The sequence below is a fragment of the Dermacentor andersoni genome, chromosome 8, assembly GCF_023375885.2.
Source record: "Dermacentor andersoni chromosome 8, qqDerAnde1_hic_scaffold, whole genome shotgun sequence".
NCBI lineage: Eukaryota > Metazoa > Arthropoda > Arachnida > Ixodida > Ixodidae > Dermacentor > Dermacentor andersoni.
In genome coordinates this window covers 58,821,185-58,893,273 of record NC_092821.1, presented here as the reverse complement: position 1 = coordinate 58,893,273, position 72,089 = coordinate 58,821,185, and the positions used below count along the sequence as shown (strand labels likewise).

The window sequence follows — 72,089 nt, the reverse complement described above, 5'->3', positions numbered from 1 at the left end:
CAGTAACTTTTAGTGACGCAGGTGGAAATATCCCCATCCCTGCCACAGACCGAAAGCCTTTTCTGCGCCGTTAATTGAGGAATGATTGGCAAGGCGAGCAGGATACACAAGCAATGAATAAGCTCCACATGATAAAGCCAAAGCTGGGAAACTGGATAAGTGGGAAAACAGCACGGTACTAGGAAGTACTTCTTTGCCGATTAAGAATAGGTCACACATACAGTGCTCATTCTTATCTCTTGACTGAGGGCGACCTTCCGACTTGTAGTAAGCGTGGCAGTATTCTGACAGTACTCCATGTTCTTATTCAATGCCCTGCAATAGAAACACAGAGAAAGAAGTATTTCCCTTCTGTATATAGTGATGATATACCGCTTCACCCTGAATTTTTTCTTAGCGATGAACCGTGTTTTAACCTGAAATTAGTCTTAGAGTTTTTAGCGGAAACAGACACTCTGAAAGTCATTTCGACAGTTAATTTTAGCACACGCCTAACAGCCCTTCTACACAAGAGCTCTATTGAAGTTCTAGTGTCACGGTTATGTATTGTTTTGTTGCATCATGTTTTTAACGAAACCCAATTGCTATCGCCTATGCCCCTAACTAATCAGTGTCATCATTTTAGTACCTATTTATTTTACGCCATGTACAGCGACAGTTTTTAGGCCTTCTTACAGCCATGTCACATCTGCCATGACGAATCCACTGTCCACGTCATTCAAAATCCATTGTTAAAATTACCAAATGGCATGGCGCTCTTTGGCCATACCTGGCCCTTGCACTATTAAACACCACACATCATCAAACTATTGAGGCTGCAAAGATGGTGTAGTTGCAAGAAAAAAAGTGTAAACGATCTACGAGGGAGAAGCCTGGCTGTGATTGGCTGGCATGTAACAAAGCAATACAGGCATGAGAAATCATTCTACCAGTTGGCAATAGCAAATAGTTCAAAGCCAGTGCTTCACCTTGTCTTTCCCTGTCCTTGAGTTTGTGCTGTTTTATTCAAAGTAGCTGGCTCTAGCCTGTTGAAATATCTGCCAAACATTGTCTGCACAATCATTCTACAGCTGCGCTTGAGGTGGCATGGTTGCTTTACCTAAACTGGCAAAGCAGCTTTTTACATAACGAGGCAATGCTGCAACAGGACAACTTGTGCTAGTTGGTGAATGTTGATTGCAGGAAAAGTCAGACTAAGTGAGGCGAGGATTAAGTAAGGTATACATGCAAACAGTGACTAGTGAAAGAACAAGTTTATCAAAACAGAACAAACTGAAATACAAAACTGGTGATAACAAAAATTGTACCCGCGTGAAGGCCACTTCTGGGTACATCAAAGCACAGAAAGAAAACCTTGCCACTTCAAAAGTAGAAAGCCCAGACAGGTATCAAAAACTAGTAGTAGTATAAACTATTTTTCTGGGTAGATTTGGGTGGTTGATGGGTCCCTCAGTCCCGGCCTCTGCAGTTCACTGGGCTTGATCGAGAAGAGCTCTCTGGCTCTCTAGATCTTCGCTAGCAAGCCAAACCTCCCACTGCCTGTTACTCGGCACTTGCATCGTAAAGGGCGAATTGGAATTTGGAAGCAGTACTTTGCACGGCCATGTTACATGGGCAAGAGTTGGCTACTCCCCGTACCAAGAACATGTGTCTTCACAGAGTAGAGGGTGTATCTTACCGAGTATTTGGAATGAGGAGAAAGGGAACCGGGCCCCTCGGTTGCCGAATCTGGCAACATTAATGCTGTCAGGTAGCATGTGTGGGTTTACTGACCAGTTGCCTTCACGCAAAAGATCACATTAGAAAGGATGGGAAAACGGCGCCGCAGTAGCTCAATTTGTAAGAGCATCGCATGCGTAATGCGAAGATGTGGGTTCGGATCCCACATGTGTCCAGTTGATCTTTCATCCACTTTCATTTCCATTAAGTTATCATTTCTTTAACTCAATTAGTAAGTACAAGTATTTTCCGCTATGTTGTCCTTGGTGTCTGTTGGCTTCTTTTGATATGAGTATTTGGAGGTGTGGCTATGTGTTAGTCTGTATACGGCGCCAGACCCTGGCCTGTTCTCACGTAAGGTCGGGCTGTGGTCGGCTGTATTTTTGTCTTTCTTTTCGTTGGTTTTTAAGGATGTTGTGTGGGTGGATTGGGGGCTCCCTGAAAGAACCGACTGGTGCTTGGATGCTTATTACTCGAGCAGTTCGGACCACCCTCTCGTTTTCCTCGAGTCCAGAGTGCACCAGGCACCAAATCATCGCATGGTGCAATTCTAGAGTGATCTCTAGCGTGCTTTGAATTTTGTGTGGGATGGTGCCCGTCATGAACAAACGGCGTGCTGCCTGGGAGTCCGTCATGACCATTGCAGATTGTTCGTTCGCCTTTGCCTCTCGAAGGGTCGGTGCTATGGCTCCTGCCTCCGCGGGGAAGGTGGAAGCGGTTTGAATGGAGGCCATTATCAGTGTGGACTGATTGAGGGCCACTATTGTGAATTTGTCTGTTGGCACTCTCCACGCGTTCATCTAATATGTGTCTGGACTGCTTCCATATTTGTTTTTTGAAGCTTTTGACCACGTTTTTCTTCTGCTTTGGTAGTGTTCCGTGCTCATTATTTGGGATTTTTGAAGCTATAATTTTCTCCTACGTTTGTCTGGGTAGCAAAACTTTCTTTTCCGCCGTACTGCACTCTCGGGAGATCTCCCACCTTTTGCAGCAGGGCCCTTTCTTGTTCTGTCGAATCCAGATGCTCTCTCTTTGCCACAACCACCGCCGTGAAATTGTGGGGTTTTACGTGCCAAAACCACTTTCTGATTATGAGGCACGCCGTAGTAGAGGACTCCGGAAATTTCGACCTCCTGGGGTTCCTTAACGTGCACCTAAATCTAAGCACACGGGTGTTTTCACATTTCGCCCCCATCTAAATGTGGCCGCTGTGGCCAGGATTTGATCCCGCGACCTCGTGCTCAGCCGCCCAACACCATAGCCACTCAGCAACCACGGCGGGTCAACCACCACCCTGGCGAGTTCTTCATATGTATTGTAAATAACAAGAACCTCCGGCCTCGCTGTGCTTGTGTTTTTTGGTAGCCCCAGGGCAGCCTTATACGCTGACCTGATGGAGTTCACGTTGGTCGTTTCGGCCTTATTTAGTTTTTGAAAGGGGGAGACTATAGGTCACCCTGCCTATAATGAATGCTCGCACGAGTCTGGCCGTCTCTGCTTCTTCCAAGTCTCTTTGTTGTTTTGTGACCCTGTGGACCATTCGCACCACATTCGTAGTAGTTCTTTTTCTAGCATGTGTGATAGCTTGCCACTGTCTTGTATCCACATGCCTAGTATTCAGAGTTTTGTACCTCTCCAATTGGCTGTCCCTACGTTATTAGGTTTATGTCCAGGTGTTCCGTCCTCCTCGAGTATTTGTGTTTCAATCGTATATATTCCGATTTTTCCGATGCGCATTTCATGCTTACCTCTAGAAAAAGGTATTTCACTTGCTCAATCGTCTTCTGCAGTGTATCGTCGTTTTTCCCCGTATGAGCCTCTGGTTTCCCACAGCGTGATGTCTGCGTATATGACGAGCCCCAGGTCTTGGTCCACCCCGAGAGCTAGTGTCGATTTCTGCAATCCCATATTGAACAGGAGTGGGGATAGGAGCGAACCTTGTGGAGTCCGTTTGTTGGTTAGTGGGATTGTGTGTGTATCTAGTTGACCCTATACCTATAAGAAAGAAAGATCTTATGTAATTGTATGCTCGCTCTCTACATCCAGTTCGCTCAAGTTCCTAGAGAATAGTGAGATGGGAGATAGTATCGACAGCTTTTTGGATGTCTAGTGGTAGGATTATACTATCCTCACCTCCGTTTGATGGGTTGAGTGCTTTCTCTTTTAGGAGTAGAAAGACTTCTTGCACTTAAAGGTACGGTCGAACGTTGAACATGGAATGTGCAGACTCCTCAATCATTCATATTTGGACTACCTTCTCGAAATGTTTTCCTATGCATGAAGTGAGTGATATAGGTCGTAGATTTTGCATGTTTTGATACGAGAATTATGTTAGTTTGCTTCTATTCCCGTGGCACTGTACCAGGGTTCCATACGTTCTCGTTAAAAAGTATGTTAATTTGCCTAATGTATTGTGCTTAAAGTTGCAAATGATAGCGTTCGTAATTCTGTCGCTACCTGGAACGGCGTTCTTCTTGAATGACTGCCATTGCATAAAGCTCTGCCACCGTTACGGGGCTACAGAGTTTGTCATTTTTGGTGCCCTGGTGTGTCCGCCATGCGGCATCCGTAGGTGATGTCTGTTCTGTGTTAAGGCAAGTCTTCTTGAGGTGTTTATGAGTTCTGCATCTGTTCCCTCTAACTTATTGCCTATTTCTTGGAGGGTGGTGTTCACTACCATTTTGGTGTTTGTGGAGGCCATCATACTTCTCAAGATAGCCCAGGTTTTTTGGTGTGGAAGGTGCATTGTAAACAGTAGCAGAACTGAAGCAAAGAAACTTGTAAGCAGAAAAATATTTCGAAAGAGGAATCCAAGCTAAAGAAAAGTGTGCTCTTGTAAGAACCAGAATCCTTTTCCACCAAATGCAGCTGGCGGCTTGCTAGTGTAGTTGTCCTCTTCCCTTTTAATATAAGTCCTCTAATATTTCCATTGTGTTCTGGTTGTGTTGACTAAGCAAAATCAGTATCCCTCTGTTTAGATAGCATTCACATTTCCTCTTACATGCTGGCAGTTGCCCCAAAATCATTCAAGGATAAATGTTTTTTCAAGTGTGCATTAACACAATGGCCAATTCGGTTAATATACACAAGTTCACAAGATATTGGCAGCCATAAACAATGCCTGTTGAATATTGCCAAATATGAAAATTGCCTAGCCTCTCAGAACACAGAATGCCACCTGTATTAGGACGTAGCCTTCCTTGCACCGCAAGAAAAATTCTGACCAGAAAGTTTGTTCAGAGAAATTATAACCATATGTACACCCAGTGGTATCACTTGGCTTCCCGGTACCAGGGGCGATTGCTCAACCGGCGCCCCTCCCCTCTTCTATCTCTTACCACTTTCTCATATCTTTAACGCACCTGTTGGAGAGTGAATACAAAATAATTCAAAAAGGCAACACTCTAATTCTGTCTGTAATTCGGCATTTATATTTATCTTTTATGTCCTACTAATGATTCAAATTGCCGTTTTCCTTGCAACTTTATTGCGGAATGTTAAGTTTTCTGCAGTTTGAAGCATTGAAATGTAACACTGATTAGCGCCGCTGGATGAACATCTTGCTTTGTATTTTTCCGTAGGAATTAAACGATTGGGAGCCCGTGCTTTAACGCTTGTCTCTTAATTTCCAAGATTTATTGCACGTATTGTATGAAACAACTGATAAACTATATTCATTCGCCAGTCAGACTTCACGAATTAGTGAAAATTTTTCTTTGTACATTAGCATACAATAAATGGCCCACCATTTATACCTTTGAGAATGTAGTAGCAATTTTCCAGAACTTTAGCAATGAACACAGCCTTCGAGCTTTCTGTTCTTCCAGACATATCTGCTTATGGAAGCACAACGTTGAGCATGTATTTGCAATAGCTAGTGATAGAGTGAGCGAATAGAGACGATACACTTGATGATAAGCCTCCCTTTATTCCAAAATTAGGAGACAAGAAAGTGTTCGATTTGCAATTTCTGTTTCCTGATGCTTTTGTTTGTCATAACCAGCCCAGGTAATGTGTCATTTTTCAGTGGCAATACTGATATCACTCTTATCGATTTTCAGTGTTTTAAACTACAATGGCCAGCCCAACTCAATACAGAAAAAGTGAAAGAATAAACGGACAAGATATGCGAATCGGGAAGAGTGGTTGCTTACAATAGAGGGAGGACGACGTCTCTTGGACAAGTTGCACTCTTGGTCTATTAAAACTGTCTTCTTACAAGTTCCAACAAAACTAAACCTACATTTTTCAGAGCTAAAAATCAACCTCTTTCCGTCAGCGCTACTTTTACCTTAGTAGGAAATTCCAAAGAAATTATAAACGCTGTCAAAACGCTGGGAGTACATTTCAATAAATTTATGCTATGAGGTGCTAACACTGAGCATCTGCAATGTAAGCTGGCCCGTTAAGTTGGAATCATGAGAAAATTTTAGTATTTATTACCTGTAAAAGCAAAGCTTGTTTTATACCATGCATTATTTGAACTGCAGTTCAAATAGTACTGCATTTTGGTGTGAAGCAGTTAAACACAGACAAGCTTCACAAAGGTCTCGGTTATAGAGCATAATGGGCATAGAGCAATTTCTGCTGTGCCTTACAGAACACATTCTAAACCACTGTTTGCCGCCTATCACGTCGTGCGGTTATCCAACATGTACCGTTACCATATTTTACAGTAACACAAATCACATATTGAGCATGACATATTATTTTGATCCGAAGTTGCTAACCCCCCCACCAAGATTCACTACTACCCTACACGGCTCCATGAATACTGGTCTGTGTCTCACCTACGAACAAAGTAGGATTTTCAAACCCTAATATATACTTTCCTTTCTTAAGTAAACATGTTTGACTTATCTTTTTGACTTGTCCATGGTTTGACTTAACCATGAAATTTCTTATAATTCTCTTGAGACATCTTTCGTTAATTTTTTGTGTAAATGTGTATAATGATATGTTATTGTGTTTCTTGTATGGTCCATTTTTTGCTGCACCACGTGTTCTTTGTTTTTGAGTCTGTGAGGACATGTGAGGACTGGTACTCCAACAGTGCGACTTTCAACGGATGCCTGTGGTGGAGGCGAAAGAAGAAGACGGCGTTCCGAACGGTCGCTTTTTTCATATTCTCCGCTTCAAAGGATTTATCGGCCCCTGGCCGAAGTGCTGCTCAGGCTTCAGCCAGCAGCAATGACTACCGTGTTGTGCTACCTCGTCGTCCTACCGGTAAGCTGGTTGTGGACTCCATTTTCCTGCATGCTGACTTAGGTGGTCGACTGTGCAGAGCCCAAGACTTCAGAGACGCCCTTCGGAACGTTATTGACCTGAAATAGGTTCCATTGGTGAATTTCAGATGTCGCTCGTGTGGATGGTGACGTGCAAATCAGGGATGACAAAATCAAAGCTAGTCACATGCGGGGAATTATCAGTAAAAGGTAGATGCTACGTCGTTATTGATCCTGAGCCCACGGAAGTTAAAATAAAGCTTTTGTGGCTTCCTGACCGTTTGGAAGACGACTACATTCGAGATGCGCTCCAGGCTTATGGGAAAGTCAAACCTATATCAGCAGAAAGCTGGAGAGTATCAGAGATGGAACAAATGTTTACGCTAAATCGTGACAAGGGGTTGACTCTTGCCGATGGAGTCAGCGTGGGAGACGTTCCACATCTACTATCTGTTTGTGGAGTGTAGAGCCTTGTATTAATACCAGGCCGGCCGCCACTTTGTCTACGCTGTAACAAGGTAGGATACATTCGTCGAAGCTGCAGAACCCCACGCTGTGAAGCCTGCCGGCGCTTTGGCCACACAGCTGAATAATGTGCCGTAACATACGCCGATAAGTTACGACACAGAACAAGGCCTCCGGATGAAAGCTTGCAAGATCATATAATGGATATTACGGAGGTTCTCGACGCGACTGGAGACGTTCCCTCTTCCGCCGAAACAAGCTGTGCCAGTAAAGCCCCTCTACATGTTAAAGACTATGGCATCGCAGAACTGCCCGTAAAAAAATTGGAGGACGCTTAAGCTTCGCCTTCAAGAGTGGAACGCGATAGCGTTATCGCACCCCGTTCGCAACGCCTACTCAAACGATCTGCGCAAGCCAAACGTCGTGATCGGCACAGACAGCCGGGCCGCGACGCGTCATGAAGGCGGACGCGATCATGGGGCGAGTGGCGCGCCACGTGTTGGGGCAGCGCCGTACATTGCGAGGAGGGGGTCTTCTGTGTTTGCCGCAAGATGGCTCTGCGTGTGCGCAGAGCGCAGAAATGTAGCAGAAACGTACTTCGCTACTCGTGAAACTGTGACTTCTGTAATTTACATGGTCATAATTACCAATATACGCCGCAGTATAACTTTCTACGGCACGTTTCTAAGGCAATACCGCATTCACTAGAGGCGATTTTGTCCCACTTTGAATGATCGAACTCGTGGCTGAGTGGTAGTGTCTCCGTCTCACACTCCGGACACCCTGGTTCGATTCCCACCAGCCCATCTTGCAAGATGTTCTTTTAATTTATGAAGTGCCTTCTGGGATTTATCGCTCACGGCCAACGCCGCTGACGCCGACGACACCGGCTTTTCTGTGACACGAGCTCCCGAACGCTGCCGCGTTGAAAGGAAACTGGCGAAGAAAGAGAATGACCAAGTGAAGCAACAACCCAAAGAAGAAGCACCCGCTACCACGGAGCCAGTTGCTGCCCAGCAAGCGAATGAGGGAGCCAGAGATGACTCATCTGATACACCCAAACATCTCGACACGTGCGCTATGCTGGCAGAGGACAGACAAAGTAACGCGGATACTTCAATTCCGAAGCGCAGTGCGACTAACAGATCGGAATCAAGCACGGACAGCGAGAGACGACCAGTACCACAAGAAAAGTACGTCGCCACAAAACACCGGAACACTCAGGAAAGTGCCGACGATCACGGTCCAGAAGGCCTGGTGGAGGTTCGGCCTCACTGTTGCTCTCTAGTACCTATCCCCATAAATAATTAGGTCGAAATAGTTGGCTGTCACCATGGCCCTGTCCCAGCAAATTCTCTTCGCAACTTTGAACGTACGAAGCCTTAGGTCTTTGCAGAAACAGGCGCAGCTTCGCCGGCTTTTGTCTAGGAAGCGCCTCGACTTCGTCGCCGTGCAGGAGACGAAGATTGACAGTGATGACGAGACAGAAAGGGCGTTGCGACCTTTTCTGTCTGAGCATAACATTTGCGTTTCACACGCTCTGCTTTATCCGCGGGCTGTTTCCTGTTTCTGAAAAGTGCCTACTTTGTTTAGCATTTAGTTACCATGTTGACACTGAAGGTCGATATATATGTTGGTATATTGTGTTGCAGGGTGTGCCATGGCGAATAGTGCATTTAATGGCGCTGCAAAACGAATTCTTGTATTTAATACTGTGTGTAGTCTATTGGACTGTGATCATTGCATTGTTTTATGGGAGATTTCAATTGTGTATGTGATCCGAGCGATCGAAGCGGCATTAACACTCAGCGGGACAAGAGTGGTGAAGTTTTGTCTAACATAATAGAAAAGGCAGGGCTCGTTGATATAGGAGTGTCGGGACAGGGAGCTCGCTCTTATACGCCAATTCAAGGTCGTTCCTACGCCTGCCTTGATAGGATTTATGTTTCTTCATCACTCCTCTCTCGAGGACTATCCTGTATTACTATCCCAGTTTCGTTCACTGATCATTGTATGGTTATTGCAAAGATTGGTAAAAAATCTGTAACTAATTTCCGACCACAGTGGGCACTCTGGAAGCTTAACTCTGAGCTCCTAAATGATCAGGAATTTATTAATCGCGTGCGCATGGCCCTAACAAATTATCTTTCCACTGACTTGCCATTATTTGCTGCTTGGGAACTATTTAAACAAGAGGTTCGTACAGTGGCTATAGAAATTGGATCGGTCAAATCATTCTATAGAAAGAATGAAGAAAAAATGCTTCTTAAGAGCCTATGTAGCCTTAATGAGAGGGAATGCGAAATGCCAGGCACTTACATTGTTGGCATAGAAAATCTTAAATGTGAGTTACAAAAGGATCATGCACTGCATTACAGAGGTGCGCGAATTCGATCTCGAAATAGGCGTGCTCTGCAGTCTGAGCTACTAACACGTCAAGCTTTACTTACGAGCAACGTCTCGATATTTCCAAAGTAATTCCGGAAATATACTCCCAAGGTAGTCTTATAACAAATACAAATGACATAATTTCTCAGTTCGAAACTCACTTCAGTGTGTTTTTAGTGCCCCTCCGGACGATCACGATGCAAAAGTTTTAGAGAGTTTTGTATCTCTTGTAAAACCGTTACAGCATGATGACTTTGCAGTCATCAGTGGCAGCCTTAAGATCCAAGAAATTGAGCTAGCTATTGATCAGCTGCCTTTGTCGAAAACACCCGGCCCCAATGAACTTTCAAGTGAATTTTACGAAGCTTTAAAATCAATTATCAGCCCCATATTATTGGACATTTTTATTACAAGTTTAGATGTGGATGCCCTTCCGCAATCATTTTGCAAAACCCACACAGTTTTAATTCCCAAAAGTTCAGATAAAGAGAAACTGCGTTCTGTTGAAAGCTACCGACCAATCACATTGTCAAACGTAGATTACAAAATTTTTGCTAAAGTTTTATCTAATAGATTTCAAGTTGCGATGTCGATTCTAATTGGTTCCCATCAGACGTGCGGAATTAGGGGCCGATCAATTCAAACCAACGTACATATCGCCCCTACACTTCTTCAGTAATGTTATGGTTCCACTGAGCAGCTTGCAATGCTCCAGGTAGACCTTGCTAAAGCTTTTGATCGTGTCAGTCACTCTTATTTATTTCCTCTTCTGGAGCATGCCAATGTTGGCTCCGTTGTACTTAAAGGCGTTAGACTTTACTACACCTGTTGTACTACTCGTTTAGTTATTAATGGCCAACTCTCCGAACCCGTTTCTATTTACTCATGAGTAAAACAAAGATGCCCGATGTCCCCACTGCTATTCGCCCTTTACCTGGAACCGCTATGCTTAAGCGTAATTCAGTCGAGTTACATCCATGGCTTCAATATACTGGGTAATGAAGTAAAAGTCTTAGCTTATGCAGATGATCTAGCGTTTTTCTGCACGGATAAGTCCAGTGTTGAAATGGTAGTATCGACAATAGAAGAATTTGGCAGCGTATCAGGAGCACGAATAACTCCTCAAAAAGTTTAGGCTTATGGTTTGGCTCATGGTGCTATACACCAGAACAGTTTCAGGCGTTAAGTGGACTGATGTTCCGCCAAAGTATCTTAGCGTGCCGCTAGACGCATATAAATTAAGCGCTCACTATTGGAAGGAACGGGTTTCGGCCCTGCAAAGTTACGCCGAGACATTCGTTCCACAATGACTTTCTATTTTTGGGAAAGCCGAAGCCTGCAATAAGTTCTTGGCAACAAACATTTACTACGTATTGCAAGTTATTCATTGTGCTAGGCTATACATCCAACGCTTTCACCGTATATTTGCAACCTTCGTATGGTCTTCAACTTTCGAGCCTAAGAGGCGAGACAACATTTTTAAGCCTGTTAGTGAAGGTGGGCTGGGCTTAGTACATCTTTATGTGTGGCAAATAGTGTCTCATTTCTTCTTTTTTTGTGATACTTGGCATCCTATAATTCGGTCATACATGCAAGTCGCATTTGTTAATGCATTACCTGATTTAGTTGTTTCTTCAGATTTTTCTTCGCGTTTATGCTTGTGGGGGTTCATGCAAGAAGTTTACTTGGTGGTTCGTTTCCTGACAGTTCGGTTTTCCACTGAATACTTGTACTCTGTATCGCGCAAAACGTTGTATAAAGATTTAGTGTCCATGCTATTTCCGCCTCCATTTTACCGATCGCTATACATTAAATGGCCAGGCCACGATGTACTAAAGCGAGTTCGCAAAATGTATTTATCCCCTGCTGCAAAACATTCTTTTATAAACTTCATAGTGAAACCATACCGGTAAAAACGTGGCTACAAAAATGGTATCTTTATCTGTTCTGTTAACTGTCGCCTTTGTGATGTACAAGAGACAATTGAACGTTGTTTTATCAGCTGCACCGACGCCATCCTATTCTGGGATGTCCTCCAACGGACTTTAAAGAAAGACTTTAAGATTAACGCTCATACTGTGCGATACCTGCTGCCAACCTCTGATAATAGTGAAGCTTTCGATATGTTTTTTTCTCATGGGAATGCACAGTTTGTGGAAAACGCGAATGATGGACCGATACGCTGAAACGGTGGTACCTACAAGGGTACATTTTATCCAAATGACCCTACACCTAAAGCATGTTTATGATGGTCTCGATGTACAACCTGACTGGTACCCTATTTTGGTTAGGTGCTTACCCTTACCACCCTTCTAAAGTGAAACCAACGTTTCTACTCACAGTATGAACGCTGCCTTTTCTGTGTGTGACTTTCATTGTGCTCTCCATTCTCTGACTATGCAGCACTGGTGAATGTCAGGTTGAATGCTACTATAATAAATACCGCGAAAGAAAGAAAAAACACGGGTGCCCGTGGTGTAGTGGTTATCACATCCGCCTAACACGCGGAAGGTCCCAGGTTCGATTCCTGGAGGGCACGGGCTTTTTTCGCCCCCCCCCCCCCATCAATTTTTTTTCCAACAGGGTGCGCACTTTGAAAAAAAAACGGTATGTTGTGCTGCAACTCTGATTCATTGGCAAAAATGGCAAAGTAAAAAAAGTGTGCCCGCCAGGGATCGAACCTGGGCCCACCCGCCTGTTAGGCGGATGTCATAACCACTAGACCACGGGCACCCGTTGGAAGGGGAAGTTTTGGAGTACTAGTCCTCGCACGTTGAACTGAAATTTTAACAAAAATTAATCCGTGGGGTTTTACGCACCAAAACCACGAACTGATTATGAGGCACTCCATATGGTGGGGGGGCTCCAGAATAATTTAGACGCCAAAATTGGATTTAACCGCTCTTTCTGCGCATGCGTCAGGAGCAGTGGCTGCGACTTCCAACCACGACCTACTGTATACACTAGGTCGTGCTTCCAACGTGTGCCCGTGGTTTAGTAATCACATCCGCCTCACACGCGGAAGGTCCCAGATTCGATCCCTGGCGGGCACAGGTTTTTTTTTTTTTCTCCCTGCATCTTTCTTTTTCCAACAGGGCGCACACTTGCAAAAGAATCTATGGTGTACTGCAAACATTTTGACCCATAGGAAAAATAGCAATAGCAAGAAAAAAACAACTGTGCCCGCCAGGGATCGAGCCTGAGCCCATTCGCCTGTTAGGCGGATGTCATAAGCACTATACCGCGGGCACCTTTTTATTATTGCTAGTCCGCGACTTATCACAACAAAAGTTCATTCAACTCTATACAAAAAGATATGAAACGAACGAAACAGTAATATACAGATTTGTTGCCGTCCACTACAGTGGCCTGACGTTGCCGTATTAAAATTCCTTGAGTGCTGTCAAGGATTGAACCCTGTACAGCCACTCAGGGAACAGGCTGTCGCGGCTTCTGCATTTCTACATACCGCTGCGTGCATTCACGGAAGTATACACGCGCCGGTCGGGCATCCGGGTCGCAATGGTAGCCCGCCATTCTTGAGCGCTATAAACAGTGAAGGCCCGTAAGCATGATCAGGTCGTACAGGAAACCTTCGTCGACATTAAAGAGGTTTAGCTTATCAGGTATTCGGGTAAACGCAGGCGGAGGAGCGTTGGAGCGGAGGTGTAAACGGAGGCGGCCTGCATGGTGCAGCCACCTGGTGGCGCAGAGCTCAAACAGACGAAAACAGCTAATATTGCAGTGGCGAAGTGTATTTTACTTTGCTGCGGGTGTAAATTTTTGGCAGCAACATGATTGCGCCAGTGCCGAAAGTTTACATCAGCAGTGAATCAGAATACACTTGGTTAAGGTAATATTAGCTATTTTTGTTTGTTTGAGCTGCGCGCCACCAGGTAGTTTACGCGTTTATGCCTCCGGCTAAACGCCCCGTCAACCTGCGTTTACCCGAATACCGCACAAGCTAAGCCTCTTTAATTTTATTGTGTCCGGTATTCCGGTAAGCGCGGGCGATTTGCCGGTTGAGCGGTGGTGTAAACTTGAGCGACCAGATTGGTGGCGCCAGCTGGTGGTGGAAAGCTCAACCACACAAATACAGAGCCAAATACTATATTCTGCTAAGGTGCTGGTGCAAATTTTCGACAGCAGCGTAATCGTGTTCACAATTACGCTGCTGCCGAAAATTTGCTCCAGCAGCGAAGCAGGATATAGTGGATTACAGCAATTTTAGCTCTGCGTTTGTCTGGTTGAAATCTACGCCACCAGGCGGCTGCACCACTCCGGCTGCTCACGTTTACGCCTCCGCACATCCGGCAATCCGCCCAAATTGCCCCGTTTGCCGGAATAGCGGACAAGCTATAAGTCTCTATATTTCGGTACCGGCAACAAATTCGGGAAGTGCTCTTGACAGCCTGATTTGGATCACGGGGCGCTGAAATGGGTCATTTGTATATCGAAAAAAGAACCTGTTCACTAGTTGACGCAGAAAGAGGTGCGCCAACCCCAGACCGCCATCCTTGACATGCTAGAAGAGCCGCTCTCGGCTGCATCGCTCCCAGCTTGATGCCCACATGAAAACAGCAAACACTCGGTGCAGTTTCTGCACATTAATCCGAGATCAGTGTAGGACCTGCATTACATACCAAATCTTTATCACGAGAAACATGTTACGCTGTAGCTCTCGCGAATATTGATGAATGACCGGCGTTTCATCGGTCGGCTTTTCCTTTTACCTCTTTTGCTCGCTCCTTCCAGTACTCGCTACTCTCCTTGTAAGCATCAAGGGGTGCGCCAAGGTACTTAAAATGCCCCTCACCAGGCCCCATAGCAAATTTTGGTTATACCTATTTTAGCACATTCTAATTCTTTCACAATGCATCTTTCGCGTCCTAGGCACGCTTCATAGTCATTGTCATAGTTTTATTACATGTAGCTCTTACACACTTTACAGTGACCGTCTTTTAGGCCCCTTTACAGCCCTGTTACAGCTATTGCCCGTAATTTATCGCTTCACTTTGATCTCATTACCATTGGCTTGGCGCTCTTTGGCCAAACCTGGCCCTCGCGCCATAAAACACCACACATCATCATCATTGGTCCAATTCATCCGCTATAGGGCCAAGGCATGCTCTCTGTGAAAGCTTTTTGAGCAATAGGCACAAGAAATGCCCAGTACTTTTCCACCATACACCGGTTGCCTGCACACAGAATGCAACTCGTAAATACAATCCTTTGACCGCACACGAATAGTGAGGGAGCATGCGAGGGCAAAATCATCCATGTTGCCTTTTTGTATGCGTTTCAGCCCATGTGTGCGCAGCATAGTCGGATGAAGGTTTAAATTTTATGGTATCCTATGTGACGCTAAATAACCCATATTTGCAATTGCAAACAAGCCACAGTGAAGCGTGTTGTACTGGTTTTTCGCCTCTATAGTGCAAATTGTCAGCGTTGGTAACTGCAATTTTAGCATATGACTGATTTGCCTGATGTCGCCATTGCAAGGCTTGCCATTTTCTTTTGGATGGGAAAAACTTGCGCTTAACAGCTTTGACTTCCTTTGGCCGTGCTCTTCTTGTTTTCGCCAAAGGTACAACAAGCTTTGTACTATTCGAATGCCTGCAACTGCTTGTCACAGTCATTTGGGGTAATGGAGCTAATGTGCCTTGTATGCAAACTGTAATTTCATTACTACGAAAGGTGTTTAAGTTTCTGAAGAATGCCTCGCGTGATGCAAGCTTTTCCATTACCTGCTTCTCACCACAATTAGATAACACATTAGCAACAGTCTTGGACACTTCACAAAATCTCTTGCAGATGTAAGTCCTTTGCTTGAGCAGTGTCGAGCTTCACAGATCGCGGCAGCAGAATGCTGCTTGTCACCACTGGTGTCGCACTTGAGGCCATGCAGCTGTCACTCAGGAAATGATCCTTACACCACCTGTCTGGTAGGCATGCTTTGTCAAAAAGGTTTTGCTGGGCGAAATGGCGAGCTGCTAAAATGTGTGCACTAGGCAAACTGTACTGATTATAAAAATCACACATGCAACGCATCAGGCATAATGAAGCACTGTGCTCGGAACTTGCCGAAGCCACTACAAAAGAATTAACAGTAGAAGTAACCACATAACCTACTTCTTTAAACTGTTCATACTGCTCAAGTACTTTACTTGTGGCCTCAGAAGTACAATTACGTGCAACACTAATGTAAATGGCTCACTGGATTCATTTACATTTAGGTGCACCTTCATTTCCTTAAACTTGGAGAAAATTTTAGAGATGAGAACTTCTTCTCAATATAACTTACTAATGCTACTATGGCTTGAACCAAACGCGTGCTTGGAGTGAGAACTTTTAATCTTTTCATTAGGACACTAAATGCGAATATTCGTGTTATTACCAAATGTAGGAAGTTTTTGACGATATGCATGTACCCACATTTCTTTACAGCAGTGCCAGTTCTGCATGTATTAAAAATAAGATAGAAGCCATGTCTCGCACAACATGGGGCAGTGATCAAAAATGTCTGCTGAACTTATACAGGAGCGTTGTCCGTTCTCGTCTTGGACTATGGTGCTATAATCTATCATTCTGCAACGCCGAGCGCGCTAAAAATCCTAGACCCTGTGCACCACCTAGGTATCCGCCTAGCGACTGGTGCTTTCAGGACAAGCCCTGTAGAAAGTCTCTATGTTAATCAAACGAGTAGTCACTCCGTCTACAGAGGTCATATTCCAGCTTTACATATTACTGGAAGTAAACTCGAATCCTGAACATCCTTGTTACACAACTGTGAACGATGTGTCCTGTGCCGTACTTTTTAATAATCGGCCTAGAGCCAGAAAGCCCTTCTCACTGCCTGTAAGGAATCTCAGTCAAGAAATGTGTGTCCCACTTGTAGAACACCATTTAATTTATTTATTTATTCATTTATTTATTTATTTCGGATACTTTCCTGGCCCGAAGGCATTACAGAAAGGAGTGGTAAGTGAGAAAAAAAAAGTACATAATTATACAATAATAGGTATTACAAAACGGCAGAAAATACAGCAGTCTTGAAATTGCCAACGTCAGAAATGGCAGCGATGGAGGGAGGAAGGTCGTTCCAGTCGGCGCTGGTTTTAGAAATAAAAGAACCATGACACATCTTTGTTCTAAAATATGGAACACCAACTTTAAACATGTGATCGAAACGGCATGAAATGTATGAAGGGCGAGTAATAAGACGATCCTTTAATAGTGGGTTGTGGTGATACAGCCTGTGGAAAAGACACAGTCTAAAACATTTACGGCGCAATGACAGCTCCGGTAATGTAAGTGTGTTTTTCATGGAAGTAATGCTGGCGTAACGGGAATAGTTAGATAAGATGAAACGTGCTGCGCGATTCTGGATGGATTCTAGAGTGTTTATCAGTGTGATTTGATGGGGATCCCATACGGTGGATGCATATTCTAGCTTTGGTCGCACTAATGTTTTGTAGAGGGTAAGCTTTATCGGCATAGATGCAGCAGAGAAATTTCGACGCAAGTATCCAAGAACCCGGTTAACGTTATTAGTGACGTGTTTGATGTGCGTATGACATGATAAGTTACGTGAAATATGGACAATAGGTATTTGTACGAGTTGACGGATTCTAGAGCAGTATCGTGAAGTAAGTAAACACGCGTATTGTCAGTGTTAGTGCGGCTTGATACATGCATTGTTTTACATTTATTAACGTTTAGTCGCATGAGCCATTTATCGCACCAGTTGGATATGCTTCAAAGATCGTCTTGAAGTTTATCAGAATCAGTGTGGTTAGTTATTTTGCGATAAATGACGCAGTCATCTGTGAAAAGCCTGATAGATGAATGGGAAATGCATTTAGGAAGGTCGTTTATGTAAATCAGGAAAAGCAGGGGTCCCAGTACCGATCCCTGTGGTACACCCGATGTTACGGAAGTGCGAGAGGATGAACATTCATTAGCTGAAACGTACTGAGTTCGATTTGACAGAAAGCTTTTAATCCAGTTTAGTACATTAGGGTCAATGTTAAGCATGCTAAGTTTAAGAATGAGAAGATCATGTGGAACAGTGTCGAAAGCTTTTGCAAAGTCCAAAAACACGCAGTCTACATCGAAGCCCATGTCAGTAAGGGTAAATAGGTCATTAGTAAAACATATGAGTTGCGTTTCACATGAAAATGTTTTCCTGAAACCATGTTGTTCAGTCGAAAAGAAGAAATTAGACTCAAGGAAATCAATAAGATGAGAATGTATAATATGCTCCAATATTTTGCATGGTATACTTGTCAGTGATATAGGACGATAGTTATCGGGGGAATGAGTGTTACCTGATTTAGGGACCGGAACAACCTTGCCAACCTTCCAATCGCTTGGAAGAACTGAGGAACCTAGAGACTGGGAAAAGAGCATAGAAAGCATAATGGAAGAATATGGTTCAGTAATTTTAAGCATTTTACAGTTAATTGAGTCTTCACCTGATGAAGAAGATATTTTCAGGTTTTCAATCAACTTTTGTATGCCGATCCAATCTATATAAATGGAGTTCATTGGTAAATAGGAGCATTTAGTTACCGACGGTAGAATGGCAGGAGCACATTTGTGAAAGACGGAAGCAAATACATCATTCAAAACGGAACAGCACTGGTTCGGAGGGATCGCGACATTGTCAGAACGGGCTAGTTGGATTGTTTTGCTTTCTTTGCCACCAACAATGTTCCAGAATTTACGTGGATTAGACTGTAAAAGTGATGGGAGGGTGTTATCGAAAAAAATCTTTTTTTGCATTTGTAATAGCGATAGTATATTCTGCGTGAATGCAATGATATGCTGCCCAGCGTTCGGGAAGGTTAGTTGCTTTGGCGCGACGAAAAATACGTTTCGTTTTGTTGCGCAAACGGCGCAGAATTCCAGTAAACCATGGCGAGGAAGGACTCGAAACAATCTTTCTTTTAGGCACATAGCGATCCATTAGTGTTAGCAGTTTGTTCTTGTACAATGACCAGTTCTCTTCAACGGTACGTTCAAAAAAGTTGACTGTGTAGTCAGTAATGAATGATTCTAGTTCATTTAAAATGGATGTGGTATCGGCGGCATTGTAATCACATATAGTTTTAACGGTTTTCTTCGAGCGAACTTTCTTCTTAAGTGTTAAGTGGAGAAGCGAGTGGTCACTTATTCCTTTAAGGTATGTTGGAGGAGAAACCAAATCTGGAGCTGTTGTAAAAAAGATGTCTAAAGTATTAGACGAAGTGCTGGTAGTGCGCGTGGGTTCATGAATCAGCTGAGTTAGATTAAAATCAGCGCAGATGTCTGAAAAATGGGTGCACTCGGAAGATGACTGCTTAAGGGAGGGAACACCGTTTTGCCACACTATGTTTGGAAAATTGAAATCACCTAGTAAGAACAAATGTGATTTTGGGTATCGAACAACTAATTTGTTAAGGACATCATGAAGGTCAGTGCAGAAATTGGTAGTGGAGGATGGGGACCTATAACACGCGCAAAAGATGAGGTCGCCAGTGGGAAAAACAACACGAGTGCAAACTATTTCTAATGGTGAGTCAATGGAGATAGTGAAGGAATGGATAGCAGAGCTCGCGGCAATCAGTACACCTCCACCCGTGCGGAAATCGCGATCGTACCTGTAAAAGTTATATGTTTTTTGACAGTCTAGTATTTCACTATCTTTCATTTTTGCTGAAAGCCATGTTTCGGTGAGCACAACTATATCAGCTGAGCATGCGTCGATATGTGATGACAGTGATGTGCGTTTGTTGGCGATACTTCGGACATTTGTAAAAAGAAGTGATAAGGAGTTCGCTTGCTTTGGAACACGAGATAGCTATGCTGCACCCAAATGTGAAGATTGTGGACCCGATGGTTTGTTGTTTGTTGGGGTAATCGCGCTCCTAGCTGGTCCGATCTCGCATACTTCATCTGTAGCTGCGCAATAAACGTAACATTTTTTACCTATGATTAGTTTGTTATGTCGCAAAGAAAAAGACTGGCCGCTGGCCTTGCCAAAGTCATTTAGTGCTTTCCGCGATTGACGAGTGGCTTTGCAAAAGTCTTCGCCGACTGAAATACCATCGGCTTTAAACTTCGCTTTTTGCGAGAGTATATGGTCTCTCATCTTGGAAGACACAAACTTAGCTATAACAGGCCGTATCTTGCCAACAACGTATGTGCCTAGCCTATGAGCCCTATGGATTGCGGCTTCCGAGGGAGTCATGTTGAGACAATTTTTAAGAAAGTGATGGATCTGGACTTCTGATTGAGCCCACGTTTCTGATACGTTGTCTGAGATACCATAGAAGATCAAGTTGTCGCGTCTTGAATGGTCCTCCAGAACGTCTAGTCTTGACGCGAGCGCAGCGCTTTCATTTGAAACTGCTTCATGGACTGCGGCAGTAATATCACTTCCTGAAGGCATATTTTCAAAAGACTCAACCACAGCTTCCACGGCAGTCACTCTATTGGAAAGGTCTGAAACGGTCTCAGTAAGGTTTTCTTGGTTAGCCTTTAGTTCAGCTATGGCATTCATCATCTCGGCATGTCGCGTGTCAAATTTTAACGACAAAGCAGCTATGGCGGCCATAACTTCATTGTGCTTATGTTGAGCTTCAGTATGGGGACCAGGGTTTAATTCTACATCCCCGGAAAGTAAGAGCAACATAGCAACAGAGACACAATCACTCAGAGTGGCAGCCAGCACTTGTGGGCAAGGGAAGAGCAGCAAACCGACATTGTTTGTACGTTTACAAAAAAGCGATTCGGACTGACTAACCTGCATAAGAAAGCAGAAAGGAGAGCTTAGCAGCGACCGCATGGTAGCTGCTCTCCCGTGCCCACTGGAAGCGCCTTGCTGATGCCAGTTGCTTAAATCTGAGCGCTGCAGTGCTGCCGCTGGCGGCAATGTCCGTGTCCCACTTGATACCGGCGTGAAGATGATGACGTCTTCCATGCTCTTCCATGCTGCTTGTGGCGGTGGATCCAGCAGGAAATTCGATAGAGATGTAGACGTAGCACACGTGCTAGACGGTGACAACGATGAGCCGAAAACAGCAATCTGCACAAGAAAGCAGAAAGGAGAGCTTAGCAGCGACCGCATGGTAGCTGCTCTCCCGTGCCCACTCCATGCTTCCAGCGAAGCTGTCACCCCCATGGCAGTGGCAGCTCGTGGAATGTGACATGTCGTTTATTGAAGTCAGTAAGCGTGTTCCTGATATGCACATTCGAATGCACTTCCTTGAACTTCGGTCGAAGTACGTCTGCCCGGAGTTTTACAGCGATGCATGTAAGTCACAAGCCGGCGTTTCCTATGCAGCAGTTGGTCCGCCCTTTTCGGACTCTGGCATTCTGCATGCGCAAACAAGTATCTTCACGGTTGAAGCATATGCAGTATTATCGGCTGTCAAACACATAAAACAATAATACTAGGAAAATCAATTATATATACCGACTCTCTGAGCGAACGTTCTTAAGACGTTAGTATCGCCAAAAAAGCACAAAAATCCTGTAATTAATAATATTTATACAATCTTTTGTGCTGTTTATGCACGTAATCAACGTGTCATTATATGCTGGGTGCCAGGACACAGAGGCATCGAGGGTAATGTGCTCGCTGATGAAATCGCCACATCCACAGCAAGAAAAGATTTCACCTTTCCCATAGCTGTCCCCACCATAGATTTGAGACCTTTTATTCGCAAAAAATTAAGAGATTATTTGCAACGCTTGTGGGACTCCCAAACCTCGAATAAACTTCACCTTATCAGGCCACGTCTAAGCACCTCACCATCTATAACAAAATTACGAGAAACCAATGTTGCGTTCTGTCGACTAAGAATAGTGCACACATACAGTATACACAACTACTTGCTGACTGGTGACGAACCTCCTATATGTGGTAGATGTGGCAAAAGATGGTCATCCACGTCCTTGTGGAATGTAGGGAAACGAAATGCGAGAGAAAAAAATCACTGTCCCTTGGCGTATCAACACCATATCTCATTACATCCAGCACAATTTCTTGGCACGAACTCATTGTTCGACACCAAATCAGTTTTAAATTATTTAAACGACATTCCTACATTGCACATTATCCGATCAAATGTTACGTAGTACGGCTTCTTACCAGAGGCTGCTGCTGCGTTCGTTACGTTTAGCATAGCACACGTCTCCAGGCCCTTGCATTCAAGGGCCCCGTTGAGGCATCAGTGCTGCGTTCACTACACGTTCTGTTACATTATCCGTGCGTAACATGATAGTGTCATAGTTGACATCTCTGGTCATTGTCATTATTTTAATACTTATTTTTTTACGCAATCTAGAGCGACTGATTTTAGGCCTATTTACAGCCATGCCACATCCACCGTTCGAAGTACATTTCTCCATTTCACGAACACTTCATTGAAAACCTATCACCATGTGCATGGCGCTCTTTGGCCATATCTGGCGCTTGCGCCATAAAACCCCATACATCATCACAGCGCAACCACATGCCACTGGCTCGATGATATTCATCACTGCCGCTTGTTGCAACGGGCTGTGTGACTCTTAGGCTGCTGTCACTCTCACGACTAGCTCATTCGACTACGTCAATGACAGTGTGTAAGCACGAGTGATAGAATGGCAACTTCTTGCGTTTATTCCTGTTTGTTCGTTTGTACAGATTTGATATATCGTAATTGTTTCCATTGAGCTCGGTAATTGCCATTTCAGATTTGCATCGCATTATTATTTCTTTTTTTGTCTGTTACATCTAGCTATACGTGTCTTTATTCAGTGAAAATTGTGATCGCAATACAGCCTATGTCTTTCATATATTTTAGTCACACACCCGTGCTTGGTTGCAACGAAGCTGTAGGGGAAGGCTAAATTATTTTGGTATATTCATTACATCGTTACGTTCATTATTGTCCTTTACTGCAGAGTATGCCCAATGTTACGCACAACTTTAAGCAGGTAAAGAAGGCTTCTGCTCAGTTACCCGCCGAAACGCTACGCGGTCGTATATACGATGAAAATTGAACAAAGCAACAGCAACGGACTTTCAGGCTTGTGCAACTTAGGCATTCTCAGCGCTTGAACGCGACAGCTGTTGCGATGGCGTCCCTGCTTTCCAATGTGATGGCATTTCGCTTATTCTTTCCCCTTGGCTCGCTCATGTTGTCGTGAAACTGGCGAAACACCGACATGGTCGAAAGAAATAGCTAGCACATTGCGATGCGGACCAAATACGTCGTGGTAGACCAGCACGTGGCACACAACACGATGCGCTGGCTATGTAGCTGGGTCGGCATTCTCGGTCTACCTCCATGACTTTCGGAGACAGGTTCACTTACGCGACATTTCACAAACTCGTCCAAGTATACTACCGGCAGAGCTTGGCACAGTGCCAGAAACGCGGACGCCCTAAAGAGTAAAATTTGAAAGCGAAACCATCTGTTCTGCCCTTTTCTGGTGTCGCCTACTTGGTTTGGCCGGCTCGAACAGGCTTCGAGCGCTCTCGGAGGTCACGCCAAGCTGCGTCACCACAGAGCTGCGGGCCGCAGTTAAGTAGACAAGTGAAGGCACTAATTTTTTTTTATGCTACGCGCAAGCATAATCATTTATACAGTATGTGGCGCAGCTCAGGTAGGCACGCTCTCCGACATTTAGATTTTGGAAAGTGCGCCTAGCTTCACCCGCTACGTGCCGCAGCTAAAGATAGGTGCGACATGCAAAAAAAATTCTGCTTGCGTGCGTTTATCTGCGGTGGTGAGAAAAACCACTTCTGCTCGACGTCGTATTCGACAGGGGAAATTTTGAACTGCCACGCTAGACGAGTGCGGAACCCGTTGGGGCTGGTGGCGCAATTCGGTCGGTATTTTTCGTTTTGAATAGGAATCTAGTGCATTATAACCATTGGCAGGGCAATTTTACTTCGTTAAATCGAGATGTCGAATAGATGTGTAAGTATGGGAATTCCTAGGGGCGTTGCACTTACTTCCTCTTATTTATTACTTCTTTTATAAGCCGTCTCGTTTCAACCAGGTTCAAGCTTATTCATTTTGACCGAGTTACGTCCCTCTGCCTTGGTATATCTATGAATGTATACCTTACGTTAGTTTTGCACACGTTTTGCAGAATTTAACTGCGTGATTTATGGGGATAGTAATGGCGCGGACGCTCGAGGCCCATTTCATCCGTTGGTGAGGGCCCCGTTGTTGTTGTGCAGTCCAGCTATCGACGGCGCATGTACGGCCACCGAGGGCCGTGAAACGAAATGGGGAAGCCCCATAGCCTGCTTGATTCAATCAGGTTTTACTATAATTATCGTCGTGTAGCACTGTGCCTATGTAGTCTCGAGCTTGTGTCGTATTTCCAACCTTTATCACTATGCTCCACGATTCCGTACATTAGCGATTTCTCCGGTCTTATAGATGTCTTCCCTGCTTTTCTTAGGCCAATACTGTAATCGTCTCTTACTTATCTCGACTGTTCACCAGTCATTCCTCGCATGTCTACTTTGAATCCCCTCGCTTCTGGATGATGAACGCTCCCTACTGGTGTCGCTGGGCCAGTATCTTGGCATTTCAGTAGGATGTGCCGGGCTGTTTTCAGACTTTTTATTCAGCACACACATATTTCATCCATTCGCTGCGGTTTGTTTTCTTGTGTTCAAGCAGCCAGCTCTGGTCTAAAAGAGCATGACACTCCTGTCTGTAGTATCATACACATTTCTCTTCGATCCTGATCTATTTCTTGATGTTTTGTAAAGTCTGTTTTTTTTTTCTCGATCCTTTGCATCCAATAAATGCCGTCTCTGCACTCTCGCTTTTTTTTATGGTTCCTTGTTGTCTATGCACACTTTCAGTTGCGCTGTACTTAGTTACCTACTTTCTTGATATCTTCCTCTATTCCGTGTCCACGCTTTTGAGGCGAAGATATTTGAGCACTAACTCTGTCCATTTCTTTCCATCCATGTACCTTATAGTTTTTCTTAAAATCTACTCTTGTGCTGCGCTTCTCCGCCATCAAAAGAAGCCCAACCCATGTCGCAATGCATTGCCTCATTTGCATTTTTACCATGGCCTCCCAAAGCCAGTTGGCCAACCACCCTCAGAAACACAACCTCGGCAACATTTCTGATTTACAGCACAGAATTATTTTTGCGACCGTTAGCGCCGGCACCATTACACTTTTCCCAATTCCTCGCACCACCTAGAACTAATCGTAGCCTCAAATTGCTCCATGTTCAATTATAGCTACAGTGCCGTATCGTATCACATCAACGAGCACAAGCCATCTGTGTTCTTGAACTACACGTGCCTTTCCTTGTCCCTCTATTTAGATCAAACGATTTCCCTCATTCTGGTATAAATCACCGAGTGCTATAAGCATAAAGGTTCACTGTTGTCTTGACACGCGTGTTCCTCGATTCTTCGACCGTGATCCGGTCGATATAGCACCATTCCTGTATTGTTCTGCATGAGCCCGTCTTGTTGTTTTCTTTCCCCTAATAGATAATTCTGTTCGTGCTGTCATGCCTCTCAAACAGAATTTCCTTTGTTTTAACCACTCGGCCGAAGACGTTAACTACCACCGCTTTTCTCCTTGGACCCGGCTGTTTGATTAGTTTTATCGGAATGTCATCGGGTCCTGCCACCATGTTGGTAGGAAGATTTCCTTCTGCTATCTGCCAGTCCCAGTATAATTTTATTTCTCTCGGGCTTCTGTTTTGGTGGATCTGCTTGAGTTAGGACTCTTCGAGCGTATTGATGTGAAGCTTGGGGGTTCCATTCCCCGCAGAGGCGTCTGCGTGAGCAGGCGTTTAGTGTGTTGCGACACCACGTACCCGAGCACACGAGGGTCGGACTCTCCCGCGTGTAGCCGCGCGCGGCTTAGCCGTGTTTGGGGAAAACGGGATCCTGGGGGTTGAGCCGATGCCGGGTGTTAGGACCTTTAAGGCCCCTCGGCGTAGGCAACACACCTCTTTGGCCTCTGCTTCACATAGACGGCACCCTCGGACTGACCCACCTGGGAGAAATCGGTAGTTGCCTTTTCCTGTCTCTCTCTCCCTCCAACCTTCGTTTTTCTCTCACTTTCCATCTTTGCTGTCTTCTCCTGGCTTCACTTCCAATTTTTCCAGGCAGCAAGGGTTAACCTTGTGTGAATAGCGAACCTAGGTTATTTCGTATTTGGTTATAGTGATAATGTACAGCTGGCGTTTGCAGGCCGTGTTTCACAGGTCCTGCAGCGTCCCCTTGTAGGACTCCACCGTGGGTGGCTGGCGTTACTGCCGAAATCTCCACATATATTTATGCCTAGCTCCTTCCCCCCACTCCCTGATCACCCTCAGAAAAGAGGGAGCACCGATGAAGTATTCCAGTTTTTTGGTTTGCAAAAAGAATCTTTCCCTCGTTTCCACGTGATCCCTTCTGAAAAACCAAATACACCAGTGCGAACAATCTCACCATTCTTTGTATCGAAGTCTCTTACCGAACTTTTTGGTCCAGGTTATAAGGTGCCGAGGATGGCTAGCGGTGACCTCCTATAGGAGCTCCGTGATCAGCAGCAATTTGAGAAACTGCCTAAAGCAGTATCATTTGGAGAAACCCAAGTAATTGTAACCTCGCACCGTACGATGAACACAACCCGCGGCGTTGTCTCGGACGAAGACCTGCTGGAGCTCACTGAGGCTGAACTTTCGGAGGGCTTCAGTGACCAGAATGTTATAAATGACAAAAGAATTAAGATGAGCTGTGATAGCAAACAAATCAAAACCAAGCACCTGATACTGACATTCGGCTCAAGTGTACTGCCCGAGTCTGTAGAGGCCGGGTACATCAAGCTTCGTGTTAGGCCATATGTGCCAAATCCTCTCAGATGTTTCAAATGCCAACGTTTCGGCCACAGTTCACAGAGCTGCCGTGGCCGCCAAACCTATGCGAAATGCAGCGCCCATGAACATACCTCTGATTCTTGCGAGAACACTCTCCACTGTGTAAACTGTGATGGGGAGCATGCCGCGTCCTCACGGTCGTGCCCATCCTGGAAAAAAGAAAAAGAAATTGTCACAATCGAAGTCAAACAAAACATATATTTCAAGGCGGCACGTAGGCAGATGTCATACCTGCCTAAGAGCAACTTTGCCAATGTGATGCGTCGGGGGGCGGCGACACAATGGCTTCCGGCGGCTGTCCGACCCACAGCCAGTGAGTCGGCAGTTACGCCATCTGCCCCCGCGGCGCTTGCAGCTAGCGCTGCTCCGCCACCACAGCAGAAGGGGCCATCCACCTACGGGCAGGTGGCCTCAAAGACCGCGTCCAACGTGCCGAGGCCTTCACGTCAAACAAAGCGCTCGGAAGAGCGCGTGTCCAGCGCCTCGCAAAAGGCGATGGACACAACGACCAGCCAGACGGCGCCACCAGCGCCTAAGGAGCGGCGACCATCTTTCGACCGCTCCAAAAAACACTACACTCCCGTCTCGGCGCCTCCAAAAGGCCCGTGAGCTAATCCTCATCTCTTAAGCACACAGCACCAAACACATTTACCATAATGGAGACCCATATACTACAACGGAACGTTAGAGGTCTTCTTCATAACCTTGACGATAATAGAGAACTCTCACACAAACATAATCCAAGGTGGTGTGTTCAAGAGACACATCTCAAACTTACCAACAAAAATTTTCTCCGTCACTACACAATTTATCGCAAAGACCGCAACGAGGCGAACGCCTCGGCTGGTGGTGTAGCAATAGTTGATGTCGCCCTTCAGACGCCCCTTGAGGCAGAGTCAGTTCGGACAACTCTTTTTAATAACTTAATCGCAGTTTGTTGCATATGCATACCCCCAAATTATCATCACCGAAAAAGCAATTTTTTATAACCTAATTGATCAGCGCCCGGACCCATACCTAATCGTAGGTGGTTTTAATGCCCACAACACGATGTGGCGAGATTCGCGATGCGACGCGAGAGGACGGTTGACTGAAAATTTTCTTCTCAACTCTAGTGCCTGCCTGTTGAATAAGGAGTCGACCTACTATAGCACACAGCACAACTCATATTCATCGATAGATCTAGGAATAGTTTCTGCTACTCTTCTGCCTCATCTAGAATGGAATGTGATCAATAATCCTTTTGGAAGTGACCACTTCCCTATAACATTAAAATTAATAACGCAGCATGACAGCCGTCGCCGTGTTCCCATTTGGAAATTAGCATCGGCTGACTGGGAGCATTTTCACGAATCAACTCATTTAAGACCCCAATTTATCAGCAATTTTAGTATAGATGATGCTGTCGCATATTTTGCGGCTTTTATTTGTGATGCTGCTGAAAAGCTTATGCTGCACACGAATCGTGGTTTACCTAAAAAACGTGTTTCCTGTTTGAATGAGGACTGTAGAGATGCGCGAAAGAGGCAGAATAAGGCATGGGACATATTGCATAGATGGCCGAATGCAGAAAATCTAATTGAATTTAAACACATAAGATCGCACGGAAGGCGGATACGACGTCAGGCGAAGAGAGAAAGCTGGGTGTGGTTCCTTTCAGGTATAAGTTCTAACACACAAGAGGCTAAAGTTTGGAATGGCGTAAGGAGGCTAAAAGGGCAGCAAATAAATCCGTTGCCTCTGGTGAACGATCACGGGAGTACCTTAGAAGAGCAGGCAGACTTTCTTCGGGAGCACTTTGAGCGTGTGTCGAGCTCAATCCACTATTCCCAATCCTTCCTTCAAGATAAAAATATACAAGAACGTAAGCCAATCATACGTAAATACAGACAGAATGAACCGTATAACTGGCCTTTCAGTATTGCCGAGTTGAGAGCTGCCTTGAACACATGCAAAAGCTCTGCACCGGGACCGGACAGAATCATGTATGACATGATCAGAAACTTACATACTGACACACAAGTTACACCACCCACACTTTTCAACACTATTTGAGCTGCGGGATACCTCCCATCCACATGGAAAGGAGCGATCGTGGTTCCTGTTGTGAAGCAGAGAAAAGACCCTTTCTTGGCGGCAAGTTATCGTCCGATGGCTCTTACAAATTGTCTGTGTAAGCTTTTAGAAAAAAATGATTAATCACAGACTCATACATTTCCTTCAACTCAACAATATGCTCGATGCCTATCATTGTGGCTTCAGAGAAGGGCGGTCGACAACCGATCATCTTGTGCGCATTGAAGGATATATGCGCGATGCATTTGTACACAAAACAGTTTCTCCTATCGATATTCCTCGATATAGAGAAAGCGTATGACACGGCATGGTGTTACGGGATCTTGCGAGACTTGTCGGGAATGGGCATCCGTGGAAATATGCTGAAAATAATTGAAAGCTATTTGTCGAATCGTATCTTCCGCGTGAAAATCGGCAACGTACTATCGCGACCTTTTACACAAGAAACAGGTGTACCCCAGGGAGGAGTACTCAGTTGCACTCTCTTTATCGTTAAGATGAACACACTTCGTGCTTCTTTACTGCCGGCCATTTTTTATTCCGTCTACGTAGTCGATGTACAAATAGGTTTCAAATCGTGCAACCTTACAGTGTGTGACAGAGAGGTACAGCAGGGCTTAAACAAGATGTCCAAGTGGGCAGACCAAAATGGATTTGAAATCGACCCCCAAAAAAGCTCTTGTCTTCTCTTTACAACAAAGAGAGGCCTGGTTCCTGATCCTTGTGTAGAGCTGGGCGAAAAAATTCCTTTCAACAAAGAGCACAAATTTCTAGGTGTTATACTTGACTACAGGCTAACTTTCATTTCACACATAAAATGTCTCATAGCAAAATGTCTAAAAACTATAAATTTACTTAATATCCTATCCTACACAACATGGGGTAGCGACAGGAAGTGTTTACTGAATCTTTACAGGAGCCTAGTTTGATCACGACGAGATTATGGTGCCGTATTATATCACTCTGCCGCACCGAGCGTGCTAAAGATGATAGACTCCGTTCTTCGTCTGGGTATCCGTCTGGCCACTGGCGCATTTAGAACAAGCCCTGTCCGAAGTCTATATGTAGAGTAAGATAAGTGGTCACTCCATTTTCAGAGAACCTACATCAGTTTCACCTATTTCCTCAAAGTGCGCTCTAATAAAGAACATCCGTGTTTCGCAACCGTTAACGACTAGACGTGTGAAACACTTTTTCGTTGTAGACCCTCTATGAGACTTCCTTTGTCACTGCGTGCAAGAGAACTTAGGGAAGAAATGGATGTCCCAGTTCTCGAATATCGCCTAACGCCTCCAGCTAAGCTATTACCGCCCTGGGAGTGGCAGGTGATAGACTGTGATGTATCCTTCGCAGAGGTCACAAAGCACGCACCTGACCTCGAAACCGCTATGCATTTCAGCGAACTTTAATCGAAGTACTCCTGCTCCGAATTCTACACAGATGCGTCAAAATTACATGCTGGTGTATCTTACGCTGCTTTTGGTCCCTCTTTTTCTAAATCTGACGTATTGAAACCGCTAACAAGTATCTTCTCTGCAGAAGCCTATGCAGTACTATCTGCAGTAAAACATAAATAAACTAAATCTTTACACAGCAATCATATTCACAGACTCGTTAAAGGGACCCTGAAACGATTTTGACGATTTTCTACAAACGTACTGAGTACATAGAGTAGGTCCTTCTGATCATTAATTGACACATCTAAGTGCCCCGCGTAAAGGGTGTAATTTATTATAAGGTATTAAAAATGCACATCGCTGCCGATCGCAGCACACTGCTCGGCGGAATTTTAGGCCGCCCCTACCCATATGACCGTAATCACCCATATGACGTCAGTGGGGCGAGCTATCCGATTGGCTGACCAGGGCGCGTGATCGACAATTTTTCCAACTTTATTGTAAACAAATGATGTTCGTAATAGTTGTAATGTTAGTTAATTTGTTTTTATAAAAAGAAAGTAACATAAAGAGAATGCACAAGAAAAATTTTTCAGTACACTTAAGCACTTCCGGCACACAGCAAGTGTCGTCTGCTTGTGTTACAACGTGCTCCGTCTTTGACGAGCGCTCCGCCGTCAGTGTCGGTTTGTCTTTTCGCGAGCGCTATGATTCGACATTGTTGCGTTGTGGGCTGCAAACGTAGCGGCTGGCAATATGTCAAGCTGCGACATTGTATCCCTCTGCAAGCCAGTAGACGAGCGGACTGGCTGCAGTGCATCGGGCTGCCGCTATTCGATCGGCGCCAGGATTTGTGCGATTGCGGCCGTCACTTTACACCGGATGATTACTAACGCAATAGCGTTTCGCGAGTGCGGTATTAGGGTAAACGCAAGCGCAAGGGGGCAGGGCCTGGCCGTGTCCCCTTACGTGTCGTTTCAGGGGATGAACGGGATGAACAGACGCGCAAATGTGAATGGTCTGCACAGTGCAGCCACCTGGTGGCACAGAGCTCAACCATTCACAGTAGCAGTAACAAAATGTATTCTTCTTTCCTGCTGGTGCAAATTTTTCGCAGGAGTGTAATCGTTAACACTTTGTTTTTGTAAATGTTTAAAATGTTTTACACTTGGTTAGAGCAATATAAGCTCTTTCTTTGGCTGGTTAAGCTCTGCGCCAACGGGTGGCTGGACCGTGGAGACCGATCAGGCAGCTCACGTACGTGTACGCTAAAGTTCCTTCATCAGCTTGAGTTTATGCCTCCACCTTTCCGTCGAAATATTCAGGTAGTGTGTGATTACCGAAATACCAGACAAGTTCGGCGCTACGACAGAATGCTCGCAACGCACGCTGCTTCGATAGCTCTCGCTTGGGGTCGACGGCCAAGCTGCTAGCGGACAGGTTTGTCGCGGGCGGGGGCGGGCTCCAAAACAAGCGGAAGTGGACGGTGTGACGTCGCATCGTGACGCAGAACCAGTGAAGGCGGAGCTTAGCCCCGTCCGCTCGGGGAACGAGTTGAGAAGGAAAAGCATAGCTAGGGAGGAGGATAACTTGTAATCACTTGCAGCTCCATTAATACGTAACGTTTCGCTTAAATTGTGGTGCGAATGTTCTACTTAAGCTGTACTCTACGCGTCTACAGAATTTGTCCGAACTGTTTCAGGGGCCCTTTAAGTCTTGTAAAAGCACTCACTCCTATGCAATATTTATCTCTCACATAGACATGTAGTAACATGCTGGGTACCTGGCCATAGAGGCATCGAGGGTAATGTACTAGCTGATAAAATGGCCACATCACTCACATCAGTAAACATTATTCCTACGGCTGCTGTCCCTGTCACAGATCTGAAGCCTTTTCTTACGAATGAAACTGCGAAAACACTGGCAACGCATTTGGAACGCAGAAATAAATAATAAACTGCATGTTATAAAGCCACAGTTAGGTTCTTGGCCCTCCCCAACACAATGACGGCGAACAGATGTCCTATTCTGTCGTCTCAGAATAGGGCACACATTTGGTACCCACAATTTTCTGCTTGCTGGAAATGAACCGCCAACCTGTGGTCAATGTGGTGAGAGGCTGACCGTCCTCCACGTCCTCTTGAAGTGTCGGGAAGCCGAATCTGAGAGAAAGAAACATTTTCATCTTGCATATCATTATTGCATCCCTCTTCACCCGGCTATGTTTCTTGGTAAAGAACCGTTCTTTACCACCAAAGCAGTCCTCAATTTTTTAATGGTGTTGTCCTACCTGTTAAAAGCCCATTAAATTCGTAGCGCATCCTCTTTCCAGAGGATGCCGCTGTGATAGTTGTTTTGCATAGCACATGCCTCAAGGCCCTTGTGTCTCAAGGGCTCTAACGAGGCAGAGGTGCTCTAGTGAACTTTAGCATCTTACATATTTTTATATCGTATCATTATTTCGCAATGCACCTTAATGCTCATAGTACACGTCATTTGTCATCGCCATAATCTTATTACACGTAGATTTTACGCACTTTACAGTGACTATTTTTAGGCCCCTTTACAGCCACGTCACATCAACTTCATAGAATCCATCACTCCACTGCGAAATCACTAACACTTGCGTGGCGCCCTTTGGCCAGACCTGGCCCTTGCGCCAATAAAAACCACAGATTCGTTCATTCATTGGGGGTCCCATTCGAGACGCGGCAACGACACATAGACGAAGGTGATATTCTAAAGCGGCCTTGTTCATGTTTGTCCGCACGTTAAACAATAATCCAGAATTCGCCACTACAGAGCTCCTCATTACCATATGCTGGGTTCGGCGCTGGAAATGCAAATAGTTATTCAAATTGCCAGTGCACACATCCACGGCAATTTGCATACAAGCGCATACGTATCAGGTGCGCAGGTATCAGGAGCGCACCGCACCAGCATCACGCACTTCGCGGCATTCCTGCTTACCGATAAGGTACGTGTCGCTGGCAGAGGCATCCGAAACGGCTCAAGGAAGGGACGAAAAAAAGCAGACGCAACCGTTTATTTAGAGGGTATCGAGTTACTCCAGTAAAAACTCGCAAAAGCAACGCGCATTTCCAGATTTTGCTCCATCTCACACACGCTCCGATATCAAAAAACCGCAAGGAGAGACACCCGCAATGTAACACATACATGTACAGGTGCAAAACAACCGCGTCCAAAAGTTTATTTATTTATTTATTTATTTATTTATTTATTTATTTATTTATTTATTTATTTATTTTACCTCGAATACCCCAGTGCATGGGTGTTGCATGAGCGGTGGGCGTTCGTAGAGGGTTTGTTCGATGTGCGCTTTGAACAGAGCGACGCTGGAGTGGTTCACGACGTGGGGCGGAAGGTCATTCCAGTCCTTGGCTGTTTGATAAATAAAACATGAGCGAAGATGTGCAGTTGTGCGGGCATGCACAGGATACACGGTGTTTTGCTGCTTAGTACGGGAAGATGCGCGACGTGCGGGCGTGATAATAGATGCGTCAGACAAAGAATGAAAGAATTTGTGAAAGAGGATTAGTCGAGCGACATTGCGTCGCAATTCTAGGTTTACAAGATGGGCTTTGTTCTTTAGATTAGCGACACTTGAGTGACGCGAGTAATCTGAATATATAAGCCTAGCTACCGTATTCGGAACAGATTCTAACGTTTCGGACAGATTAGATTGGTGTGGGTCCCAGACGGCGCAAGCGTATTCAAGTTTCGGACGATCTAAGGTTAAATATGCTGAAAGTTTAACAGAAGAAGCAAGTCGTAGGTTTTGTCTGAGGTTGCCAAGAACTTTATTTGCTTCGCTAGAAATGTTTGTTATGAGGGACGACCAAGTTAGATCTGGAGTTATGGTTATACCTAAATATTTATAGGAATTCACGGGTGATATTTCGGAGCCACAAATAAAGTATGACGGAATAGGATAGGATTTTGTGCGATGGAAAGAACCGGCAGATGTTTTCAAATTATGGGGTTTTACGTGCCAAAACCACTTTCTGAAAACGGCAGATGTTTTCTTAATGTTCAGAGTCATTAGCCGATTTCGGCGCCACATTTCGATAGTTATATCATTTCGGACAGCCTGGGAGTCATTAGGGCGGTTAATAGGACAATAAATTACGCAGTCATCAGCGAATAAACAGATATGAATGAATGAATTTGTTGTTTTATGGCGCAAGGGCCAATTATGACCGAATTGCCCCAGGTCAGTGTTGATGGGTTTGCAGTGGGTAGATGAATTTCGAGAGGTTGGTGTGACGTAGCTGTAAAGGGGCCTAAGAGCGATCTCTGTAAAGTGCGTAAAAGCTATATGTAATGAAATTATGGCAATGACTAATGAGGACTACTAAGAACACAATATATAAATTGTGATATCATGATGATATTTTAAAATACATCAAGCCAAAGCGTTTGCAAGACGCACTGTACTACCTTAAGAGAGCCCTTGAAACGGAAGGGCCTGAAGGCATGTGCAGTACAAAATATTATGGCAGTAGCATCCTCTGCGGAGAGGATGTGCTACAAATTCGTAGGGCTAACAACATGTAAGACAACATCGTTTAGGAAACTTAGGACTGCTCTGGTGTCAAACAACTGTTCTGTACCAAGAAACATTACAGGATGAAGGGGGATGTGCTGCCGGTATGAGAGCGGAAAGTGTTTCTTTCTGTTTCGGCTTCCCGACACTCCAGGAGTGCGTGGAGAACGGTGAGCCTTTCACCGCATCTACCGCAGGTTGATGGTTCGTTTCCAGTTAGCAGAAAACTGCCTGTGGCATATGTGTGTCCTATTCCGAGACGACAGAATAGGAAATCTGTTCGTCGCGTTTTTGTTGCGGATGGCCAATGACCTATTTTTGATTTAATCAAGTGAAGCTTATTATTTGTTTCAGCATCCCATAGGCGCTGCCAGTGGCTTCTGAGTTTCTTTCAGATGAAAGGCTTTAGATATAAGTCAGGTATAGCAGTGGTAGGATGGATATGTTGTGATGCAATTGATGTGGCAATTTGGTCAGCCAGCATATTACCCTCAGTGCCACTATGTCAAGGTACTCAACATATAATGACTTGCTGCTGAGACATGTACGATGTGCAAATAAGGGAATAAAGCTCGGTAAGTACAGGGTTTCGATTATCGGCCCATACGTGGGCCGATCCCGAAGATGGTGCAATACCGGCCCGACATGCGGCGGAGGTGAAGCAAGCGTTAGGAGGCCCACATACACAGCTTCGCTGGTCATCCTTCTTCGCAGTGTAGAAGGGCACTGAGATTTTTTTTTTCAACCGCGAGGCTTTTCTTTCGAGGAACCTGTATGGATTTACTTTGTAGCAATTGACACGATTGGGTGGATGTCTCATTTCCCCTTAATTAAGAAAACAACATTATAGTGAAATAAATTAGGTTTATTAACTGCGTGGTGCAAAGAGATGCAGATGACCAATGCATCTTTAGGTAAATCTAAGGGTGGGCACATAGACAATATATTCACGACATATATGTAAGAGAAAAATGATCTAATATTATAAGTGCGCTGATTGAAAAAGTGAAAACTCCCGACCGGAATAAGCGTATTTCCTTTAAAAGCTGCGCCAGCTCCAGATGAACCAATCGAGTTTCCCGAGAAAAGGAATCAAGCCAATTATTGGACGTTAATATGAACAACAGTGTTAGGGAAAACATAGGCGCTCAGATTGAATCGGGACTACCGGGAAGTGTTTACCAATGTGATCTCCGTGGCTTGTATGGCGATGTCCTTCAACATGCCAGCAGGTGAAATGAAGTAGAAAAATACAGTCTAATCGAATGGTATTTGCTATTCGAACCATATTCGACTTGTAATTCAGTATGAAAAGTTATCTAATAGCCATTTGCGTTCGAAAGTACCGCGTAACAGCACTTTTGAAGTTTCGGCGGTGAGGGGCCGATGCAAGTGAGGCCTGTTATTGGGAGTGATTGTACTGTTCGAGAGTCGTGGCTGTGGCGCAGAGGCGCACCATTTCCTGGGAGAATAAACGCACGCGTGCTAATGGGTTCTGCTGAACAATTTCCTAGCTGTCATTCAATATAAACGCCCCGTTTGGGGGCCGCGCCTGTGAACCTGCTAACTTGATTCAGGCAATCAAACAAATTTTTTGACAGTCTCACCATATCTGCAACACATTAAAACTGGGCCAGCCCAATGTGGCACCACACTTATCTTCTTCAACGAACACAGCACATCTACAAATATCTTTACGTGTACATGAGGCATGCCGTTCCTTTAATTGCTTAATTATTGTCCTTATGATACTGCACCGGATAAATGAAAGCAGCTGTATTCATTGCAGAAGCTGTTTAGTTGAGTGAACGTATATTTGGGAACGGCATTACATTTAAGTATTAAATATGAGATAAAGCATGTTTTTTCTCAGAAATCAAACTCGAGAATAATTTCTTCCATTTACACCCCTAGAAAAAAGCCGAAGGACGCAGCTACCTTCTTTTTAAATTATACAAGTTCGGGTGTATTAGGTCTGGCGATATGATTATGAGCCGCCCAGTTCTCACCATCTGTGGTTCTTTAACGTGCTCGTAAACAGAAGTACACGAGTGTTTTTCCATTTCGTTTCCATGAAATTCCGCGACCTGGAGCCATATAACGTAAAACTATTCCTAAATGTTTTTATTCCAATCTCCTGACGTCAAATTTGCGTAACCGACGACGCAAGCATCGGGCGGTCACCCGCAGGGTTGTCTGAATAGACCAATCAAACGCTCTCCTCGTTCATAGGAGGTCCCTTTTATTTGCTCGAAAAACGAATAACATTGCCTACACTAAGCGGCTTGTCTTATGTAATTGACTGACAAGAGGCGAGGAGCACACTCAAGTGGAGAGGCATTCGATGGGGCCGAGCTACTGCATTGAAAATCGATAACCCGATGAAGAGGGTGGGGCCGGGGTCTGCGATTGGTCCGCTTTCCCTTACTTAGCTTGAGGTGCCTGGTAGAAAACCGTGGCGGCATGCAACAGAAGCTCAAGAATGACGCTAAAACGAATCCTCACCAAAGAAGAGTTGGCAGAGAGAGGTCGTACACGTCTCGAAAGTGCTCGAAAGCGTTACACAGCCACGCAAAAAGGTTTATTGTACGCAAACAAACCCAGGCTTTTCGGCAGGTGCGAGTAGCCAGTGCCTGAGCAATCGGCGGCAGACATCTTTTATTCCTCCGGAACGGGGCAGCCTGCCGCTATTCAGGAGAAAACTTAGTTTTGTTCGGCATATTAATGCATCTTTAACACGTACACGTCACTTTGACGCGGTGAGTTCTTGCCGTTTTGTAACGTCGCGTGACCGGCAGGTGAAGTGGGTGCAGCCCGAAAGCTTTTGACCAATAGCCGAGGGCTAATGGCGAAAAGGCGTCGAATCAGAAATAACCTTCTTGCTTTTGTTCAGTGAAATCATGCATGATCAGTCTGCACACGTCATATCAGATGGGGAGCCATCACGGTTTTCGTGACGTCCCGTGACAGCCAGGTGAAGTGGGGGTGGTTCAAAAAAGTTTTGAACAAATCGCGTAGGGCTGATTACAGAATTGGAATAAAAAAGTTTGGAATAGTTTTACGTTATAGCGCCCCTGGTTTAAACCCATGGGCTCGAATTTGGCAGCGCAACACCATATCTACTATGTAGCCAAACTAAGCTACCGCACCGCTTTCTTTTTTCTTTTTGTTAAGCGTGGACTGGACAAAAAATGTTATGTGGCTTACGGGCCATAGATTACCATATATAATGGCTTCCTAAAACTGTTGTCGGCACCCGAGGTCCGACCGCTATAAAGAACCCGTACCGATTGCTCCGCATTCTCTTACGTGAGGAAGACAGAAACATAAATGGAATGTTGGACTGAACTTTTTTTTTCTTTTTCTATACGGATACTTCCCGTAAACCTGAGTACAGGGTGCCGGACGAGGCAGATATGTTTTATTTGTTTGAAGCGGCAAGCAGGAAGATTACATGTGTTTTTCCGTGTCCGTTTCGCAAGAGCTACTGATGGAAAACTATATGCGCAAGAACAGAACACCATAGATACATGCTGCTTGAAGAACAAGAAAGATATTTGTTCTCCAAAGGGAACCGTACAATAATATAGTAGAATGAAAGCCGACACTGCGGCCGCAGTGTACGCGCATTCACCGAGTGGCATTAAAGAGCTTTAGAATAGGGGCCCCGGGCCCCAAGGGGCTTTGCGGGTGTTAGCGTTGGGGCACGCAGGAGTGAAGAGAATTAGAATAGGGTATTCCGTTTGTGGATAGCGTCTTGCTCTGACAGCGCCACTACGGCATCAAAGAAAAGCTATTACAGATAATTAAATAAAATATGCCATTTTATGATAAGACTAGTAATTTTGACTTTCGTGTATTCGCGCTTAATTACAATTAAGAGGTTATTTTGTAGGCAGCAAACAATCAGTTGCGCTTAGTTTTGAGCAATCCAACTTTACGTGCCTTCACCAGCCAAGCTAAGCCCTGTTAGGCCTAACGAGCCATAAGTTCCACAATCGAATTCGGAATCAGCCGCGTCTAATCAATCAATCCTCATGACACACGCTAGTTGAGAGAAAGCGATAACCGCAGTCACTTCTCCTAGCTTGCGAACTTCACGCGTTGCCACGAATCGAGCCCAGTTGGTGCTAGGTCAGAGCCGTCGCTTCGAGTGATGCCGCCATGTTTGTTCGCGCAAATCTTTCACGGCAACTTTTAGGACGCCGGCTAAATCAATGAAATAGCGTGCCCGGCTCAAAACTCAAACGTAGTTTGCGTCTCGCCCATGTGAAGTGGCTTCGACGCTATTTCTTTGGGGCCCCTATTCTAAAACTCTCTATTAAAAAAAAATGAAGAAAAGAAGGCAAAGAAGAGCATCTATTCCCAAGGCATAAATACATGTCGTATCCGACTACAGACATGGTTTGAGTGGTCTGAACGCATGTACTAGCGCGCGAAGTAGTACAAATGACCCTTCCGAGAAGTATCGCCAGCAGTTTCTAGCGGCGCGACCTTGTTGAGGCCCAATCCAGTTCGATCGCAGCACCACCACAGTACTTTTCGTCGACGCGCGCCTCATTTCAAAGCATGCGCCACCCCAGCCGCTCGTCCCACTCAACCATATTCTAGAATACTCCTAATGTTTACTTTCGCCCTGCTCTCGCTGAACCCAAGGGCTTCAAGGAGTCCATTGGTGCCTAAATCGACCGCTGGGCAGATATCTTCACATTGTAATAAAACATGCTCCATCGTTTCCCTAGCTTTACCGCAGCAAGCACATGTTACTTCTTCCTTCTTATATCTCGCTTCACAGGTGCGTGTTCTAAGGCATCCTGATCTCGCTTCGAAAAGTAATGAGCTTCCCTTTTAGTTATCATAAACTGTTTCTTCCCTGATTTGTTTCTTTTTCTTTTATGTAGTTACTCATGGCAGGTTTCTTTTCCATTGCCGCCATCCATGAGATTATTTCAGCCTCTCTGACTTTCCGCTTGACGGTCTTTGTTGGTGTGTTGCTCACCCTAAAGGCCGCGTACTTGCTGGTAAGCTTCCTAGTTCTTTTCTTCCACTGTGAATCAATGTTTTTCCTGTACAGATACCTCAACACTCTCCCAGCCCGTTTATTTTCTTCCATATTCCTCAGTCGTTCTTCATAATTTATTGTGAGCGCTCACTTCAAAACTTGTCCAGCCCATATCACCCTGCACACCTTCAGTTGTAGTCTTCCCGTGAGCGTATCACCACCTCTTACAAGGTGGCATGCAAGGTGATGCGCCGCCTTTCGGCAACATGGCGTCGCCCGATTCGGTTGTCTCCCCCGTGAGCCGTCTGTCGAATGCTGTGCTGCTTCTCCAAGCTGGCGAAGCAGATAGCTTTAGACGTCCTTGAAGGGCTTCGCGTCGAGTGCGGAGACAGTTCAAGCTTGAATTCGCTTACCCAGAGGCCTGCAAAACTCACCCAGGTGAGTGAGCGAACGCTCGAGATGCAGTGGACAACGGGGACGGGAGAAGACGGGTAGAGTGTTGTCACCGAAGAAGCTTTGCGGTGGAAAAGGCGGTGAGCGGAGAAGGAAGCTGGACGATTTTTACCTGAGCGTGTTGCGAAGGGTGGTGCACAACTGCTTCCAGGAAGGGGAGATTCCGACTCTCGCCAAGGTGGTGCAGCGTTTCAAAGCGGACGACACGCTACCGACTGTGTCCACAGCAACGATGCAAATGATGCTGAAGAAGCTCGGCTTCCGATACAAGAAACGGTCTCGGAATGCTCTGCTGACTGAAGCGACGCACATCATGAAGTGCCTCCGGTACCTGCGCCAGATAGCGGAGCTGGGACGCCAGGGTAGGCCAACTTTCTTTAACCGATGAAACGTGGGTCGACGCTGGCAACACGCGTAGTCGGGTGTGGATTGACGGTACCATCCAGTCTGCGCACGAAGCATATCGATCTGGACTCTCGTCTGGTCTTCAGAACCCAAGTGGCAAAGGCGGCAGACTGATTGTGGCGCATTGCGGCAACGAATGCGGTTTTGTCGAAGGTGCTGCGGAAGTCTTCCGAGCTTAGAAAAGCTCGGGCGACTACCACGACGATATGAACGGAAAGTGATTCTCACAGAAGCTTCTTCCACAATTACCACCAGGAAGTGGCTGCTTGGGTGTAGAAAAAGAAATGGGGCCAGTCACTTTGGAACGGGCGTCACCAGTACCTCCTAAAAGATTTGGCGTCGTCCGTCCAAAAAGAAAACAAACAAAATTCAAGAAGACACCAGCGCCACCTGCTACAAAAATAAACAAGCTGATTTGTCTACCTGCGGCTACGTTGAGTGCGCGTCGGTTTTGCGTTTCGTGGATCGCAAGTCATTATTAATGGCTTCTTCAGGACAGCATGTCATTCCTGGAAGCCATGTAGCACTCGCCGACTACTGGGTGAGCAGGCCTGAGTGCACTGATCTGAAAACTGTGAGGCCGATAAAGGCACGCTGAGTTCCGTTAGGCGGCACGGCTGCCTTGGAATTTGTCACTGATTTCTGCACTTGGACATCGCTTTTTGTATTCTTTTAAATTATGGGGTTTTACGTGCCAAAACCACTTTCTGATTATGAGGCACGCCGTAGTGGAGGACTCCGGAAATTTCGACCACCTGGGGTTCTTTAACGTGCACCTAAATCTAGTTGTATTCTTTTTACACATTATTTAGACATTCTGCATATTCAAGAAGTCCTCGAGCGAAGCCTTCTGCGCCGGATTTATCAAAGCGGTGCACTTGTTTACATGGACATCTACAGCCGCAGGTCGTTGTTATCGTCAAATTTTGTGGAAAAGGTGCATCGCTGATATGAAATAGTCTCAAAACGTAGCAAAACATGCATATCTGCGCATATGTGCCGTGTGTTACACCCTGAGACGAGTCAATATGGCGGCCGAACCACTTAAAGGGGTGGAGACATCACAATTTTCGTTCATCCGTTTGTTGATTCAAACGTTGTGTCATGCTTCAGGGAGCACGATACACACAGCGGGATTCATATATATCCGATAAATAATTTAATAATAGCATTATTATACCGAGCGATTTCGGTTTCGGTTTCTGGGCTCCGGGGGATGCTATGACGTCACAGAGGAGGAAACGCAACATGGCTTGGTCACGTGGGCCACAAAAAAATAGTGACGTAAAACTATGCTGCGTCGCCTGCTCGCGCATACGCGTGCTCTGCCAGAAGATGTCAACAACTGGCGATTCGAAGTGCATGTCGCGATTAATATAATTATTGCGAAGAACGACAACAACGGTAAGAAATTATTGCGGCTTGTGACAGTCGGTGATTCATTCCGAAGCGCCGTACGCTTTAGCTTTGAAGTGAACCGGAAAAGGCCTAGCGACGATATCGGCGGCGCCGAACGGGGCTAAAATGCCATTATTCTCTGCCCATGCTTGAACCTTTAATTTGATTGCCTGCATTGCTAGCCTGTATATTACCGATGCAATGGTCAACGGTCTATACGAGTGAATTCTATCTTCCTTACCCTTACCTTTATAAATTAAATTCATTCTACTTCTAGTCGCCAACTGTCTGGCATTCGTCTATCTTTTAAAGTTTTTTTCCACTGCTTTCACCAGAGCTTCCTTACCTTTTGGTCCTAGTTCATTAATCAGCCTAACGGGAACCTCGCCTAGCCCTGTGGCTGTGCGCTTAGGAATTTTCTCTTCGGCTTTCTTCCAGTTGAAATTTGTCAGCACCAGCTCCTTTCCCACCTGGGTCTCTTTCATGCTCTTTTTTTCTTCAAATACAATCTCGTCATTGCCTTGGAAACATCCGGCTGTTATTTTTTGGATGTAATTTATTGCCGCTTCTCCTTCCGGTCTGTTTTCATCTTCGTCTGGGATATGTTGTACTGTTGTTGACTTCCTGCCTAATAATTTTATGTGGTTCCAAAATATTCGAGGTGCGGCCTTCTTTTTCTCACGTATTTCTGACAACCAACGTTCACTTTCACCTTTTAATTTTACTTGCACCAGTATTTGAACCATAGACTTTTTCTCGTATATTTCCCATTTACTGGCTACTTCATCCTGCGGCAACTGCGCCTTCTTTGCCTGCCTGTGCTCTTGGGATCCTTTCTGTCGTTTGGCGATCGCTCCTCGTATCTCCCTGTTCCACGAGCTTTTCGGTTTCTTTCTTCCTTTCCAACGAACATGTTGTTTCTCTTCCCGTATTTCTGTCGTTAGTACACTTAGAAGCTCACTACATTCGCACTCTTGGCCATTTGCCAAGTTCTTCCTCGACTCTATGGCTATACTTGTTATTCGTTCAGCGTTCAAATTTGGACTGGCCATTTTGCACTCCTTGCTATCTTTCCCAACCACATATGCCATTTTCAAAATGACGCGTTTATGGTCACTCCCTATGCTGCTATACTCTTCCTCATCAATGATCATTTCTCCCAAATTATAATGAATTCCTTCTGTCATCAGACAGTAATCAATGGTTGATTGCCGGCTTCCCACTTCCCACGTGATCTGCCCTTCACACTTAAGCCCTGTATTCACGATAACGAGGTTATGTTGCTCCCAAAGGTCTAGCACTGACTTCCCTTTGTTGTCGGTATAGCCATCTAAATCCTCTATGTGGGCATTCATGTCACCTAACAGGATAATTTCAGCACCATTCCAGAAACCCTTAATATCAGCGCTCATGCATTCCACTAACTCTTTATTCTTCTCCGTGAAATTTTTTCCGGTCCACAAATACGTAACGCCCAGCCAAGTTTTTTTTTCCCACTCATTGTACCGGATAACCAAGGATGCTCTTGACATATTGAATTTACTCTTTTCCATTTGGCTGTCTGATGTATAAGCATTCTGGCTCCCCCTCTCTTTCTTTCCGATTTTTCCGACTTAGTTGTGTTGCACCCTTCCCAAATATAATTCTTAATCACTGGTGGCTCTTCCGAGTCTCTAAGGTGCGTTTCTGTAACCGCACATACCCCTATTTCTTCTCTATGTAACTGCTCCTCAATCTCTGCCCACTTTTCCTTTCTTCTGCCGCCCTGCATGTTTATGTAGCCTATTGCATGGCGAGCTCTTTTTCCTGCTTTCCTCCTTTTTCTGTTATCGACGGCGATGCTCTTCTGATGTTCCCCTAGGGGACCTTTTTCATTACTATCTACTCTGACCTCCTGTGCGCCCGCGGGGCCCCTAAAGAAGCAACAGCGCGACCACCAAGTCGCCAGCCCACTTCTCGTACCAGCCTGTAATTGAAGTGGATCCCGTCTCGTTTAAAACCACCACAACTTCTCACTTTCCTGTTTACTTCGACAGCCTCGAAGCCTTTCTTTCGGCTCATTTCCATATCGCCTGATTAGCAGCCACTACGGTTCTTTGTATGTGACTGTCACGTACAGGGACCTCCGGCACCGTGCACACCACGATCTGCATCTCAGGGGATAGCTCGCGCAAGACGTCCGCCCCCTTCGCCAAGCGCTGGGCTATTCCTCTCCCTTTCCTGTTTAGGACGTCATTAGCCCACCTGCTACTATGACAAGGTTGCGCACGTGGGCATTTTCCCCGAGCTTTTCTTTTGCTCGCTCCACGACAGAACCCAGCGTCCGCCCTGGAAATGTCCTTACCGCCACTCTTTTATCGCCTGTCACCCTCTCCACAACTGCTTCTGAGCACCTAGCCAGGTTTGAGTCGACGGCGAAAATCACCCTTTCCCTCTCTCCTACCTCTCCCTGCTTCCCTTTGTCCCTTTCGGCATGATTCCGACTCGACAAGGGGCATTGTCCCTATGCTCCTGCTTTTTCCGTGTGGCAGCCTCAAGGTAGGTGCCGCTCCTTCCAGCTAACCCTTCACCACGTTGCGCGCATTCCATGTACTTTGCTAGCACTCCTTCTCCTGTCACGTCGGGGGACTGCGTTCCATTGTCACGCACATTCTCGTTCACAATGGCGGCCCTGTTCAGCCTTTCCTCGGCTGCTTCAAGTCTTTTTTTCAACTTCCTTCTGTGCATCACGCTCCCCATTTAGCTCATTTTTGAGCTCTTCCTTGAAAGCCTCCATTTTCTGCAGCCTAGTATCGACATCACAGTGTGTGCCGGTTGACTCGATTCCCTCTCCATTTTCATCAGTCCCCTCATCTGCCTTGAGGGACACCCAGGGCACTGCCCGCTTTCCCGGCTTTCTGGTCATGTATTGTGCAGCTTTTTCTGATGCAAATACTATAATACTATAATACTGCAAAGCACGTGCCTTTTAGCAAAAACTGATACGCACAGGATCCAAATCCTCAAAATGTCGCAAAGCAACTCTCACCACTGTTTCAAAAGCAATCAATGCCGCGGAGACCCAAGGTATGACACGCTCTCGCACGCGCTCAACCATGTGGCCGCGCTCTCACTTTCCTACCAAAACACACACAGTAAAACCACTAAGAGCTATTAGTATTGCCACCTCCAAGCTATCATTTAAAGGCTACAAACACTCAACGTCCCACCCAGCTGCACGTGTTGAAGGACGTTTTAACCACCCTACAAAACTAAATGTACACGAAACACACCGGCGTACACGAAATACGAGAAAAAAAATCAACCAATTACTATTTAAAAGCAAAAATAATCAGCAAATCAAAAACAGAAGCAAGCTCAAAGCATGCACAAAGACTTATGATTTCGTCGCCGCCACGGAGCCCCGAAAAGCACGTCCATTCGCCACAAAATCTCAAGCGGAATTTACCTTCTTTTCAAAGTGCGCACCCTGCAGAAAAAAAAAAAGAGGGGTGGGGGTGATAAAAAAAAAAAGCCTGTGCCCGCCAGGGATCGAACCTGGGATCTTCCGCGTGTTAGGCGGATGTGATAACCACTACACCACGGGCACCTTTTTTTGTCTTCTTAATTGCATGGAATTATCCGTACTGTCAAACCAATGCAGTTACATTACATATGAACATACATGAGAAACAAATTCACAGTTAGTATGCAGTCCAATGACAGTTCAAAATTCTGGCAAACAAACACAAGCGTCCAGACGCGAAATCCATTCAGGGACGGGATTATATGTAGCCACCACACTACGGACTTGAGCAGTCTCTTCTCGGAAGATAGACCTTGTCAAGCGAGGTGGCTCGGCATGTCTGTCGATCATTCCACTTCTCCATAATGAATAAAGTCCTAATAACATAAACCAATCGTATGGTGTATTACTAGCTGTCTTTTTGAAAGGAAGGAACCGGATACCATAATATGTGAGAGGACAAAAAGATACACCACGGGCACCGTGCAGTTTTCTAGTAGACAGTTGGAAGTCGCAACAACTGCTCATTTTTTCTTTTTTTATTGCCGACTAGAATATGCATTGCTAGATTGCTGGGGCGCCATTTTTCACTGGGATGTTCTGCAGAGAACATTGAAAAAGCACTTACCCCTCGCCTCGACCCATATGGAATACGCTTCTTACCGGTTGATACCACCGAGGATGTCCCGTACGACCTCATTATGATCCTGAGCCTCCACGCTATGAGGACAACTCGACTGCAATTTCAAAACGGAGGCATTATTGTTGTTCGACCGGTTCGTGAAAACTTCATTGAGAGTGTTGTGTGGTTGAGAGATTCGTTCAAAGCGCTGCCTGATCCACCACAATGGATGTCCGTATTTGATGAATTGATGTTGTTGAAAAGATTTTAGTACCGTGTTGGCCAAAGTATGGCTCGCACGTTTTATCCTTCGCAACCGCTACTCCTGATGCATGCGCAGAAAGTGCGGTAAAATCCAATTTTGGTGAGTAAGTTATTCTGGAGTCCCCTACTACGCGGCGTGCCTCATAATGAGTTCGTGGTTTTGGCACGTAAAACCCCATGAGTTAATTATTTTTTTCACTTCAGTTCGACATGTGAGGACTACTCCAGCAGTGCGACTTCCAACGGGTGCCTGTGGTTTTTTTTTTTTTTTTTGCCTCTTGTGAAACGTTATGTACCAAAGCCAGCCAATAATCACCGTAACGAAAACCAATATACAATGTACATTTGCTGAATGTGTATTCAACCAGCATCGGGCTGGCTTCGTCTAATCAAAATTCGCGCAAAGCTACCAACGGCTCTACTCTTGAGAGCCACTCGGGTGGTTCCGCTGCCGCTTAAATTTATGGAGAGCAACAAAACAGTGCATGTTTTCCCTGAAATACATTCGTGAAGGCCGCGCATCTTTATCAACATGGTTTCCTGCCATTCTCGCGCACCAAATACAGTGGAGGCCCAAGAGCATAATTAAATCCAAAGGTAGCCCGCATCCTCGATCATTATCTAAGCGTAAGTAACGAATGTCACACGGGTCTAGTGGAACTTCTTTCTTTACTGTCTTTTTTTTTATTATTGCCGGCTTTGACATACAAAAACAATACACAAAAAAGAAAACATGTCAACAAGGATTTTGCTGGCAAGACATATTAAATTTTTTTCAATGCTGCAAGCTTATTTAGCATGTCAATCCATGTTGGCTGGTCAGGGAGTGCCCGATGGACATCCCTGAACCGTACTACAGATTCAATGAAGTGATCACGTGTAGGTCGCGAACTGACATCAGCATTGTTGGACTGCGTTCTAGCTTTCCACAAACTGTGGAGGCCCAGGAGCATTATAGCGTCACACGGAAAAGCCTCCGTTTCTACCGGTAAGAATCTTATTCCATGTGGATCTAAAGGTAACTCTAAAGTCTTTTTCAGCACATCCCAGGATAATATGGGATCCCAGCAATCTAGAAACGCATGCTCTATCGTTTACAGGTTTCTTGCATAAGAAGCAGTTAATGGGCCACGGGACAAAAATACCACTGTTATGCTTCCATGTTTGAACTGATAATGTGTCAGTGTGTGGTTTAAAGAAATAAAGTTTTTACCGAGAGGTGTGTACTGGCATCATCTGTAATATAGCCGAGAAAAAAACACGCATTTCCAACAGTTCGTGAAGAAAAAAAAACCTGTGCCCGCCAGGGATCGAACCTGGGACCTTCCGCGTGTTAGGCGGATGTGATAACCACTACACCACGGGCACCGATCTTGTACTTGCCACTACTGGCATATTGCCATGCATGTGATCACGTGCAGTATATTTGTTCACAAGGTTTCAAAATTTTTAGCGCAGCGATTTCAGCGTGATATCTCTTTGAGGCGTTCTTGTCTTTTTGTGATCAGGGTGTAGACAACACTACGCATGAAATTGACGAAACAGAACACGTACGAACGCAAGCCATCCTTATTACCGCAATCACTCCATATTGTTTTAGGCATTGCAGCAATATTGTTCTAGCATTAATGTGTAGCTCACATAAGCAGTGCGTCTTGCAATTGCCAAGCGCTGTGTATTTCACTGGTTACCAGAGTACGGTATCCCACATTACTGTGTAGGTGAGCGAGCAACGGCAGCGCCGCTTTTCTCTAGTTTCATTTCCACCGTGATGCTTTTTTTTAAACGTTAAAGCATAAGTGTGTTGACTATAATAATCAAGCAACCTTGTTATATTTCAACATTGAAGTATTGTAATGCTTGCATTTTTTAATCAACTTGAACGACTAACACCTGGCGTCGCCGCCAGGTGTTAGTCGCTATAGAAACGCCGCAAGTTGCCAAGCATGGCGGGCGGTATGCGCTGCGGTCTGCGTGTTCGAAAAGCGCGTCGCCACCGGGCTGACCTTCCCGTTAGTACAAGTGCAAGAGAACGAACGCACCGATGCTCGCTTTAGATGATCGGACACGGGGGCGGAAAGGACGACCTCGCCAATGTCGATCATATGATCGCCGGCGCGATCAGCGGGTTCGTCACACGTTTCCTTTGCCAGCCGTTCGACGTCGTGAAGATCCGATTCCAGGTAAGCCGACGCTCCTTGCGCTGCGATCTTCCGACTCCTTTGCTACCAGGCATAACAAAACATTAAAATGCTGGGCGTGTGGTCCTTGCATCCTTTGCAGACTTTGCTGCAATGATTACCCCGTGCGATCGCAAATGTGAATAGTTGCAAGCTTATGCAATCCGGAAGAGTAATGTTCAATCACGATCGAACAGAAACGAAACGTCGTGTTCGCTCGCGATTGTTTTTGAAGGCGTCTTGTGTCAATGTAAACAAAATTCATCTCCGATCGCTTTCGGAGCATTACTTTCGGTAGCGTGCGATTAGAAAACACTCGTGTATTCCACGCTTGTATCTCTTTGGGTCAACGCACCGGGCGATTGGCAGATAACCGGCACACCTGTAGATAACCGCGGCCACATCAGAGTGACGCAAATGGAGTCATACGTTTCGGTGCTCCTTTAGCCGGTCGCTATAGGCACTTAATTAGTAGGCTAGTATAGAACGTAATGCGCGTCTCTGTTGTCAACAGCTACAGCTGGACCCCATCAAGGCGTCCCACCCGACTGCCAAGTACACGGGAGTATGGCGCGGGACTCGGCGCATTCTTCGCGAGGAAGGCATCAACGCCTTCTGGAAAGGACATGTGCCCGCTCAGATGCTCTCCGTTGTCTACGGTGGAGTTCAGGTAAGCTAAGCGACAGACCGCGGCGAGTATGTCGATGCGTAGCGTGTCAACAAACGGTGCGTCGCATTCGGAGCGCGTGGTTTCCGACAGCTGACCTTGGGGACTGCCGTAGTAGTTGCAGGATGCTGTTGTGCTGTTCGTCTAAATTTTACTACGTAACCAGCAACTCGCACGCCGCTTATAAACGCCCTCACACCGTGAGACGCGCATCTCGTGACGTACGCTCGTGTGAAAGGAAAACAAAAATATTGCCTCACTTTGAACGGACCCGAATGTTTCAGCCTACTCAGTGGCCCGCTAGCCTTTTTGCCGTCAAATTTAACATCCGTTTATTTCTTCGCGGCAGGCACGACCTTGCCAGAAGATTACGTTTCGCTTTGCTGTGTCAGACGACGTTGTCTGCTATCGTTCGTTGACGCCACAGTTTCGTCCCGACCGCCGGTAACAGCGGGCGCCGACACCCATCTGTGGCTCCTCTATTTCGAGGCCTTTCTGGTGCGCCGGGTTATCCGGAAGCTCGGTACGCGCGCTCACTCTCCCAAGGTCGAGGCCTTTGCACTTTTGTTTGTTCGTTCTTCAGGACGGTGTACGGGTTTGAGTGGCGAAACGCGCGCGTAAACAGACGAAGGAAAGCGAGGAGAAAGGGTCACGCAGCTTTGCCAGACGGCGGCCGTCGCTGATGGAACGTCGCAGAGACGTCAAGCTTGCTGAAAAACAGGAAGGACACTTCACTGTAGAGCTCTTGTGTAACAGCTTGTCTCCATTACTGTCCGACTCCCGCCCAGCAGAAGCTGGTTTCTTATGCATCTGGCTAATCATAAATGATCGGGAATGGGGCAGTGAGCAGTTGTTTGAATATATTGAAGACCAGTGCTTTGTGTGCATTCGTTGATTTCCGTGCAGTTATAAAGACTAATAGCATATTACACTGTATTGAATTTTAATTTAGAAAGGCTGTGGAGCCTGTGACATAAGTATAAATTCATTTTGTTCTGGCATGAGTGGAATACAGGGTGTTTCAGTGAACATTTTCAAAAATTCTTAAAGGTTGCATGTGGCAGATCGCACAATTCGAGTTCATGAGCTGGTCAACTCGAAGCAGCGGACAACACTTACACAAAAAATTAAAGTGCATAATTGATTAATTAACAAACATTTGCGGATTAAGTTTTAAACTAATTTACCCTATGGCCCATATTGCCATTTACAAATTGTAACCAAGCAAGTACAAATGACAAGCAAGTTGCACTGAAGCCATTCCCATACCATTATGCTTGGGCCATGGAAAGTTGAGCAGTGATACTGCAGTGTCCTGCTTAGCACAGCTTTGATGATTCTCATTATGTCGAAGGGTATTTACACATACACATATTTACATTATGTGTATGTGTAAATGCTTAATATGTAATATGTGCTGGACAAGTTATGTACTTTTGTGAGCAAAAGTGGCAGAACACAAAGCAGAATTTAAACGGCACTTGGCCATTACTTTGCGGAACAGTCACCTTTTATTAAAGCGTTATTATAGTCTAAGGTATAGTCATGTGACTGAAGTATATATTCAACTAAAAAAAAAAACTTTCCAGCTGTTACAAAAATATAGGTGAAAACCAGAGGGGAATGCATTAGTTTTGCACACCTGGATACCTTTCATTGCAGCGTGCATATCTGTGCACGCTCTCAGATGCCGCACGGAACAAAGCCCTCACCGTTTGTGAACATTTGAACAAGGTTGGCCTTTTGTTCCCCTTTGCTTGGTGTTGGTGTTGGTGTGTCAAACTGTCTGTGTGTCAAAAAATTAGCATACATATCTTGTGGTGCTTGTTGGCTTTAGTTGTACTTCCTTGGTAAACAGAAGCAAGTGATCTGTTAATACTTAGAGGCTTTTCTTCACATGTGTGCAAGCTATTTTCTGCATCTGGTTAAATTGCCTAGGTATATAAGACGGGACTCTGAACTGTCGAGACTATCTTTCCTGAGGAGGAAGGGGAGCTATCTATGCGTGCCACTAGGTGCGCATACTACACTATTCTTTTTCTCAGTTGACCAAGCAACATCTTTGTGTAATGCTTCATCTTCTCACTCCGTGGCTTTCTTTTGAGCTTCTGCCACCATCTGCATCAATTATGCAATGATGAGAACAGTGAAAGAACAATGTTTACCCATTGAATTCTGTTCCCTTTTGGGAAATTACTAATATCAAAGAGCACATTCATTTTATGTTTGTAATGGAAAGGTGGACAGTCAAGGAGCATTCCATGTTTAAGTGCCCAAGCCATTGCGTGATGCAGCGCAGTGATTAACAGTGGTTGAACGAGGGTGGCTTCAGGCTGTAGCCCACGTTTCGACGAGGGCAACTGTCTTTGTCAGGGCAGCTACTGTGTCGGTAGTTGTGCTGACAAGGACATGTTCCCTCATCGAAACGTTGGCTCCAGCCTGAAGCCACCCTCGTTCAACCACTGTTAATCACTTCACAGAGTGTGTTCGACACTGCATGCTGGCATTTGCAGATCATTAACATAGCTGGTTGTCTATGCTAACCTTGGAATAATGTGCTCAAAGAAGTGGTGGAAAAGAGCAGGCACACACACTGTGTCTTTGATCGTTGCCACTTGCAGTTTTCTTCTAAGCACCTCGACAGGAGTTCCTTTGCTGTGTGTGTGTGAAAGCTAGCTTCTCTCGTGTACCTCACTGTGGCCGTCATTGCCACATGCAGTTCTCCTCTTGGGAATACCTGACACGGCAGCTTGAGACGGGCCTTGGACCCGACCGTGGCCAGCAGTGGCACAACAGCATCAACTTCACGTGCGGCTTTGCATCAGGCTGCATCAGCACCGCCGTGGCTCATCCTTTCGACGTTATACGAACCCGCCTCGTAGCACAGATGGAACCCAAGGTGGGTTGCCAGCACTATTGTTGTGCGTCCCCTCATTTTGAGGGGCCATGCATTCTACTTTGTTCATGTAAAACAAACTTGCCTAGTCACTAAGCAGTACAGTCATGAGCTCCTAAACCAAATATTATTCCTGTACGGGGCAGCTTGGAACCAATTCCTTCACTTGAAATGTGCGTTATTGCCTTTGAAGGGACACTAAAGAAATAATACGAAATTCTGGGGTTACATGGGCTGAAGCCATAATTTGATTAGTTATGAGGCACACCATAGCGGAAGATGCTAGAATAATTTTAACCCCCTGGGGTTCTTTTAATGTTCACCCAATGCATAGCACACGAGTGTCTTTGCATTCCGGCCCTATCGAAATGTAGCCGGTATCTAACTTGATGCTCAGCAGCGCAACACCATATCCACTGAGCTGCAACGCAGCGAGAAAATAAAAACATATTTTCATGTTGTGGTGATAATGAAAAACCGAACATTGCCAAAAGTGTTGAGTTGAGAATCTAAACCCTTTTTGGGCAAACTTGTGCCCAGAAAGACAAGCAACACTCAGATTACGATAGTGGTGAGCACAGTAATTTGTTGTCGAATTTAAATCCTTCAAATTTAGTTTGTTTGCTATTTATACATGTCTCACCGTACAATCCAGATTAATCAGTGGTGCACACACACATTCGACAATGTACCTCGCTATACACATATGCGATCTGATGAGATGCACATCCTTTGCTGTAGAGCTGCTGGCAACATCAGAGACATTTGCATACTGTAGGCATGCCTTGCACTGAGCAACAACTTGATAAACAATATCTAGTGGAAAACGAATGCAAGCAAAAAGTAAAATGATGCATGTAAATATAAAAAGGTGCCTGGTCTGTTTATAGCAAAAACAAAAAAGAAATGTCTGGCTTGTTGTCATGTAGGTGGAAAATGGCATGTGAAAAGGGGCGCGATAAAGTCACTAGATTTTTTATGACTTGATTTCAAAATTTTTTTTTTTACAACTTGCCATGGTGGCTGAATGTTGTGTTGTAGCGTTTCTCTTAACAAGTAGGTGGTAATTTCCCATTGCATGGTATTTCATTCGTTTTGTGGATATTTACAGAATTTATTTGAACAGTTCATTTGTTCCAAGCTTCCACTGCTTTCAGTGCGCCATTTGCAGGCACGCTGCCATTTCCTGGCCTCCCAATTAGTTCAGATACTATAGAGTCCGCTCGAGAAAGGCTGTAGTCCAAGGTTTGATATAAGCTGGCACAGTGGGGCTCAAGTGAGGACACCAAGGAAAATGTGTACATATTTGTAACACAATAGGCATACTAGCAGGCCCGTTTATTCAAAAATTTAGGATGCAGGAAGAAGACGACTGTAAGGAAGAACACTTGTTCAGTATGCCATTGAATTACACATGGCAAAATGGAACAAAGAAGCATCTTTGAGTGCAGCTACAATTCTGGGTGCGCAATATGTTTGAGGACATAATGGCACTTTCGCAAACTTCATGAATAGCAACAATATTTCAGACAAGAATCAAAGTATGCATTTCAGTATATTTAAATTCTTTGTTTTTGCTAATAGAAGTAATAGGACCATTAAGCAAAACCAACTTCAGCCTCAGTAGCTCACTGAATTTAGCTTTGATAACAGCTGCATGCTCCGATCACATAGCACAAGTAATGTTTTGCAGTGCTTCCACGATATCAGTTTTTGGCGAGTTTTTAACATTGTGCGGCTGTTTTCTTAGTTCTCCTCTCATTGATGCTACCCATGCATAGCAGTGTAGCAAATTTGCATTGGGAACTAAGATGCCACATGAGGGTGACATGGCCACACAAGTTCACACCTAGCCGCCCTTGAGTTGCGCAGGCATTGTGGGAGCAAGCAAACTATTACTCAGAACTGTAGCCTAATGAAGTTGTGCACAGGAAGCTTAGCTGCTGAATCTTCTAATTAATACTGCTGGACAATGGTTGCAGTTAGCCTTTCAGGGTTCTCACTCATCATGGCCTCCAACTGCTGGTGAAAGTCGACCTCCTGAGTATCATATGACAGTTGGCAGCGCTTGTTCCTCTTTGTCTTGAATGATCATTGGCGAAGAACTCTTGTGTCACCCGGACAACAAAGGATTTCATGGAATTCAAGAGTGTGGCAATCTTGAAATTGCTGGGGGCTGTGCGTAGCGTGACTAGTACAGTTTATGGTTTTATCTCTTGTGTCAGACTCAAAGCTGACGCCCTGGAATAATTGTGCTGGACAGGTGGAAGACAAGGCTAAGTGCGTAGCCAGATGGAATGACTGGTATTGTTTATGGCGATTTGAAGCCATGTTCTCAAGTACCTTGGGCACCCAGCAGAAAAAAGGCTGTTCATGGGATGTAGGCCAAATGAAATTATCAAAAAATGTTTTGATCATACATGGCTTAACACCCACTTTACAATCAACTTGTGAATGCATACAAAGGGCCTTTAATCAAATGAAAAAAATTTTATCATGGCACATTGCCTTGCATTTTTAGAAACCTATCTGAATAACTGCAGTATCTATATCACTATCAATGAGTAGTTATTCCCCTTCAAATGTCAGTTAGCTCGGTCCATAGAAAATCTAAATTTTCTACACATACTTACGCCTTCAGCGTCATTATAAGCACAGAGCAGAAGGAAAGATTAGAAATTTTGAATTATGAAGTCGTTCTGTTAAGACTACAGACACCAACTTCATGACTGAACTCTTAGAAAAATGTAAGAAATTTAATACCTGTTTCATGTGCAGAATGCTTTGAAAAGACCCAGCCATTTTAGAAATTCGTCTAATGTAATTTTCTTCTGTCATAAACAATGAGAGATGCAAACATTCTGCATAGACACATCCTGGTACTGGCAGCAGACACCAGTGCATACAAGTTTTTTAATTGCGATAGTACTTGTGTGGACACTACAGGTGAATTTTTGCCAGCTGCACCACTGTGACGTTTCGTAGGAAGTCCGAGTGCAATAGATCCTATCGTGCCCTGCATGCCATATGCTGTGTGTGCAAGGGAAAGCATGCAAGGGTGAGACGAGAAGGATGGTGACTTGATGCACGCTGTCTTCTCGCACGCTCAGTAGGTGCACGTGAAGAGCAGGGAGCTGAGCACGTGGTAACATGCTGAAGCGTGCGCTGGAGGACCAGGTGAGCGGGCGTTGCAGCCATGGCTCCGAATGGATGTCCCCACTCCTGAGTGCAAATGCGGCCCGCGCGCCCTATCTTGGAATTAATCTGCAGCGGGTGCAATGCTTGGGCGTTCCAAGATGGCTGATCGCTTCATGCACCCTGTCCTTCTGTATGCCTATAGTGTACCCTATGTCCCTTAGTGTTGTTTCTTTGCACTGTTTGTTCAAATGTCAATGCTTCACCTTCTGGGCAAAACTGTGAAAAATTTCATGCATATCAATAGATATTTTTGTGCACATTTACTAGCCAGAAGTGGCTGAAATATGTGCAACTAATTTTAGACAAATATTTTCATCCATGCTTTTACTATTGAGGCGCTGTCTTGGCATGTTGCAATTATGCACGCAATGCCTGGAGGTCATATCATGTATCAGTGTCCAACGTGCAATTCATAAGGGTATAAAGAAGCTACGGACCATGCAGTGAGTGATGGAACATAAAATGAAAGGCATAATGCTAAGAATCAGGAAGATAGCTGTAACTATAGTTTGTGTCCAAATAAACCTGCCAGGATTGATTCTCTTAAAGTAACTGATAAGGATTTCAAAGGCGTTGTGTACAACATTGCCTTAAGCGATTGCAAGAGCCAGAAACTCGACATGGCTGCCATGTTTTGGATATCACTTTTTACACAGCAAGCGTGCGTGGACATGGAGAGCAAAAAATGGAGCTGGGCAGGCTGTTCCGTGCATAGGGCAGATAACCAGTGGTATATCAGGGTTACATAACTGGGTGCCAAAAGAAGGCAAGCGCAGTTGAGGATGGCAGAGAATCGGGCGGTGTGATGAGGAAGTTTGGAGGCATAAGATGAGGTTTGCTGACGTAAGGCAGGAGTAATTCAAGAATGCCAGGAGAGGTCGGGGATCTGCAATGAATGTAATTAGGCTGATGATGATAGTCAAGGTAGCATATTGAAGACACAAGTTTCAAGCCTTTCTTTTTTCTTTCTTTCTTTTTTTTTTCACGACCTTGGCAATCCCCAGTGAGCTCCTGCTGTGTGTGTTCCATGCAGACTTACCATTCTATAGGGCAGGCGGTGAGCTGCATGTGGCGGCAGGAGGGCCCCACGGCCTTCTACCGTGGCTTGCTGCCCACCCTTCTGCAGATTGGGCCCCTGTCAGGATTCCAGTTTGGCTTCTACTTCTTCTTCGTCAACCTCTGGGAGCTGCTGCTCCATCCCGAGAGCCACGTAACCGGTATGTGCCCCCATTCCCTCGACACCATGATGTTGCCTCTGAGCAGGCACACTGTACCTGAAGGAAGAGGAACATTCCAAATTATGAATGCTCTCATAGTTTAGTGACAGCGAAGAAGCAGGTAAGAAACAAAAGACTAAACTATAAATAGTTTATTGGGCTAAGTTGGGCCCATAAACAGGCAGTGCGGGAACAATAGCGGCAAGCATAGTCTGTGATCAGGTGAACTAACACAGAAGCAACTCTCAGTCAGCCATTATACCAAATAACACTCGAAAGCAGGGCAAAGGTTCTCAAAGGAGCTGTAATATCTAACTCAAGATACACTCAAGTTCGTAGATAATATTTTAAGTTTAAGAACAGACTAGGGGTATCAATATGGGCAGGCGATGCAACAATTACCACTTTGAAACAAAGTGACAGCACCAGGCATCAGCAGCAGTAAGAAAGTTAAGAAAGGAAGTACGCATGCAGCAATGCAAATTGGATACTTGCGTTTAAGTCAAAGTGTTTGATTTGAGAATTGGATGTTCAGTTTCTTAGATTTAGGGGGGGTTGAAGGTATTTGGTTGCTACAATTATTTGGGTGTACCTGCATTGCATTTGGATCGCAAACCACTGTAGCTGCTTCTTGTAACACAACCAGGAATGATGACCACCTTTCACTCTTTCCGAGTTGAGTGTATTTGCGACATCATTTGCTCCTTCTGAAAGCAATAAATCAGAGTTTTCTAGCCACGACTATGTTTATTTTTCTACTTTTGAAAGCCGAGTATATTCTGTATTTGAACTCACACGAGCCAAGTGCATTCATTGCCACTCGAACTGAAAAATGCACGTTTTTTGTCGTGCACCAGCCTTTTATTGTTCATTACCATTATGGCTGATTTATAAATATTGCTTGCGATTGCCTGTGGGCATAGAAAATGTAAAAATTTTTTACTTCCGTCGAGTTGGAAAAATCAAGTTTCAGAAGGCTACAAATAACATCCGCAGTCCCAATGGGACTTCACAGTCTGATTTCTCTGACCCGCTCTATTATTCTATTCTGCCCACACAATGTGACCTACTCCATTGAACCAGTGTAAAACAACAACCAAAATTTTGGCGGCCATTATATGAGTATTTTATGAATAAACTTCATCAATGTTTCTATTTGCCTAATCCAAGCTCGTTTTGCTTTCCAATACAGAACAAAATACCCATTCACGGCATCCTCACACAATAAAGTCTATAAATTACTTTAGTAAGTATCCAGGATATCAAGTAATGAAATAATTCTTAGTATTTTTCACCAAATATGCATATTTTTCAGCTTTCGCATTTTGGCTCTATTATTTTGCAAGCCTTGAAGTTGCCAGGTCTGCCCAATTTTAGTTTGCCAAGCCAACATAACATGACCGTGCGAAGCCGAAAGACACCATGTGGCTGTGATAGTAGCTAGTGTAGTGGGCAGCATCATCACCCTCACGGACAAGTGTTAGTTATTGTGCATGATGAAAACAGGAAGGGGAGAGGGCATACGAATGGCATTACATTTTATGAAGTTTTTTTTTTTAAATTGCATTATTATCAAAAACCTGCAAATCATGGCTTGTAGAAGCTGAACTCAAATTTTTCAGCAGCATTTATCATCTTTATCATCACCTGTGCTTTTTTGTGACTGTCTATGTCTCTCACATGTGCAATGTCCTATTACATTATGTTGATGCTGACATATCTCATTTATCCCCTTTGGAGATTTTCTCATTGGCTGCACTGTAAGGTAAAGCTAGAAATGTAAATATTAGCTAATAATTAATTCAGGATACTGCGTGCATTTTGTAAGCTCACAGTTCTCTAAAGTTCATGCATATATTACTATAATTTTCCTTTATTCAATCAAATGGAGTGGCAGTGAACTTGGCAGTGAATTGCAGATGGTATGGTAGACTTGTTCATCAGCAGAGTACCTTGGCTGCAGTGATATTGAAGCAAATTAAGTTTACCTAAGCTTAACGCCATTGCTTTCGTTAGGCCTCTCATTTTCTTTTCTGATTTGCTTATATGCAGCATGGTGTGTTGATAAGGGAGGCCAGTATACATTAATGTTCCTGGTTTACCACTGGTGTCTTAGCTCTCAAATTGCATGCATAAGTTAGATTTTATTGTGGGTTTTGCTCAGTGTCATCTTTAAGTGCAGAGTTACATCCAGCATAAAGGAGAACATGTCATCTGCAAGAGTGTTGGCCGAAAAATGTCATTTCCTCTATAAATAGTGGTGCTCTCTATAAATAGTGGAACAGTACCACTCATTGTGGATGTGATTCAATAAACAGCAGTTTCGCCCCCCAAGCAACAGACAGTGCCACTGTTCTTTCGACCTCATTTTTCATCTCGTGTCGCTGCAAACGTATACCTTGGCTTAAGTTTGGATGAAACTGGTATAGTTACTGTTTCCGAGCACGACATTAATACTTGCATTGCCGCTCTTGAGATAACGTGGAGACCCGCCCGTGCACACCAGCTTCTACTCCCAAGTGCATGTTCGCATGTTAGGTGCCCTCTTAGTACAAATATTGGGGTACCGTTGCGTTATCTATGGAGAGGTTAGCTAAACGCATAGGACGAAGGTTAAATTTCTGACAGCTGCTAGAGCGCACATCTTGGTGCTCTGTCACTCTTTTCTGGCAGCACAGTCCCGGCTAGTTGAAAGCAATAACAAAGAACCAGCTCACCTGTTGCATGAAATATTTTGAAACCAACATGCACAAAAAAAAGTGGTATCTAGCAGGGGACAAGAAAGAGGTAATCGGAGAAAAAAAGGCACTCAAGCGGTTCAACAAACCCCACTGCAAAATTCAAATTCCTGAAGGTCATTGAGCACAAACAACCCAATTGATTGGTCAGAATAAGGTCTTACCCTGGGCTCTCGTATCTGTGCAGTATCCACTGTAATGATGCCACCCTAATGCCAGATGTGTGTGTGGGTGTGTGTCTCTACCCCGTGTGCTGCCAGGTATGAGCCAGAGCGTGGCCTGCGGAGCCCTCTCCGGCTTTGTGTCCAAGACACTCGTCTACCCCCTGGATCTCATCAAGAAGAGGCTGCAAGTATGTCTTTGCCAGCACATTTTTTTTTCTTATTTTCGACAAAAAGCCAATGGCCACATCTTATCCACCCTGTGTGGCACTTCCTTTGTTAACCATTTCTGGTCCAATGATTTCTGTGGCAGTCATGTTTTGTAGAATATATGTGACGTCAAGAAAAACAAGCAGTAAAACTATCATTGTCGGCAAGGTGAATTACATAATTTGTTTACTTTACGCAGCAGGTAAATGTGGCCCTCTCTGAAATTTCACAAAGATCCATTTGTTGCATCGCACTGAAGTTCTACCTCTGCACTCTACTTTTGGAACCTGCTGCCTGTTGCTTGTACCCTACTTTGGGCGACACAGAATTGCCTTCAGATAATCTATGGCCGTATGATGATTGTGCGCTAAGACGTCTGAAGAACCACATGCTACGTACAGTGCATTGAGTTTATGGCATTTCATGAAAAAACCTTCGATTCATTGGCAGAACTCCAGTGGGAGCTTTTCTTCGTGTTCCTCTGTCTTTTGTCATTCCAACGCACATAATGTAAAATTTTTACTTCGTTGTAAGAAATTTGGACCACAAAGGGCTAAGGTTCGTGGAAGCGAAGGTTAGAATCGCTGTTAGAGACGCCTATTTAGCATGACTAATGCATATATTTGTACCTAGGGGGCCATTAGTTGGCTTTCATCATTCTCATTCTTCTTGTGACCATCTCACCTTTGCCTTGGTCAGGAGCTGCACCAATATTGTTTGAAAGACGCATATCTAGAGGGCACACCTGCCACTTCTAGGCAGGAATTAAAGGAGTACTACCAACATAACATTTTCAACTTCTCATTCTATTGCATTAAAGACCTGGACTTCAAAACCCAGGAGGAATACTGGCAAGTTGCCTAGTGCCCTAAATAATTTAATATAATAGCTTTTCTCCCGACCAGCTTTGGTTTTGTTTCCCGTATGCATGTGTCGTGACACATAAGATGAACATGTGCAAGCAAGACATGGCGATGTTTTGGCACTCGCTCCGGCTTGCTCAATCGTCTACTGCACTGCCACTCAATGCATGGCCCATAGTGGCAACCTGACAGACCAGGGACAGTTGTTGAAGAAATGTTTAAAAGTTGCAAGATAGCATCACCGGCAAAGCTAGTCTGTCAAATTGTACTGAGTATAGCTAATTCGTTTAGCTTGCCTTCAGTGTGTGAATGCTCGTAACTTACCATGACCTTTGATTGGTAACTGCTTACTGACAGTCATTTAAACTGTGAATTGTACAGCACAATATGGTATATTTTAATCATTAAGATAAGAAAGAAAACAGTACGTCGAACCAGTGGCACAACCAGGAATTTTTTCGGGAAAGAGGGTCGGGGAAGGAGGAGGCTAGCGCTTTGAATGGGGAGAGAGGGCGAAGTCAGTTGTGTGTTGTCACAAGTTTTTTTATGCCAGGTGTCAGGTACACAGAAATTGCTCGGCAACACATGCTCGGTGTTGCCTCCCCCCCCCCCCCCTCTGGCTACACTTGTGCATGGAACAAGTGGCAGTACTCAGAAATGTGACCTCTTGTGGCTGGTATTTAGTGCTCAAACTATGCTCGATCACACTCTAGTCATGAAATACTTACACTAATTATTCGATTATAAGGCAGTCATGATTATATAAGGTGAGGGTGCTGTAGGAGGACCCAAGAAAAGGGACTTAATCATGCGCACTAATCTAAGGCAGTACACAGTAGGCAACAGATTATTCAGACGCGACAGAGATTGCCCAAAATAGTGAATTATCGGTAGAGGTTGTGCACGGATTTCGCATTGTGGTGTGGCTTCATGGCAGCATGGTGCATGTTGCAGGAAAGCCACACCATAAGGCGAATTTCGCACTGCCGTGAAGTCGCACCTCTAGGCAAAATTCGCATATATCCCTAACCCCGTCTTTACTAGATTGTTTTAGTTTAGCGTCTTTACAGTCCACTCCGGGTTTCCCTGATAAGCCACAGTGGAGCGGCGGGCGATTTTCATGTTTTAGTTATATGTTTAGCGTAACGGAGCAGACCTTTCATAGTTGCAGTGCCCTCTGGCAAAATTCACGATATTGAAACAAAATAAAAACACCCATTGATCACTTCTATAAAGTAAAACGAATATATATATAACTTCCTTGTCCATGAAGTATGTAGAAGTATGCTTGTAATGCCTTACCGGTCCATTTTATTCAGTTGAAGATAAAGCGCCGTCTTTGGGAATGCCACGTGATAGCCAGCGAGCTTGCTTTCTGCATCCAATCCAATAGTTTCTGACGCCAAGGCTAGCCAACGTGCTGCACAGCACGCATCACATCCTCCCATGCTGCGGGGTATTCAAATGGGTCCGTATTGCAACTTCTTGTAGCAAACATAAATCTTAGTCTATGTGAAATCGCTTTTGTGGCTTGCGCTGCACAGACGAACATAAAGGCATGGTTGAAGTGCACAGCATGGTCAAGAACATGTCACTGGAGGCAGCCATCTTGGAAAGAGCGAGGCAACTGAGAGGCCTCGATGCACGCACGAGAAAGGGCCCTCGCTAGCGAAAGACGGCAGCGACGCTCCTCTCAGGCAGCTTGTAAGCGAACCGTGTTTGTTGCTCCGCTAGCTCGCTTCTGGCTAAGCAGAGGGCGCATGCACATTCGTGCTTCCGCTCTGCTCAGCTGCTGAGTGGAGCGTAAAAACGCCAAACTAAAACACTCGGCTATTGCATTTTTTTCAAATTCTCGCTCTCATTATATGTGCAAAAATGAAGTAGTGCCTCACCTGCCAAGGTTTATTAGTTCTTACAATTTGCACTGGTGTCTCAAATCTGGATCCCCGGATATGTGGCACTGCTACCGCCATACTGCAACACTAACTGAACCTATCAGCCTTGCATATAAGGTGGGGACCTGACATTGAGGCTAAGGATTCTGGGAATAAACCTAGCCTTATGTTCGAATAAGTAAGGTACATTGTAGTGCCTTTGAGCTATCGAGTGTGTGGTTTCAATGGTAAGGCTGCAAAAGTCATTCCCAAAAGTATTCTGCATGCACAATTGCATTAAAGTGTACATCTAGGATGTAGCAAGTTGCAATGTCTGAAGTGCGTCTGCTGCCTTTTTGGTTAGCGACAATGTCAGTAGTATGGAGAAATAAGTGGCTATGATGTGGTACCTTGCCAGGCCTAACCAATGCGATTATGATGGAACAGCCTAGGAAACTGCAGACACTCAAAACCCAAAGTGTATGTTTATTCTGTTCATGTCGTGCTTCGAACACAGGTTATACAGCACCAACAGCTTTATAAGTGCCTTAATTAAGAAGGCAGTGTTGCAAGTGAAGCAGGTGCCTCATTTCAATTCAAATTGCTTGGCCCAAAGTAGGTGTTGGTTTCTAGTCGGTTTTCACACAAATTTGGTGTTTGCACAAAGTTGTTGCCAAGTCTGTTGGGGGTGTGGGCTCAATCTGGGCACTGAGCAGACAGACACATAGTAGTGCCGTGACGAAAACATAGGCACACAATCTTTATTGGAAAGCCTCATATATACTCTGAAAGAGAGTGCCACTTATACCCCTGTCACACTAGACATTCTAATGTCATTAGATTCGAATGACATTTGATGCAACGAATGCCATTCGACCCACGGTGGTGCTACACAGGAAAAATTAATGTGATTCGGTCATGATATCAATGGCGATCATTGCAAAAAAAAAAGTTAGGGAGTAAAGTAGAACAAGCATTGTGTAAAATGTCTGAAGAGTCAATCTATTTACTTTGATATAAATATGGAGCGTCGCTCCACTGAAATAACACATGTATAAAACTTCTAATTTCAGAACCTCTGGCCACTATAAGCCAAAACAAGGCTTAACCAGCTTAATAGCCATAGCCGATAAATTGCACTGACATGACAGCGCTGAACGATGACGCTCAGTTGCAGTAGGTGAAGCTGTTAGTTGATGTGTGCTTTCCATTGCGAGCAACGCATACTAATCAGAGGAAGAGGCTCGATCATCAAATAGATGCAGATGCCACTCGAGACGCCAGAAACACGCACAGAGGTGCCCTATTGTTTACAGTACGGCCGACTATTAAAGTGATGGCCGCCAAACGCCACTGAGGTGGAGAGTAAAAACATTTTGTGACAGCCTGCTGTACAGTCTCTCTCTAGTTAAAATGACAGATTCCTTAAGCCACGCAAAATTAATTGCCTCTTTACACGAGTGCTTCTGAAATTACAAACGCTCAATGTCATATTTTGCCTTGTCTCTGGTGTGGGAAGTACAGGGTGTCTACCAACCAGGAAAACCGGGGAATTCTCAGGGATTTTGAGTAGTCTGGAAAAACTCAGGGGAAAACTCATGGAATTTGTGCCTCTATCAGGGAAAATTAGCGATAATTTTGTTGAAAGGGTCAAAAGTCGCAGTAATGCTGGCTCGAGTAACAGACAGGAATCGTAATGAATCATCTTTGACGCCCTGTCGTCGGCTAAAGGAGTTTTCCAGTGTACAGTCAACGACCGACTTTCCGGATGCCCGATAATTTGGACGGCTTCGCGGCACCACCAAGTACCCCATAGAGGCAATGTATCAGAACGTCTGATATTTTGGATGCAAGAATCCTTCGTCGTCAGATTTTCCTGACTTTTTGCCGTGACCACAGGTCCGAAACGGCAATAATCAAAGCCACCACCGCTGCCGTTTTGATATCCTCGCTGCCTCGAACCGGTGCTCTCGCACACAGATCCGCTGGCAGCCGTAGCCACCACTATGGCAACGCTAGACCTAGCTGCTTCGACGTTCGCTATTAAGCTTCTCGCTGTTGGGTGCCGTGTTTTTCATTGAAAGGTTTCACTGCTGTCAGCAATGGCACCGACTGCGCCTTTGTGGCCCTCGTGATTGGCTTAAGAGCTTGGAAAGCATGGTGCATTGCATAATGCCGGTTCTCGAAAGTCAGCTTTGCCTCTTTACAGACATGTTACTTGGTGAAGCATATGCAAAAGTATTGCAGTGAAGCATAACAAGCGTGGGAAGGGGCTATTGCCACGGGACACAATATGTACTCCTTAATTATACATGCGTGCAACCGGTATGTCCTGTTACAGTACGAGCACTGATATGCCTAATACATCTACTGACAGGCCTTCAGAGCATTTTCGAATGTGCCTGTGGTGGTTTGAGCCCTTAAGGGCTGTAAATTACATGCATTTATTTTTTCCAACTGGCCAATTTTTCGGACGTTTTCGCGGCCCCTACAGAGTCTGAAAAATTGGACGTGGACTGTGCAGCTGACCAAGAAGATGCTTCAAATGGTCCGTGAGGCGAACGAGTGGCGGAAGGAGGACAAGAACAGAAAGGACCGACGCATTGAGGAATGAACAGGAAAGGAAGCGTGCTGCCGCCGTTTTGAAGGAGCTTGAGCTCAAAAAAAATAGTGTTGGCTGATGCCGAGATGCAGGTGTCTCTCATCGAAATCAAAATAAACTCTTTAAAGCCGTGAAACACAACACTGAAGCGTCGTGCGTGGGCTGAGAGTATGTCAGGACAATTGAGGTTTACTTACGAGCTGTTGAGAGAAAATTTCAATTGCGACAAAGTTCAGGCCTCATACCACTGAGTTTGCTATCAGTTGATAGAAATAGCTCATATTCGAAAATATTTGCTTCTGTATGCATCTCCTTTTTATTCGTATTTGAGGATGCCCAACACAATTTGCAATTTTTTTCGAAGACATTTTATTTGCGGTGCATTTTACTACCCCTCCCCCCTTTCTATTCTCTTTTTGAATAATATCAACACTACTCCTTAGTACTCAAACTGGATTAAGTCGGCTTTTTTAAAAATTTTTTGCATATGCTTACTAGAGAGCGACAGCATCGGGCGACGTGGTTTCAGTCCGTCTTGACATAAAACATAGTTCTGCATCACTCAGGGAATTTGAAATGTCAACTTGGTAGACACCCTGGAGTATACGTTCGCTTTGACTGCAAAGCTGAATGAGTTTCTCGAACTCAGTCGATTGCAGAATTCATTCGATTCTAATGGCATTAAATATTGCTGTGTAGCAGCCAAATAATGTCATTTGATGCTAATGCCATTCAATTTGAATGACATTAAAACGTCCAGTGTGACAGGGGTAATACACGGCCATAGTGACCATAGATTGAAACTAGGTGGCACTGGCATCTAAAGTTAGGTGCACACGGGCAGTGCAAATGCCATCGAGTCATATTTTGTTGACCCATTCACAATCCATTCAGTGCTAAATCTCGCTGCTCTGTTTGCGCGATTTTTCTGCAGCCGCACTTCGAAGTATACAGGGCCATTTGTGGCTGGTGGTTAACCCTCGTGATCGAATACAGGCACACCAATGCTGTGGGGCAAAGCGTTAATATTGTCTTATTGTAGTGACAGTACTAATGCTTGTAGTATACAATCTGATTAGACAATGCTATTTCACTGCAGAATCCACAACAACATTCAGGAATATTTCAGTACTGTAGGTGTGCATTGCACCGAGTGACAAGTAAATATTGGTGACAATCTGGTGGAAAACTGTCGCTGTCAAACAAAACAATGTGCGTGTGATAATGTAGGCACTGCACCTGAATTGCAAGAGCAAATCAAGCACTTCATTGGGTTAGGCCTTCTGTGCACAGTGTGCTCTGCACGATGTACTGATGTCAGAAATTTCAAACGAGTGCCACAAGTGACACATTTACAAAAGAAGAGCCCAACTGCAGGGCCTTCTTTCAATGCTTGTGTCTTTCGCAGCCGTTCTTTCCAGCGAATAATGGTGCACTGTCATGACATAGCAAGCTTACCCTACGTCTATCTACCTAGCCTGTTTACACTGCTCCTCAATAGAAAAAAAAATCCTTTGAAGTTTCTCCAGTGCTGGGCAGAATTCAGCAGAGAAGCCCGACAATTTTATCACTGCACCAAACAATGCCAGCAAGCAGCAACGGCGCTAGCACGCACTGTGCATATTGCAGGCCATGCAAAAGGTGGGGGGACTTTGCACAGGCCTTGCAGGCGTGCCGCCAAATGGCTCAGCATATCCGGAGGGAAACGTGAGGGAGGAGCTCAGCTGCAGTACACATCTCACATATGATGCGTTTCGGCAATACAGTGTGTCGCTACATGGCTCCAATTCCAGTTGCAATTAACGTCGACATTAATCGTGAGATGGGTTTTCGCCTGGCATGGTAGACCTGTGGCTGTAGCGTTGCGCTGCTAAGCTCAAGGTAGCGAGCTTGATACCGGCCACAGTGGCTGCATTTTGATGAGGTGAAACACAAATACACCTGTGCGCTCACATTTAGGTGCGCAATAATGCATTCAAGGCGGTCAGAATTAATCTCGAGGGCCCCCCCCCCACTGCTGTGTGCCTCATAATCAGGTTGATTATGAGGCACACAGCCTGATTATGAGATTATAGGGCCCTCTCCCCTTTAGAAGAACCCCACCTATAATATACTGTGGCGAGGAAAGCATATGTCGCCTTGAACAAGACAAGTCCACTTGTCAAAACCTTGTTCTTGTTTTACTCATCGTCTTGAATTTCCGCCTCCCGCCTTCCCCGTGTTTTCTTAATCAGGTTGTAATATTGCATTTCACTGACATTTATACACCTCACATTTTTCAACCTTTATAATTGCCAAATGTCGTCCTTTTACGTGAAAAAGCTTGTGGTAGAGTTACTGCAACTTTGAAAGTACCGTATTTATTCGTGTAAGGCCCACACATTTTTTTAATTTCTTGCAGGATACAGGCCCCACGTGGGGCAGGTTGATGGCTACTCACTGAAGCCTCAAGCTGTGCTCAGACTACTATGCAGAATAATGCAACCACTGGTGGCCAACTAGAAAAGCGTTTAACTAGTTGTCCTTGTTGGTTCTGCTGCCATCATCATTTTGCTGAGCTTGCCTCATAGGGTCTCTCACAGAGCTGGTCGACCTTTGCGCCATCCATACTGTTTGACATGCCCGTCTCTTTGAAGCTATGGATGACAGTCTCGAACAAAACCACACGCTACACATTCAGTATCCACACGTACACATTTTGCAGTGACACCCTCTTTGTGCACCCAAAGCACAACACAGCTAAACAATGAGCCGTTGCAAAGCTGATTCTGTCAAAGCACACTGGTTCTATGCCATGCGATCCGGCAGCATATGGTGGTGATGCCATCATCGACAAGACAGTAACTTGTGCCGTCCAGTTGCAGCAGAATGTGGGCATGCTCATGACACTTAGTGAAACCAAATTTTTGCCCTCCAAAGTTAGGGTGCAGGCCTTACCCAAGTAAGTATGGTGTGTGTCAGTACTCCTTTCAGCCATTTCACCGTCAACTTCCTGGCTTAATTGTTGTCGCTGATAACATCTTTTCTCTCTTTCCCAACCCACCCTCGATGCCAGGTGCAAGGTTTCATGGCACAGGGCATGCAGTTTGGGCGGTACACAGGCTTCGTCCACTGCATACGCTGCATCATGATGCAAGAGGGTGTGCAGGGCTACTTCAAGGGCTACATGCCAAGCGCCCTCAAGTCCATGGCCACCACCTCCTGCTACTTCGCCTCCTATGAGGCCGCCTGCGAGATGCTTCGGCTACGGCAAGGCAGCATCGTTGGGGGAAGTGACGATTGAGCCTTCCCTCTGGTGATGCCTTCCATAGACCTCTCGAAGCCCCCCTGTCTTTCTCTGTTGTGCGAGTGTGTGAGGGTTTGCTGCAACACTATGATTGTGGAAAAGAACAGCGACCGTACCCTCCTCCGTACTCCTTCCTGCATTTTACGTTCTGCGTAGGCTGCGTCAGCGCAAGACATCCTTCCTTACCGAGTGTCGCATGAATGGTGGCCGATTACCACTCAAATTTTGTACAGACATAGGGTTTTACAGTCGGATCAGCGTAATTCCACATTTGTGAGCATTATGTGCTTGTTTCATTCACAGTAAAGCCTAAGTGCATGTCAGCTGCAGCGACACAATTAAAATAAATGGCGATTTCACTGCAGCAAAATGGTGGTGCCACCTGTCACCCCTAAGATGAACTGCACCTTTCATCATAGCAGTGACAGATGACAGCACTGTTTTGCTTAATAAATCGGCTTTCCTTTAGCTGCATCGCGGCAGATGAGATACATTTCAACCTTACTGTATATGAAACAAGCAAATAATGCTCGCGAACGTGGTGATAAACTGAACCCACTGCGAAATGCTTTTATCTGTGCAAAATGGGAGTGGAAATCGGCTAGCATTTTAGCTTCACAATTCTTGTGTACCTGGTGCTGTTATTTATGCAACATTCAGCAAACTTCCAAGGTTGCACATCCATGTAACAATTTATGGCATTATGCAATTTGCAGAAGCACTTTCTGGTCAGTTCATGCTGGTGACCGATGTGAAAAGGCTTATGAAAAATTTTATAGTTACAATAATGGTGAATATAAATGTAGGCTATTGACTGTGTTGGGGTAAGTGATAGTGCCTTTCTTTCTTACCTGTGATTCGTTTTTGGGTATCTGTCTCTTGCATTACATGCATTTAGTTTTGGAAACGCAGGTCGACCGCCAGACAGTTTTATGTAATGAAGGAAATTGAAACCATCAAACCAATCATTCTTTTTCTTGAACGGAACATCACAGTTTAGACAAGCACATCTACTTGTGTTTCTGTCCTCACAAGTCAGTGGCATTTGGAGAGGCAAGCAGTTGCGACAGGTTTATGGAATAGTACATCCTTACCAGACGTTGCACCGTGTTTGTTTGTGTAACATTAGGATACAGCTCCTTTTTTTGCACTAGAAATTATGCGTAATAGATATTTAACTACACTACGTGGGGACAGTGCAGCTCTATGGTACGGTGCATTATGCTACATTGCTATGTTACACTATTGTACAGTGTGTCACAGTATGCTAAGCATGGCTCGTTAGCTCAGCACTGATTTCTCGTATTTAAGAAATATATCGTGGATGTCATTGATCAATGTTCGTAGCTTTTGAGTTTTCTGTTTGTCGCATTTCAGTTCGTTGAAGGCTCCTTCCTTGTTCCTTGTACCTGAGTGCCTGGAAGGAGAAGTCCATTATGCATGTAAGCTTAATGAGAGAATCACATTGTGCTTTAGTTGCTGTCTTTCTGTATAGTAATATAGCAAAACCAGATATTGCTGTTAAAACTATCATTTGTATGCTAGCAAAGATATTGTAAGCCTGCAATACCATGATGGCTACGTCACGAGGCCTCTGAGTGGCTCTAATGTATTCCATGTTTGGGCCGTCTAGTCCATAATAAGTTTAGAGATGTTTTCACAAATATTTCAGTTGTCGCCGCATTTAACTTCAGTGGCGTGTAGTCGGTGATAAACAACTTTGTGTGTTGGGCATCTCATGGACAAATCGTCTGAAGTGTGTAAATCTGAAGCAAATATTTCATTTTGGATTGTGTGCGGTCAGAATCAGTTATTAGCTGTGTGGCACATAGTGGGATTGCATTATGTTCATTGAAGGATGCGGTAGTAGGGAGTTTTATGGATGTCAGTGTTTTTCTTTGTGTTTGATGTGTTTTTGATTACCGGTGCTTGGACAGATATTTGCCGTTACAGTAAAGGTCGGAGACATTGGTGTGCTTTTGGTAGCTTGAGGGATGGGCAATCTCGGCTCGTTACCTAAATCACGGACAGAAATTTAGTTTTTCACAATCCTGGTATATTGCATTTTGTTTGTTTCCATAATTTCCTAAGGATGAAGATTAGCAAGGAAAGAGAGCTGTTTAAAATCTTGGCATGCAAAATAAAAGTGAAATTGATAGCTGCACCAGTAGCTCTTGCGTTACACAGAACTTAGTCTGTGTTAAAGCATTCAAAATATTGTTCACATTTTGGATGCCCACTAACAACAAATAGGTGGTTTCTTTTTTTTCCACAATGCCACTTGCCAAATATGTGTACCAAAGACCTGCGCATATTTTTCGTGTTTTTCGGTTTCGGTGCACTTCTGCTTAATGCACCTGGTCAACTTTTGCATTTTTCCAGGCCGTTATGCCTCATTGCAGCATCAACAACAAGATATGCAAAAAGCTTGCGGCTTAGGTGCTAGCATCTTGCACACTCACAAGCCATCCATTCTGGTGGTAGGTCTTGCTCAAGTGTAGGCATTGTACAGAAGAATGCTCAGTGTAAAGAGAATGATGATAGTATGAACGGGACGGCCCAGTTGACAAAAACTACTGGAATCTCCAGGTGGCTCTAAACAGTGTTGTTTGAGTCATATTTTCGCATGCTCTTTGTTCTTTAGAACTCTTTTGCAGGTTGACATTGTTGGATTGTGCATCTCTGAACCCGACATCTGTTGTACCATTACAGTGCTTTGTCAAGCCGTAATCTGCTCCGGTGTTAGTGCTCATGTACACATTTCATTGTAGTTTGTATACTGGAAGAAACATATACTTTTGGTTTGTGAATTTGCCAACTTCAGTGGGTTGTACTCAGTATGAAACTATTTTTTGTGTTGGGCGTCTTGCGGACACACCTTCCACTGTGTCTAAACCATTTCATTGTGTTTGCATGTCGGACTCAGCTAGATGCTCTTTGAGGAACCCATCGCTCAGGACCCAGGACATGCATGCACGGGCAACTGGACTAGTGAATGGGTCTAGTGCAGCCACACTAAACTGTGATAGCATGTATGCACTTAGGTAGCAGCAGATACTGTAGAGTTCAGGCTTTCTGTGCCGTAAAGGCCACTTTTGAGTGCTCCAACACCACAAATGCTTCCGTGTCACCAACACTGTTGCAATAAATGCTTAGAAGAATGTTTGTTTTCAGTTTATGGCTGTCCTTGCTGCATTGACTGGCACCCTGGCCCAAAGAAAGCATTGATGCTTCCCCAATTGCAAGCATTCTTCAGTTGTTGTTTTTTTTTTTTGTTGTTGTTGTTTTTTTTCAGTTAGTTTTTGTGGAACCAAGTTGATCTATGCAGTAGGTACAAGAAGCAGCTGATAGAAAAAGCCTGCTTTACAATGCTGCTAGGTAATGTCACAAAATTGCCTAAGCAGCTGTAAGCCCCCTGCGGATTGGCACCGTCTTGTGGTTGGAAAGGAATTCTGCATACCTTTTAACAAAAATGCCATTTCGTGTCGGCATTTGGACCGTGGTAGTCGGAGAACAAGAAACAGGAAAACATTTTTTATGACAGACAAGCTGAACGATCGGCCTGTTTCAAAGTTCTCAGCTTCAGAGAATTCAGGAATGGATGTAAAAGGAGAGAAGGTAAGAAGTTGACGAAAATGGTGAGTTTCAATGAAAATGAACTACAATGTTTATTGAGAGTCTCGAACTTAGACCACTTTAAGCGAGAAATTAATTGATGGCCTTTGGAACATCTTGTTGACAGTGGCCAAGGTCCCAAGAGAACCTTCTCAGACAAAGGTTCATTCTTGAAATTCAGCAAACGCTCTTCCAGTGATAG

General features: G+C 44.8%; 1 protein-coding gene and 4 non-coding genes across 5 annotated transcripts; 2 read left to right on the top strand and 3 right to left on the bottom strand.

Moving 5' to 3' along the window:
• Positions 1-12,263: 12,263 nt before the first annotated feature.
• Positions 12,264-12,336, top strand: TRNAV-AAC (transfer RNA valine (anticodon AAC)). Its single transcript has one exon. It is a non-coding gene; the product is annotated as a tRNA-Val (tRNA).
• Positions 12,337-12,457: 121 nt separating this feature from the next.
• TRNAV-AAC (transfer RNA valine (anticodon AAC)) lies at positions 12,458-12,530 on the bottom strand. Its single transcript has one exon. It is a non-coding gene; the product is annotated as a tRNA-Val (tRNA).
• Positions 12,531-45,505: 32,975 nt separating this feature from the next.
• TRNAV-AAC (transfer RNA valine (anticodon AAC)) lies at positions 45,506-45,578 on the bottom strand. The gene has a single exon. It is a non-coding gene; the product is annotated as a tRNA-Val (tRNA).
• Positions 45,579-47,675: 2,097 nt separating this feature from the next.
• Positions 47,676-47,748, bottom strand: TRNAV-AAC (transfer RNA valine (anticodon AAC)). Its single transcript has one exon. It is a non-coding gene; the product is annotated as a tRNA-Val (tRNA).
• Positions 47,749-48,310: 562 nt separating this feature from the next.
• Positions 48,311-71,448, top strand: LOC126526330 (mitochondrial thiamine pyrophosphate carrier-like). Its single transcript, XM_050174230.3, has 6 exons — positions 48,311-48,563; positions 49,075-49,230; positions 51,947-52,126; positions 56,355-56,538; positions 59,537-59,628; positions 68,042-71,448. Exons 1-6 carry the CDS (start codon positions 48,438-48,440, stop codon positions 68,267-68,269), a joined length of 966 nt encoding a protein of 321 aa, XP_050030187.1. The 5' UTR covers positions 48,311-48,437; the 3' UTR covers positions 68,270-71,448.
• Positions 71,449-72,089: the final 641 nt, after the last annotated feature.

Bases quoted from the DNA above. Each gene is read 5' to 3' on its own strand.
- LOC126526330 (XM_050174230.3), top strand. From the start codon at position 48,438: ATGATCGGACACGGGGGCGGAAAGGACGACCTCGCCAATGTCGATCAT. The intron at 48,564-49,074 runs GTAAGCCGACGC...TGTTGTCAACAG, and splicing joins TCGTGAAGATCCGATTCCAG to CTACAGCTGGACCCCATCAA. The intron at 59,629-68,041 runs GTATGTCTTTGC...CCTCGATGCCAG, and splicing joins TCATCAAGAAGAGGCTGCAA to GTGCAAGGTTTCATGGCACA.